At 29.7% G+C, this 66,459-nt stretch overlaps 5 protein-coding genes, 1 non-coding gene and 1 pseudogene across 6 annotated transcripts; all 7 read left to right on the top strand.

Moving 5' to 3' along the window:
* Positions 1 to 3,160: 3,160 nt before the first annotated feature.
* Positions 3,161 to 5,133, top strand: LOC127251149 (heavy metal-associated isoprenylated plant protein 3-like). Its single transcript, XM_051274749.1, has 5 exons — positions 3,161 to 3,360; positions 3,468 to 3,591; positions 3,982 to 4,220; positions 4,312 to 4,408; positions 4,496 to 5,133. Exons 1-5 carry the CDS (start codon positions 3,352 to 3,354, stop codon positions 4,924 to 4,926), a joined length of 900 nt encoding a protein of 299 aa, XP_051130706.1. The 5' UTR covers positions 3,161 to 3,351; the 3' UTR covers positions 4,927 to 5,133.
* A 5,744-nt stretch (positions 5,134 to 10,877) lies between these two features.
* Positions 10,878 to 12,501, top strand: LOC127251110 (UDP-glycosyltransferase 86A1-like). The gene has a single exon (XM_051274694.1). The coding sequence runs from the start codon at positions 10,920 to 10,922 to the stop codon at positions 12,369 to 12,371; it is 1,452 nt and encodes a 483-aa protein (XP_051130651.1). The 5' UTR covers positions 10,878 to 10,919; the 3' UTR covers positions 12,372 to 12,501.
* A 14,922-nt stretch (positions 12,502 to 27,423) lies between these two features.
* Positions 27,424 to 29,884, top strand: LOC127250771 (UDP-glycosyltransferase 86A1-like). Its single transcript, XM_051274190.1, has 2 exons — positions 27,424 to 28,100; positions 28,819 to 29,884. The coding sequence occupies exons 1-2, from the start codon at positions 27,551 to 27,553 to the stop codon at positions 29,739 to 29,741; spliced, it is 1,473 nt and encodes a 490-aa protein (XP_051130147.1). The 5' UTR covers positions 27,424 to 27,550; the 3' UTR covers positions 29,742 to 29,884.
* A 922-nt stretch (positions 29,885 to 30,806) lies between these two features.
* LOC127251168 (U4 spliceosomal RNA) lies at positions 30,807 to 30,958 on the top strand. The gene has a single exon (XR_007838842.1). It is a non-coding gene; the product is annotated as a U4 spliceosomal RNA (small nuclear RNA).
* A 975-nt stretch (positions 30,959 to 31,933) lies between these two features.
* On the top strand, positions 31,934 to 33,940 carry LOC127250807 (UDP-glycosyltransferase 86A1-like). Its single transcript, XM_051274232.1, has 2 exons — positions 31,934 to 32,505; positions 32,898 to 33,940. The coding sequence occupies exons 1-2, from the start codon at positions 31,962 to 31,964 to the stop codon at positions 33,809 to 33,811; spliced, it is 1,458 nt and encodes a 485-aa protein (XP_051130189.1). The 5' UTR covers positions 31,934 to 31,961; the 3' UTR covers positions 33,812 to 33,940.
* A 344-nt stretch (positions 33,941 to 34,284) lies between these two features.
* On the top strand, positions 34,285 to 36,144 carry LOC127251146 (UDP-glycosyltransferase 86A1-like; annotated as a pseudogene).
* Positions 36,145 to 55,758: 19,614 nt separating this feature from the next.
* Positions 55,759 to 64,510, top strand: LOC127250829 (putative ripening-related protein 1). Its single transcript, XM_051274255.1, has 2 exons — positions 55,759 to 56,321; positions 63,946 to 64,510. Exons 1-2 carry the CDS (start codon positions 55,759 to 55,761, stop codon positions 64,433 to 64,435), a joined length of 1,053 nt encoding a protein of 350 aa, XP_051130212.1. The 3' UTR covers positions 64,436 to 64,510.
* The last annotated feature ends 1,949 nt before the right edge of the window (positions 64,511 to 66,459 follow it).

Raw genomic sequence — 66,459 nt, 5'->3', positions numbered from 1 at the left:
AAGTACGCTAAATATAAAGTTTTTAAATTTCACAATAAAATTTGAACCTTTTGAAAATATATAATCTCTCCGTTCACTTAAGAAATATATTATCACTTAAGAAATATATATTTACTTTTAGCGTAAAGTTTAAAAAATAATATTCCATTTGTCCCAAACATCGTCTAATATTTCCTTTTTAATATGTCTCAAACACCTTGCAATATTTCTAAATTATAAAATAATTAATTATACTTAATTTATATTCATACACTTTATCCCATCGTATTGTCCTAATAAAACAAATAAAATATATATTTCTCTCTTCATCACATGGCCTAATTACTCAATTATCCTACTTAATACTTCTCACCTAAAATCTCGTGCCGAACTTAAATGTAGCACCTTGTTTGGGACGGAGGGAATAATATTTTATTTATAGTGGGTAGTTAATAATAGTATCTTTGTTTTTTTTTTATAAAAGTAATTATGTGATGTAAAGTAAGGGTATTTGTGGAAAAAAATATTAGGGTATTTAATGAAATAATTATTTGTATTTGGACGTCCTAAAATAGAAATATGTATACTTTCTAGATGGACCAGAGGAGTATTAAATAAATATAGCTATAATTTTTGGAAAAAACATTTTATGTAGTATTATAAAGTAAAAAAATATACTGTGACTTAAGATTTATATTTAGATGTATGTTTTTAAGTGCACTTAAGGGTGTGTTTGTTTGGGGGCTTTGAATTTTAAATTGAGATTTGAATAGTAAAAATTTTGAATTTGAATAGTTGTATGATATGATATAAATAGGCGTTGATGTAAAATTGATTTTTAGTATAATATAAAAAATAAAAAATAAATGTTTGATTTGATGTTTTTTGGGAAAAAAAATTGGATGAATAGTATAAATCCAATCCAATCCCCAAACAAACATACCCTAAAAGTATTATTCCATTCGTTTTATGTATTTTGTGTAGATTATTTTAAATATGAGAATTTAGGTAAATATAATTAGTAAAAAATTAAAAATATATAATTAAAAATAATTATTGTATAATAAAAATAATTATAAATTAAGATTAATATAGTTAAATAATTTAAGTAAAATTAAATTTTTTTTTATAAATTATAGAATTTAAAATGTGATTAAAGTGTATAATTATATTTTCAAATGAGAAAATGACAACTTATTTGAGACGAACGAAAATGAAACAAAATTGATATTTTATATGGGACGAAAAGAATATTAAATAATCAATAAAAACACCCAAAAAATATTTATAATTATAATACTTGAGAATTTTGTACTTTACTAATTAACAAAAATACTCCTAGGGTGTGTTTGTTAGGAAGATTTGTTCAAATTTTTACTATTCTTTAAAAAAAAAAAAAAATTCCCTAAAAAATCAAATACAATACATATTTTTCATTTCTTATATTATACTAAAATTAATTTTACATTCAAAACATCACATCAACACATATTTATATCACATAATACAACTATTTCAATACAAATTTTTTAGGAAAAAAATTATTTTTTGTCTCAATATAATCAAAATTTATCAATTTTGGTCCAAATATAAAAATCTTATCAATTTTAGTCCCAATATAACCAAACTCATCATTTTTGTCCCAATATAACCAAAACTCATTATTTTTTGTCACAATATAAATTTTTTTATCAATTTTAGTTCAAATATAACCAAAACTCATCATTTTTTGTCCAAATATAATCAAACCTTATCTTTTTTTTGTCCCACCGTCAACAAACCGACGGAAAAATGTTGACGTCAAAAGAAATCAAACATTATATTTATATTTTAAGAAATTTCACAATTTTGAAAGTCCACGTCAGCATTTTTTTTCGATTTGTTGACGGTGGAACCAAAAAGAATAATGTTTGATTATATTGAGACAAAAAATGATGAGTTTTGATTATTTTTTAGACTAAAATTGATAAAAAAAAATTATATTGGAACAAAATATGATAGTTTTGGTTATATTGGAACAAAAAATGATGAGTTTGGTTATATTATGACCAAAATTTATAAGATTTTTATATTGAAACCAAAATTGATAAATTTTCATTATATTTGAACCGAAAATAATTTTTTCTAATTTTTTATTATTTAAATTTCAATTCAAAATCTAAACCCCGAAGAAACACACCTATAAGTTCTTTTCCTTCTTCTTCTTCTTTTTTTTTTTTTTTTTTTTTTTTTTTTTTTTTTTTTACTATTTATTTAAGAGATTTCTAACAAAAATATTACTCTCTCCGACATGTCATGTGGTGTTCGGTCAATTTGAGTTTGGCACGAAAAATAAATATTTTATTTAAAAAATAATTGAAATATTTTTAAAATTTTAATTAATAATTAAAAAAATAAAAATAAAAAATAATAAAATTAATTATATTTGTTATAAATAAGTATTGAAAAAATATATTAATTTATTTTTTAAAATACAATAGTTATATTTATCTTTTGCGTCATTCTATTTAATATTAAAAATATCTAAAGACATTAATATAAATACTTTTTTTTTTAATTTATACGACGTTTTGATATAATAATTAATATTTAAATATTAATACGCAAAAATTAAATAGAGACAAAGGTAGTAATAAAATAAATTTAACAGACAATTAAAAAAAATATTCCCTCCGTCACATAAGAAGGATATCATTTTTCATTTTTGTCTGCCCAAAACAAGGATATTATTTTCTTATTTACTAATTAATACTCTTACAACTTCTAATATATTACACAAATGTTATTACTTTTATATCATATAATCTAATAAAAATATTTTTATCTTTTTACTATAAACCAATATAATACTACTAATATTAAAAAATCTCCCTCTAAAAAATAAATATTACTCTTCTTTCGGAGGAAGATAGTATAATTTTTATATAAAATATCAAATTAAAATATTATTTAAATAAAAAGTTAACTCTCGTCACAAATAAAGAGATAAATTGTTAGAGCCCTAAATTTGGTACTTAATAATTATTTGGAAATTGGTAATAGCAGTAGTTTTCTACGCGCCTTCTCAACATTAAAAAAATTATTAAAAAATAAATAAAACGTGGAAGGGTAAAATAGTAATTTTATAGAGTCAAGGGTAGTGGGTGAGTCGGTATAAGGCAGCGGACATGACAAAGCCCCACCCAAAACATGCACATGTTTATCTCGCTTCTTCCTCGAAAGCTCGCTGCATTCTCTCTCTGACTCTCTCTCTCTATATATATACACACGCTCCACCGACGACGGTTACCGCAATTCTTCGCCTGTGTTGTATTCGAAAGTTTCTGTATATTCCAAATTTCTGGTGCTTCTCGGGAGGTGAAGATTCGTCGGATGGGTCAGGTAATCGATCGCTTCGAACTTGTACATGTTGTTATCCGAAGTGCCATTGATTTGTTTGAATATATAATGTTTTGCTCACCATTTTATGGTCGCTGATTGCGTTTCAGAAAGTTGAAGCGGAGAAGAAGGCTGCGGATGGCGGAGAGTCGAAAACCAACGTCGTTTTGAAGCTGGACTTGCATTGCGAAGGATGTGCGAAGAAAGTTCGACGAGCCGTTGGCCAATTCGAAGGTACTGGAGTTTTTCAATTTTGATTTTGAATGTGGTGTGTGTGCTTTGATGGTGGTTAGGACTTAGGTAGGCAACACGCAGATGGTGTTTGGTTATCCACCATTTCCAAATTCCAATCGCAATCCTGTTTGTATGAATTTAGGGATAAATGCTTCTACACAATTAATCGCTTGTGAAATTTTTGTTGTCGAAGATTTCCAATGGTGTTCTTCACTCAGTTGCTAACTTACCATCTAATTAGGAATAAAAGTTTCTGCTCAATCGCTACAATCGCCTGTGAAATTTTGTTGTTGAAGTTTCCCAATGGTGTTCTTCAGTTTAGTTGCTAATTGGAATTCCCCAATTCGAAACCCTAATTTTCTGTGTTTCTTTGACCTCATCTCTGCGAAGGTGTCGAGAAAGTGAAAGCCGATTCTGATAGCAACAAATTGACCGTGATCGGCGACGTGGACCCCACGTGGCTCCGGGAGAAAGTCGAGCAAAAGACCAAGAAGAAAGTGGACCTCGTTTCCCCTACCCCAAAGAACTCCGGCGCCGGCGCCAAGAAGCCGGAAGAGAAATCAGACAAGAAGAGCAGCAACCAAGCAAAGAACAAATCCGACGATCACGACAAGAAACAACCGAAAGAGGTACAAATTAACAACAATCAATCACACAATTCACGATAATATATATGAAATTGAATTAAAATCAAATCTGTGTTGTTCATCTTTTTTACAGCCTGCGAAGATCATCAGTACAGCCGTGATGAAGATCAAACTGCACTGCGACGGATGCGCGGACAAAATAAAGCGAGTCATAACCAAGAACATCGATGGTAAGCCTTTTCCGCCATTAATCACCCTCAAATTCCATTAATCGAATTTCTTCCTCACCAAAACAAACCATTTTTTTTACCGCACAGGAATAACCTCTGTCACAACAGATTTGCAGAAGGATTTGGTTACAGTGACAGGGACGATGAATGTGAAGAACCTCACTTCATATCTCCAAGAAAAGCTCAAAAGAACTGTAGACACTCTTCCTCCCCCATCCACCGCCCCCGTTAAAAAGGGCGGCGGCGGCGGCGGAGAGGAGGTGGCGAAAGTGGAAAAAGTCAGTAAAATGGAGTACCATAGCCTCAATCCAGAGACTCATTATGCAGAGGTTCCTCAAATGTACGGCAGTCAATACTATGGCGGCGTGCAGGCTTACCATCATCCTAATTACGTTAACCATGGTTACGGAAACCATAATTATGGGTACGAATACAGGCCGGGACCGCCGCCGCCGTACATGAACATAAATGATCAGATGTTCAGCGACGAGAATCCTAATGGGTGCTCTGTGATGTGACTGCAAATGCAACTAAGGTATTAATTCATTTTTAGTATGTTCAAATTTCAAGTGTATATATATATATATATTTAGATATATTAGTATTCAGATCAGGTTAGGGGGTGAGTGATTTCTTGTTACTTGTTACCTTTTTGAGTGCACATTTATGTCTTAATTGTTTGATTAATTAATGTAGGCAGTGGTTGTTTGACTTTGACTATTTAATATTATTGTGGCCTTGGTCCAAGTCAAAGTAATGGAGTGTACGTTACACATTACATTTGAAAAGATAATGGAGGAGGAATGTTAGTTGCAATTCCCAAGTAGGAGGAGAAAAAGGACGACTGAGAAATTAGTCAAAGATGTTCAACAATTTGGTCAGAATTAAATTAAACGAGAAGCAGCAGCAGCAACTAATTTTGTTCAAACCCAATTGAAAATTGACTGATTCTCGAGTGTGAGTACGTAAATATTTAAATAATAGTCAATGGAATTTTAATTTAAAAAATCATACCTAGTGAAGTTGAATTCGTTTCTAATCTCCAAAGTACATTATTTAGTTATTTATTTACATATATATTTACAAAAATACAGATTACTATGCCCAATCCGCACATATTCATAAAAAAATAATATAAATGGTTGAAAATCGAGAGCGCCAATCGAATAAGAGATCTAACTTCTCCGAGTTAATTGTACAGCGGAGTTATAAAACATATTGACGTAAATACAGCTAACACTACGTGATTGTTATGCAGTTAAAACAACAGTGTATGTTTGTACACAAATCAATTACTGAATGACTGCAAATAATAATAATAAAAAAAACAACAATATCGGTATTCAAAATGCCTATGGATTCCAATAAAAGAATCTTAATTAAACTAAACTCTTGGTTTACATTATACAACACATCAAACACAACTATCAAACCTATCATCTATCCAAGTTTCGTATCGTTTTACAAACACAAATGGATTGATAGTTACAATTCGATAACTTCTGCAAACCAGCCGTTAAGCTAAGAGTAAAGTGACATACTAGTTGGTTATCTCCTTAGGTTTTGACTCCATAGTTGGATAATCGGCTATTAATCGGTGGAATTTAATGTTAAAAAATTAAATTTGAAATTTACGCAACCGATTAATCGGTGAGTTAAAATGTGACGTCCAGTGAACCAAATTAATTGGATTAATTTGAATAAAATATATAAATATCATTTATTTATTGAATATGAGACTTAGGTTAATATTTGAGTTATTTTGTCTGTCTCGAGACAAACAAAATTGTGCAGTCCTAAGTTAAACTCGGTATATGGTCTAAATCGTAGTATTATCTTGATAAAATATTATCCATTGCATGGGTTTATTATAACGTTACAAACGAAAAATTTGAAATTAGAATAACTTACGATCGTTTCAAACGGAATGTTTAAAATTAGTATAAATTTCATCGGTAATTAATGTCGTAATTGTGATCGTAATTGATCCCTGCCATTTTGGCAGAGTGGAGACGCCTATACAAAGGGTCTCCCCCTTCATTCAAAAACATCAGCTCTTCTAACTTTTCGGCAATCTCTCAATATCAATTCCTCCCTCGTTTTGTTCGTTGGAGCTCCGGCGATCCAATGTGCCACTTTTATCGGAGACGAAAATCATTATAGCTTTGAGTTAGAACGCTGGCCATCGCAGGCACTATTGGAGCGTATCTAATTTTTGAAAAGAGGATTCATCCTCGACACAGTTTCACAGCACATTTATTTTTCACAATACCCATTTAACTAACTTCCATGAAATCATTCTCTTCGTCGACTTCAAAGCAATTAATGCATTTTTCAACACTCTATAAGAAAGAGAAAACATTTAAGAAAGCGTTGTGTGTCTCTACGTATTCAAACACTCACAGATACGCAAAATATACAATTAGCACACACAAGACAAAGTTGACTATGTATAAAGTTTTGTGTACTGTGTACGAGATCATAAATGCCATGCATGATGAAAGGAACATTTCATTGACTTATCATGCATGTCCATTTTATCGGGGCATATATATATATATATTTCTTATTCCAACGTGTATGAAACACATTTCAATATAACCAAATTAAGTACCTGATCAACCTTCTGTCTGTGTTTTTTGACATGGTGTCGACCAATAATTACAATAACACATCTGCAGACTTGCTTATATGCCAAAAATAGATGCAAAAAGGAATTTTAAATTTTGCATATTTCATATATCATACTTAACATATATTAATAGAATATAGTATAAATTATAGACAAAATTGTCCATATCTTCATTGTAGTTGCAAACTCAGCGTAAATTCTTAATTTATTTTAAAAATTGCATTGAGTCCCTTTATACTTTAAGAAACATCACATGGAACTTCTTTGTGGTTTCGAAATTCAATGTAAATCTCCACTTTACTTAAAAAAAAATTGCATGACGCTCTTTTATACTTTAAAAAATATTGCATGAAACCCCACGTCATGCAAAAAATATGGATAGAAAATCATCTCATCACACAACGGAAGTTTCATAGAGGTGGATTTCAGACAATTTTTTTGAAAGTATAAGGGAGTGTCATGTAACTTTTATAGTATAAGAAGATTTTATAAGAATCATTGTTCAATTATTTTAAGAAAAGTGCTTGAATAAGAAGGCATAGATGACACATCAACGTTACCTAAGTAATAAAGTTGTGTTATTTTATAGATTTTATCATAGATTTTTATTATTCAAATTTGTTTTTTTTTCAAAAATATCACATCAAACAATTAATTTTTTTAATATTATATTATAAATTTATTTTACATTCAAAACATCACATTAAACAGTTAATTTTCTTTTTTAATATTATACTACAAATTTATTTTACATTCAAAATATCACACCAAACAACCATTCAAAATTCAAATGAAAAAAACTGAAATCCACGGATCGAACACAACCTAATTAGAGACTTTTTCTCACTTAGACCATTCACATGCTCTAAGCATAAAATAATAATAATAACAATTAATTATTATGGGAAATTAAGATCTGCAAATTCTGATAATGTATATTAGTAGTTGGTGTTAAATTCATGGGAAACTCAACCAAAAAAACACTTCTCTTTTGTTTGTTTTTTTTTTTTTTTTTAAAAAAATTGAAGTTTCCATTTTAGTATAAATAATATACTCCCGGGCTGAGTCTCATTTATTATTTACTAATATAAATAATATATTTTGCTCATTATTTATAATGAGTTTTTAGCTTATTGAACAACTTTTAGCTGTTTGATTAGTCAAAAAATTAATTTAGGTATTTGGTAAATTAGTTTTTTGAAAGAGTTTTTTGGACTTAAAAAACTAATTTCTGAAAAGCTCATCTACCCAACATCTTTTTTATTTTAATTTTGATTATTCCTTATTTACCTTTAAAATATTACTATTATTAATTATTACATATAAATTATTTTATTTGTAAAATATATAAAATTTTAAAACTAAATCAAATTAAAAAAAAAGGTTATTAATTTATTTATATATTAAAACAATAATTAACATAATAAAATCATATATACGAAAGATTTATTATTTTACATTTTACATAATTTCAATAAAATGTTATTATTTTTTAGTAAAAATAATTTTCTCAAATCTAAATAATAAAAATAAAAATAAATATTTTATAATATTTTTATAATTTTCAATAATACAAAAATTCTCATAAATTTCAAACCAAAATGAATAAAATTAAATATTTTAAAAAATAACATATTAATGTTCTTAATAGTTATGTATAAACAACTAATGTCAAACAATTGTTTTACCAAACACTTTAATACAAACTACTAATTGAATCAGCTAGTCAAATCAGCTAATTAAATCAGCTAACAACTAATTGAATCAACTAACACCTAAAAGCTATGCTAATTTCCAAATACACCCTTTATAAATTGATAAAATATACTCTTTCTATCTAAGTGGGAAGTATACACTTGTTTTTTTTTTTTTTTAATAAATTAAAGAATAATATTCCTCTCCTCTCAAAAGAAAGATGTCATTTTCTATTTCTGTCGATTTTAAAACAAATGTGTTGTTACTTAATTTATTAATTATATTATCTACCTAACATAATAAATACAATTATAATTTATAATATATTGCACAAATATCATTATTTTTATACAAACTGATAAAGATATTTATTTATTACATACCAATATAATATTAATTTTAAAAGATTTGCTTCCAAAAAACAAACAATACTCTTCTTCCAAGACTAGGGGAATAGTATTTAGGGACAGTGAAAATATTTAATATAATTTTGATATTTTTGCATTTGGACAAAAAAATAAAAATGAACACTCCATTTTTTGTAAAAAAAAAATATTTTGAAGTTACGTATAATTATTTTACTATAATTGAAAAAATATATTTTTAATTTAGACTGACAAAAGTTATCAAATAGATGAATTAAATTGAAACAAAAAAAAAATTGTATCATATATATATATATTATATATTTTCTAATATTAATATTCTCTCCCTCTCATATATAATATTATATTTTTTATTTTTATTTGTCTCACATAACATTATGTCATGATATATTTTTGAAAATTATTACACAATTTAATTATATTTTAGATTTTATAATCTATAATATTTTTTTTTATAATTTTAATTAGACCAATTAATCAATTTAATTTTAAATTAAATTATTTGTATTATATTATAACTAATTTTAGTAATTTATTTTTAATTATATTTATTAATTCTTGTGTTTACATAGTATAGTGATTTTAAATTGAGATGGGAAAGTATATGGAGCCATATTCATCTAACATTGAAAAGAAGCATACCCTATTGTAATAAAAACAAAAGTGCCAAACTTACCTCTTCGGGTGTGCTTTGTTTGCCGTTTGAATTTTTAATTTAAATTTGAATAATAAAAATTTTGAATCAAAATAGCGGTAACGTGATATAAATAGATATTGATATAATATTTTAAATATAAAATTATTTTTTAATAATTTTTTGGTGCTATGTAAAATATTTTCCTTTTCATTTTGATATTTCATATACTCCCTCGGTCATGCAAATGTGTGTTTATTTGACCGGACACGAATTTTAATAAAAGTGAGTAATAATTGTTATTTTTCTCTTTTATAGTAAAAAAAAGTACAAAAATGTAATAATTTTTTTACTTAAAAAAGAAACAAGAATATTTTTCAATGACAAACAAAAAAAAAAATGAACATAAAATTTGAATAACGTAGAGAGTATAAGTTACAATATATTTTTCTATTTTAGTCCGCATTATATAATTTATAATAAATTATTAAAAATGCATATGTAATTATTTTTATTAATATAATTTTTAATTATTTACTAAATATATTTATATAAATTTTCGTATTTATAATAATATAGCCACAAAAATTAGACCAATATAAATATAATACTCCTTCAATTCCAAAATAATAGGGACATTTGAAATTGATACGAAAATTAAAAAATAATAATATTATATTGATAGTTGGTGTAAAAATGTTTTTAAAAGACCAAAATATACTTTACGTAGTTATTATGAAAAAGTGAAGATAATTTTATAAAAAAGTCAGAAACTTAGTTACCAAATATAAAAATTAAACTAATGTTTTAGAACGTACAAAAATAGTAAAATAAGTTTACTGTTTTAGGACGAAGAAAGTATAAAAAATAAATATTTGTTTAATTATTTTTGAGAATTTTTTTCATTTTTCATATTTATTTATTAAATAAATAATTATCACCTCGTCCGATCTAAGAATTTTATTTATTTTTTATATTATTATATTTAATATTAAAAATATTTTTATATTTATATAATTTTTTAAAAAATTATTATTGTAATAGTATTATAAGACGTTTTGTTTTGTTTTTGTTTTTGTTTTTTTTTTTTTTTTACAACCTTCGTCTATATAATTGATGTTTCGTTAGGAACAATAAAAGACGAGCTTGAGCTATCAGGCATTAATGGCGGACAGCGCCGCCGTACAATTACAGCAGCCACATGCCATCATGATCTCTCTCCATCTCCAGGGCCACATCAACCCCTTCATCCACCTAGCCCTATCCCTAGCCTCCAGGGGCTTCACCGTCACCTTCGCCCACCTCCACTTCGTCCACCGCCAAATCTCCGCCGCCGGCGCCGGAGACCCCTTCGCCGGCGCCCGTGCCGCAGGCTTCGACATCCGATACACCACTCTCTCCGACGGCCTCCCCATCGACTTCGACCGGGAAGCCCACCACGACCAATTCCTCCACTCCTTTAGACACAGACTTCCCGACATAGTTGCAGAGTTCGTCGGAGAAATTATTCAGGCCAATCCATCCTCGCCGGAGTTCTTCCTCGTCGCCGATACTTTCTCCATTTGGGCCGCGGAAGTCGCCGGAAAGTTAGGGTTAGTCAACGTCTCGTTCTGGACCGAACCGGCCGTCGTTTTCTCTCTCTACTACCACCTTGACCTTCTCCGCCGGAACGGCGACGTTCCCGTCGCCGGCCGGTGGAAGAACGTCGACTACTTGCCGGGAATCCCTTCGATCAATACTAAAGATTTTGTGTCGTACCTTCACGATTCTGAGCTCGGGCCGATTCATCATCTCCTTTTCGATTCGTTTCAGGCCGTCAGATCCGCCGATTTCGTTCTCTGCAACACGCCGGCGGAGCTCGAACCGGCGGCGATTTCTGGTTTGAATGAAACGGTGCCGTTTTACGCAATCGGACCGATGGTGAGGGAATCGGAGAGTTGCGAAATTGCCCGGAGTTTTCTGCCGGAATCGGACTGTACGGAGTGGCTGAATTCGCAGCCCGCCGGCGGCGTACTTTACGTGTCGTTCGGAAGCTTTGTGAAGATTGATAGGGAGGTGATCGGCGCCGTAGCCGGCGGGCTTTTGAGGAGTGGGGTTAGGTTTTTGTGGGTGCTCCGGCCGGGGATGGTGGATTCCGGCGACGGCGACGGCGGGGGGAGTGGTTTGCCGGAGGGATTTGAGATTAGGGTTAGGGGAAAGGGGAAAGTGGTGACGTGGTGCAATCAGAATCAGGTTTTGGGGAATCCGGCGACGGGAGGGTTTTTAACGCACTGTGGATGGAATTCAATTCTGGAGAGCATCTGGCATGGAGTTCCGATGATCTGTTTTCCGGTTTTTACCGATCAGATTACGAACAGGAAGCTGGTGGTGGAGGATTGGAAGGTTGGGGTGAATCTGAGCGGCGTTAATGGCGGAAGTTTGAAGGAGGAGGAGGTTGCAGAGAAGATTGGGGGTTTGATGGAGGGGGAGATGAGGAAGGGGTTGAAGGAGGAGGTTGAGAAGGTGGGGAAGGTTCTGCAGGCGGCGGCGGCGGAGAATGGATCGGCGGCCGGGAATTTTGATCGGTTTGCGGCGGAGCTGTCGGAGCAGTTGCAGAGACGCCGGAGACGACGATGACGTGGAGGACCGGTGGTTTCGAAGTAGACCCGGTCCGACCGGTTGAATCTATCTATTTGAATGGAGGCCAAAAATAACAATAATGTGTTCTTTTAGGACTTTGAATTATTCGAGCTTCAAATTTAAATCATCTATTTTTAAATTTAAAATAAAATTCTTATTTTAATAAATAATCATATTATTTTAAATTATTTATTTATTATTATTATACAATGCTGTCTTCTAAATTAAGACACTCTTAAAGGCATTTTTTTATTTATATTTTTACGAAAAATTAATATAATATTAATATTTATTAAAATTTTATATTTAATACAAATCAACTTATTTTTTGAGGCTAATATAATATATGCTTTATTCTTTCCGTGAAATTAGTCTTTTTTTTTTTTTTTTTTTTATCGTCCCGCAAAATTAGTCATATTTTTTAATATAGTAATAATTAGTAAATACTAAGTACAATTACAAATTTAATTATATTTTATTCAATTATTAATACTCTTAATTTTTATTGTTTATTTTATTGTAAATTTAAAAGTAGAGCTTGAATTTTGAATAATAAAAATTAATAAATATTCAATATAATATAATAAGTGTTTATGTGATGTTTAAAATTTTTAATTACTTTTTAATATAATATAAAATATATTTGATTTGATATTTTACGATTGAAAATTAGTTAATAATGAGATTTAATTTAGAATTTGATTTTTATATTTCATTAAAAAAATTCATTTATCACTATTATTAAGAGAAAAATATCAATTTGCTCAAATAATGCAGGTATCGTATGAAAAAAATACCAAAGTGTCAAAATTATTGTATATCATAAATTTTTATATGGTATGATATCGTACCAAACATTTTCAGTACGACAATTGCATATACTTTTAGCATTGTTGGTATAATATATACAGAAAATATCAATACAGTTTGATATTTTAGTATTTGATATATCAGTCTATATCAACAATTTAGTATATTGATACTAAAATAATTAATTTTCCAAATATATTCTTAAAATTTTAAATTTATTTTTAATTTTTATATTTCGGTGTAAAATATTATATTATGATACCATACATGTAATTCGATTAGAAATGACTCGATACTGTATTAAGATAATACTGAACTATATTGTATACCACACCGAATTTTTTGGTATATTAACAAAAAAATATCGATACCATAAAAAAAAAGTTCGGTATACTAAAATTTGACATTTTCGGTATTTTTTTTTTGTACAATATGTGTTATTTTTGTAATTCAATATTATTTCATCTATAAATTCGGTATATCAAATTATTGGTACAATATCTCATTACGATAAAATAACATACTAAAAATTTTGGTACGATATATAAAATATGTGTTATAAATTTTGGTATGTAATATGGAACTATCCCTATCAACAATCAAATTCGAAAAAATTTGATGTTTTGTTTATATTAAAAATTGTAGTATTACTAATAACATTTTTGTAGTTAAATTATTACATTTATTTATTTTTTATCTAATTGCACAATTTACAATCAATATAATAATATTTTTTTAAAGTAAAATAATTTCAATAAATAAAATATTAAATTTAAGTAAAATAAAATAAAATAAAAAATATTTCAACTTTTATTTTAATATTTCATCAAATAAAAATAGTTAAAATAACATTTTATTACACATATTATATTATCTAATCACACTAATTAACTATATAAACTAAATTTTCTTTTAAACTCCGCAAAAAAAAAAAAAAAAAAAAAAAAAACGCGACTAATTTCGCTGGAGGAGGAAGTATTTCTCTATGAAATAATATACTCACTTTGCTCATAAATGTAAATATGTTATGATATTATTTTATTATTTGAATTATATTATTGATATTTTTAAAATAAAAATTAATGTATATAATGAAAGAAATTTAACATGTATATTTAAATTCTAATAAAAGATATATAGTATGAATAAAATTGTCTCCTGTCGCCTAAGCGAATTTTACTTTTCTAAGGAATTTTTTCAACTTCATCGAAATTAATTTGAGAAGCTATGCAGTGGCTTTATCTTCATTTCAAAAAGATCTCTTTTTTTTATTTTTTTTATTTTTTTTTTATATAACCGAAATTGACCGATAACTCTTCTCCGGCCACCTTTATTTTCCGACGACGAAAAACTCTCATCCAGTGGATTCCGGTGATAGAAACTCTTGGCAAGAAAAGATTGGAGAAGGCAAAAACAGTTTCAAATAAGAAAAATTGGAGAATAGATCGAAGATAGTAAAATTTGGATTAAAGAAAAAAAAAAAAACTACGGACAAGGCTGTTAGCTAACTTACAAATAAACATCTGATTGTCCGGTAGTAATACTAGGTATCATTCGAAAATCTGATCGAATCTGGCACATAAAAATTGTGATTGAGCTTTCAAAAATAGGCCCAATTTTTTTTTTTTTTTTTTTGTCGGACTGTGACTAGCCCGGCACGCCAATAAACCGAGCTGTGCCCCGGCCTTAAAAATTAATATTTAATATATTTATATAGTAATATTAACTGATGAAATAGTAACCAAAATTTACATATAATTCAATGGTAAAATTTTTAAATTGTTTATAATTGGTTGTGAATTCAATTTCTACTTAAATCATTTAAATAAATTTTTTATTAAATTAATTTTAAATTAAAAAAATAGAAAAATAATTCAAATAAAAAAATAAATAAAACGGGTTAGCTCAATTTCAAATTTGGTCGTGCTTGGGCCTACCTATTTAGGCCAAGCTCGAAATCGGACCGTGTCTGTAAGCCCACTTCAGAATCAGGTCGGGCCAATTCGGCACAAAAAAAACGATCCCAACTCGAATTGCCACCTCCTTAAGTAAAACGCAACTTCCAATCACAACTTGTTGGATTAAAAATCCTAATGTGGGTAAAATGTAACTATTTGGGTTATCAGTCAGATTAAACTTATATTAAGTGATCTATAAATTTATTGGGCTTAAATGTGTTTAGTAAGTGCATACCTTAAATGTACATAAACCCGGTAACTTATTAATTGTGTGATGAGGCCAATTAATAATAAGGGATGTAAATAGGGCTGTAATCCTAGGTCTAGACGCAACATCCATTACTTTTCATATCTCATCGTGAGAGTAACGGCAGAAAACCTAGCGGTTTTCTCAAGAGGGGTTGCGCCATAGGTTTGAAGAACACAAAACCCATATCTGATTCCGACAACGCACATGGAATAAGGTTAGATCTAATTTACTTTATTTTTTATCTCAATTATTTTAACGCGATAGATCCTAGGTTTAGAGTTAAATTCCTGATAAGTTCAAACACAACTTTAACTCACTGTTAGCTAACTTACATTTAACTAACTAATTATTTTTCCAACTCTTTTCTCACTTATTTATTTCGATTTCTAGTTTCAATTGTTTGTTGAAGAATCACTATCCAAAAAATTGATTAAACATTCAAAACTCACAAACATATCAAAGCACCTTAAGGAAGATAAAGAAATAAATAAATAGATAAACAACAAAAAAACAAATAAAATCACGATCGAAGAACCATAAAAAGTTGAACAACATAATGAATGAATTCTTCTTTAGGTTTAGAGTTTAACTCCTTGTATATGAGCAACGTAGCCCTAGAAAAGGTTGTTCTAATCCGATCGCCTTTGAACAATATCCAAATAAATGAGAACCACAACCTTAAACGCTTGATCGAAACTTAAGTTTGGCAAACACACCAACTTACCTATTAAAAACTCACCAACTCTCGAAATCACAAAGGATGGGGGCACGATCAAATAATTGCCAAAGAAACACGGCAAAAAACGCTAACAAAAATATGACCAACGATCTCTTACCTAAATAAATTGAACTTTTGATTTATTCACAAGATAATAGGAAAAATCACAATAAGTGATCTGCAACCAACCCCTACTTGCAAAATGGTTTCTTCGTCTATAAAACAAGTTTCTTAAATAATATATAATATATAATGTTTCTTTATTTGATAATACTTATTTCTCTATATTCTTCATCTATATATAAATACATATATTATACATATTTATATATCATATGTACATATATAATATATATCATTTTATGTGAGGAACAAAGAGGAACGGGGCTGAGAATCCCGTACTTAGAAAAATCTAATTATCCTACGCACGAAAAAAAAAAAATTGTAAAAAAAGAAGCACACATCACATATATGTATGACAAGTGTAATAGTAACACTACAGAGGACTTCATGGTACAAATAGAGGGTGTCCTTTTATTTTTTATTCTTGTTAATTAAAGTAGGGGTGTCAATTCGTATTTTTGGGTCGTGTTCGTGTAGGGTTGAGCTATGAGGACAATAAAAAAACTGTCAACTCGAACCTGAAATTTGACTTGAAACCCTAGATCCGAACACGACATGAATTCTTTCAGGTTGGGTTCAAGTTAACCTGAATTAGTTTCAGGTCACCCGAAACCCGAACAAACCCGATATAAACCCGACACGAAACAGACCCGAAAATTTAAAAAAAATTAAATTGACCTAAAAAATATCATTTTTATTTTAATTTTTATAAAATAAAAATTTCAGGTCAACCCGAAACACGAAATCCAAAACCTAACCCGATTTTGATATTTCAGGTTATCAGGTCAACCCGAAACACAATCCGAACACGACAAGAATTTTTTTCGTTTCAGGTTCGGATCGACTTGATTTTTTTCAAACCCGAAATACCCAAATCCGAACCTGAAAAATTTCAGGTCGAACTAGTTCGGTTTTTCGAAGTGAGTTTCCTTTTTACACCCCTAAATTAAAGTTTCAAAAAATAAACACCCAATGATCTATATTTAGAGCATATGCAATGGACATATACAAAATAACTTATTTCTTCTCTCACAACTTCTTCTCCCCTTCGCCTGCACCAGCCATAATCAGGCTTCTCATTTTTTTGACCTCTCAAAGCATACCATTGTAGCATTTTTTATTTTTTTATTTTTTTCTAAAGCTTGAATTTATGAATAAAAGCTCGGAGAGAAATGCCATTGTACATGCTCTAGAGGCAAAGAAAGTCGAGGCATTGGGGAGAAAAGCTTGATGTAGTGGAGGCACTTTCCAAATCAAATTTTTTCTATGTATTTGTGTTTTATAGAAAAATATTTTTATATTAAAAATGTTAAATTGCATAAAACTCATATATGTTTTATGAAATTGTACGAAATCTCTCATACTTTTAAAATTATGCCAAATTTCTTTGTGATTTTATAAACTCTGCGTCTAATTCCCTTGGTCCTCTTTATTTAATGTTATTTGATCTGCACGCGCCTAAAATATGAATAAGTTTCAGAATTTTCATTTTTTGAACCCTTGAAATTACAAATATAGTCATTATTCTTATTATTTAACTTTAAGAAACAATAAATATACTAAAAAATAGTTATTTTTATATGATTTTAAAAGAGTTTTTTTGTTTTGTTTTGTTTTGTTTTGTTTTGCTTTTTTTATTTACTGTTATTTAAGGTTAAATATAAGATAAATGAAAATATTTATAATTTTAGGAGTTTAGAAGTGACTATTTTGGAATTCATTCGCAATTTGAGCGCGTGTAAATAAAAAACTGATGAATAAAGATGGCTGAGGGGGTTTGACGTAGAGTTTATGAAACCACGATGGAGTTTGACCCAATTTTAAAAATATGAGAAATTTTAAGCAATTTTATAAAACCACAGGTGGATTTGTACAATTAAATCTATTAAAAAATAATAATTTAAAATCTCATTTGTATTGTAAGCTATTGTATATATATTTATTGATTCAAACTGGAGTCAAAATAACTGACTTGGACACATAATCAAACAATTATTTATTATTTATTTATTTTAACATGTAGCCTTTGTGCTTTCTCCAATTGAGGAATCAATAGCACAAAGATTAAAGAGGTATATCACATCACGTCACTTGTCACTTCACCTGACTTTTCTGTCGGACTTAGTTTGTAGGTTATTAAATTTGACAAAAGGTTTACCTAGTGCGCACTTTCGGGTAGCGGCTGCGAATTCCAACGTTATATAAAAAAAAGAAAAAAAAAAGAAGAGAGAGGTATATGACATATAAAGTGAATCCAAATTATATTTTATTATTCCAATATGTTTTTACCCCAAAAAATATCACATCAAACATCTATTTTTTATTTATTATATTAGATTAAAATTAAATTTTACATTCAAAACATTAATGCATATTTATATCATATCAAACAACTATTTCAATTTAAAATTTTACTATTCAAAATCAAAATTCAAAACTCAAATCTAAACAAGTTGGGTCGATTTGGACAATGGACTAAGCTAAGTCTTTTTGGACCAGTATCAATTAATATATTTGGTAACATGTATGACATATGATTTATTGCTTCAATAAGGATATTAAGTGGGTCAATTCAACATATATATTTATATAAATTAAACAATATACTTCATTCGTCTCATATCTAGATATTCATTTGTTTTTGCACAAAGTTTTAGAAAAATTAATATTATATTGAGATAAAGTAGAAATAAAGGTAAAAAGACAAAATTAACCCTATTAGTATTGTATGATATAAATGTGATGACATTTGTGTAATATATTGTACAATAACAAAGCTAAAAAATATTTTGACGGTAACCGTATTTTTAATATATATAATAAATTTAAAACTATAAAAAATTACAAAACACTAATATTTCAATTTGTTTTCCTTAATTTTTTTAGATGTATTTAAACTAAACATTTGAGATATTTAAACTATTAATTTTTTTGGATATTATAAATAATATTTTTACTAAATTCATATGGAGGACTCATTACTTTTAAAATTTAAAAATTTTACAATACTGCATAATAAAAATAGACAAACTTACTATTTCATTACACTTCGCTTATGCTCTACACGTTACATTGCCATTTTTATTGATAATTATATATACTTTGGAGTAATATTGGTAACCGGATCCCTTTATCATTTAGTTCTATAACTATAGTGTGTCAGCAAACTAGTTTTATACATAAATTTTTTTTCACATTTTTAGTTCTTCGGCGCCGGAAATGTCTGCTTGGCACCCGTGTAGCTCGCTGGAGGACACGCGTCCGGTAGGTCAGCAACAGCTGGCGGACATGTGAGGTGTCCGTCAAATGTCGCTAACCTGGCGGACATGTGTTCTCTGACGAGCCACATAGGTCACGTAGGCATCTCCGGTGCCGGAAGATTAAAATTACGAAAAATTTTCACTTACAAAACTAATTTGTGACTGACTCTAATTACAAAATTAAAATGATAAAAAGAGCTGTTACGAGACAAAAAAATTAATTTAACCATATACTTTATTTGATTATATTCGCATATGCTCTAAATATACGTGCTTTCATTTGCATTAATATATTCAAAGTTATTTTTTAAATTCTACTTACTGTTAGTAGGTTAATCAACAATTTAAAATTACAACACGGAAATGCCCGCAATACAAACTCTACCCTTTTTTTTTTTTGATACTATATATATATATATATATAAATATATTCCATATCAAATCTTTTGTTATTATGTTAATTTGAAAAAAAATAAAAAATTCTTTAGATATTTTTTTTCTCTCTATTATTTTTTTTTTGGACAACGTGAGAACCCGCAGTCGCTACCCGAAAGTGCGCACTGGGTAAAGCTCCGGTCGAACCTAATACCCTTTAAATCAGGTCCGACGGGAAAGACACACTAGGCGAACCCATATATGGCATGTAACAATAAGTGAATTAATCAATATTTGCTAGCAATATATGAAATATAATCTAAAAGTTATTACAAGGTAAATGACATTATATAAATACAACATATCAACCGATAGTAACAATGTTAGGGTTTTTGTTTCTAATTCGACCCAACCCAAGATCCAACCAACTCGACCCGACCCGACCCAATTCACATTATATGGATCCAAATCAATCACACCTTTTTCAAATCCCCTTCTTCGGGTTCTGTTTTGTTCTATCTGACTTAATCCTTTTTTTTCGTAATAAAGTCAGGGTGTTGCGTTGTTCCTCGGTTCCAATTGATTATGGCTAATTCTTAATCAGGTAAGTTTTTTTTTTCCTGATTTGGGGGGTTTCATTGGTTAACTTTTTCGGCTATAAATATGTGAGTTGGTTGGTTGGTTTTGGAGGCAGAAGGAAGTGGGAGAGAACCGAGAGGGAGATTAATAGCTTGGTGTCGATATTTTGTGTTCTTCCTTACTTTGTGATTGTTGGAGTTTCGTGATAGTTAGAAATCGTATGCTTTAAATGTTCATATTATATGCGATATTTGATTGATTTTGATTAAGATCTACCTAATTTAGATGCGTATTGTTTATTTGTCATGTGCAGAGGACAAATATCAAATTTGGCGTAGTTGGCAGAAAAAGTAAATAAAACTCAGATTTACACTACCTAGTTAGTCATGACCATGACTAACTACATCCTATTGACATGAAAATTTAATCAAAGGCCCAAAACCCAGCTACAAAATAATTAGGGTAAAAATTAAATAAAAAGAGGTGGAGTCACACAGAAACAAGGAGAGAACGGCCAGAAGCAGCAAATCAACAGAGAAGATTTTCCCTCCCACTATGACTTTTATCTTTCTCTTTTGTTCTTTGCTATTTGATTATGGAGTAGATATTTTTTTGGTTTGGAGGATGATAATGTTTTGGTTCTTGTGTTTTGGAGATTCTTGATTTTCTTTATAAAAGTTTTTTTTATTATCAGTATTTGTTTAATCCTGAAAATAATGATTGTGATTGTTAGATTGATTGGATATTTTGATACCGATATTTAAATTAGTCTGATAATCTAAAGTCAATTCAGGTAGGATATCCATAATTATATTTGCACTTAAATAGGTGACAACCAGGTTGAATAGTTCATTCCCGGGGGTTAGACAATCAAATATAATTGCTCCTCTTAGGTAGTAATTGTTTTAAATTGAGTTTTTCTAGATTAGAATGCGATTAGGCAATATTTCTTATGGACGCACCTAGGTTTATTTGTTTAATTAGGGATAATTAACGGCCGTACCTTAATTATCCACGCTGTAAGAAAATATTGATTGTCAGAGTTTGTTGATAACTGATAACAAGAGAACTTAAGAGAACCAAAAGACTCAATTTTATTGATAACCAAGGAAAAACTACTCTTCCCGACCAAGCCGAAGCGTGAAATTGAAGGAAATCAGAATCCTAATAATGTCTCAAAATAATACTTAAATACTTGGGCAAAACTACTATGGGCCTAGGCCCAACCAACCTGACAATTTATTCAAAATAATCAAATAAGAAAATAAAGAACTGAGGTACTTAATAATAAACTTAGGCTTCAGGTCATTGCCACAATTAGCCCAAAACGCACTTGCTCTTTCTTCCCTTGTCATGAATCAACTTTTGGCTGCGCCCACCCGCATATCAACTGCATCTCCCTTAAAAACTGTCTTGTACTCAAGGCAGGAGGTTGGGAATGGAGCACAGAACTGTTCCTCGTCAATCCAAGTCGCATCGTTTGGATGAAGACCGCGCCATTGAATCAAGACTTGAGGAATCATACTTGGGGCACAATTGATCGGTTGTCTGTCTAGAACAACTTCAGGATCATAAACAAGCAGCTGCTTGACCTCTAGGTTGTCGGGTAAATGAGGCTTGACTAGGTGATTGCCCAACACTCGACGAAGTTGAGATACATGAAACACAAGATGGATACGGCTAGTAGTTGGCAAATCCAACTTATATGCGACCTTTCCCACGCGGCGAAGGATGCAGAATGGTCCATAAAATTTGGGCATAAGCTTGTGATGGGCGCCCTGACGCAAGCTGCCTTGGCAATAGGGTCTGACCTTGAAGAATACCAAGTCACCAACCTAGAAGGTGAGCTTACGGCGATGGGGTTGGCTGCCCGCACCATGCGACGTTGAGCACGCTCCAAGTGGTGTTTTAACTGTCGCAGAACTGCCTTGCGGCCGCAACGTAACTCTGAAGCTGCAGCAACTCGGCATTCCTCTGGCAAGAAACTATGCAGTGTGGGTGGCGGTCGGCTGTAGACGATCAAGAAGGGAGTAGTGGCAGCGGAAGTGTAGAAGGAGGTGTTGTACCATAACTCAGCCCATGAAAGGCATGTTGCCAATTTTCGGGGTTGTTCCGAGCAAAAAACAACGAAGGTATGTCTCTAGTGTGCGGTTCAAGACTTCAATTTGGCCGTCAGTTTCCGGGTGGTACGCCGAGCTGCGCAAGGTCACCGGCTGCCCCACCAAATAGTACTGCATCTCCAAGGCTTCCCAATCCATCTGAATTTTTCCTAATGTCCTTAGCCATGCGACACCCAATATTATATCCACCCCATCAAGAGGAAATACGTGACAGTCTGCCTGCACTTTTACTCCATTGATCTGTATACTCAATTTCGAGCAGACTCCCGTACTTGCCACCTTGCAACCATCGCCTAATACCACGTTGAATTCCTGTGTGGCGTATACGTTCAATTTTGCATGTAGAACCAATTTTTGGGAAATAAAATTATGGCTTGCACCGCTATCGATTTGTACTGTTACCCTAAATCCAAAAAGACTATCACGGAGACGCATGGTTCGGGGTCCTGAAAGTCCAGCCAAGGCGTATAAAAGAAGAGCCCCATGCATTGTTTCCTCCTCGGGCGGTTGGTCACTTTCCAAGGTAAGTCCTGCATCCTCAGTAAATTCTTCATCTCTCATCTCCCTTAACTCCGCAACCCAGTTGCCTAAATCATCATTCACCACAACATTAAGATATTTACTTTCGCATTTATGGAGTGGACTATAGGGTTGTTTGCACTTGTAACAAAGCCGCTTCTTTTGACACTCGCAATACTCGTTTCGACTTAATTTTTTTGTGCTTCCCTTTGAAGAAGGGGTTGAAGTGACTGATCGTTGCCTCCCACAATATTGTTGTTAGTTGAATGGTGGTTCTCTACCCCTCCAACTGTGTTTGAGGAGATAATGCTTTCAGCTCGCTCAACCAGGTTATTTCACAGTGTCGAAGAGGTTTTTCGCAAGTAAAATTCTTCCGTAGATCCATTTTTCAACTCTCATTCAATGCTTCTGCTTACGCGGATTGCAGATTCGAGATCCGGAGGCTCTACCACCCTTAACTTATTTATGATAATTTGTTTCAAGCCCCCTAAATAATACCCTAAGGCCTGCGCTTCTGTCAATGGTTAAGCCTGAGTAGCAAGTTGAGTGAATAAATTGACATATTCATCAACAGAACTTGTTTGCCTTAACGTTACCATCCTCTCATACGGATACCCCATGAATTGATCGTCAAACCTAATAACCAATGCCTGTGAGAATTCGATCAATGAGGCAGAAGCATGCTTCATCATATGCCAACGGGACCAATGGAGCGCCGCATCTTCCATCGCCACTCGCGCAAGACTCACCTTAATCTCCTCAGGGACTCCGTGTAATATGAAGTGTTGTTCGGCCCTAGCAACCCATCCCAAGGGATCGTGGCCATCAAAGTTGCGCATCCTAAAGCTTAAAATCAGTTGTCGGAGTAGTCCACGTTCCTCCAATATCCTTAAACAGACATGCTGCCCCGCTGATGCCGGCAGCCCTCGTCGACGAATCCGCTGCCTCACCTCCTCCCGCCATAGTTCCTTGCGCCGCCGAGCCCCTAATAGGTGTGGTGGGCGGTCCATGCGGGAACAACCCAAGAATTGTATCCCGCATGGCTGTTGAAAGTTCTGTTTTCAGAGTATCCATTTGTCGATCCACCTTCGATTCGAGGCGCGACAATCCTTCTTGTTGTGCTTCCATGCCTGTTCGAAGTTCCTCTAGGGCTTCCTCCAAAGCTTCAATGCATTGTGTATTTGTTAGCGTCACCTCATCCGCTAAGATCAAGCAGGTCGGACCAATTTGATAACACGAGAACTTAAGAGAACCAAAAGACTAAACTTTATTGATAACCAAGGAAGAACTACTCATCCCGACCAAGCCGAAGCCGTGAAATTGAAGGAAATCAGAATCCTAATAATGTCTCAAAATAATAGTTAAATACTAGAGCAAAACTACTATGGGCCTAGGCCCAACCAACCTAACAATTTATTCAAAATAATCAAATAAGAAAATAAAGAATTGAGGTACTTAATAATAAACTTAGGCTTCACACCATTGCCACAATTAGCCCAAAGCGCACTTGCTCTTTCTTCCCTTGTCAGGAATCAACTTTTGGCTGTGCCCACCGCATATCAATAACTATAACCAATTTATTGATACTTTAATAAGAACTAACTTTATTGAATAAATGATAAAACACAAGTGCCATAACTGCATCATCCCTTGAATCAGACATCCCCTTAATAACTAGTTTTCCGTTAATTAAATTGCTTTGTTATTTTATCTTCATTAGATAATAAAAGAAAATTCCCCCCAATTATTTACTGCATTAGAACACGAAAAAGTGAATCACACGATCCCTATGGAGACGATCCCTTCCCATGTATTACATTAAATTGTGATAATGAAATAGGTAAAATATTTGATTGACCGCGCGACCGGTCATTTTTCCGGAGCTCCTCACTCTTTGTCTTTGTGCGTTTCTCTGTTCCTTGTGGAATGACAGGCTCTTTGGTGTCGAAACCTTCAATTGCTTCCCTTTGTAGTGTTGCCTCGTTGGAAGACTTGAAGTTGACGCGGAGTGAGCTGTGATATGAGCACTACAAAAAAATATCAATTTTGTAACAAAATTTTTTCGTTGTTAAATCCACTTTTTCCGTTACTAATGATATTAGAGACGGAATTAGAGATGGAATTATGTTAGCTACGTGAACTTTAGGAACGGAATTCCGTTACAAATATACTATTTTTTTGTAGTGGAGCCGCCAGATATTGTGTTATATTATAACACTGCTTTCTTTTATTTTCTTTTTGTTATTATTCTGATTTATTGAACTAACTTATTAATATTCTTAGTGAGTATTATTTGATTGCAGGAAGTCTAGTCATCAATGTTAGGGAAACAATTTCATAACAAACAACAATTAATATATTATAATTAAACACAACACATAAGATGTATAAAAATAGGTAATATGCAAAATACAAATTGATCGCACATTGCAACAATCAAGACAAGACAATACATGATGTATTCATTTAAAACATGTGCTGACAACTTGCAATTATTATACTGCTAGTACAATGCTGATTAATTTATATCAACATGATAAACAAATCGTAGAGGCAATCCTTATGATTCGACCGGATCATGTCATACATTTAAACAATATTTATTATAAATATTGTTGTGAGATATTAGAGTTAATGATCGAATAACAAATAGAAAACATAAAAAAGACATAGATTTACATGGTTTACTAAAAAACGAGTTGACTATCTCCACATACAAAAATTGAGAACATATTTTATTGTAGGATTTGAGCCACTTGGCCGCATGGCCTGGCTATATGGCATGGCCGTATGACAGCATGTTAGAATGAGAATACATGCCTATTTATAACATAAGTCTATGCCAATAATATCTAAATTATATATTTAAATCTAGGATATAATCTAATATCCAAATCATATCTCTAAATTATAATATTTAATATTTAAATCATATCCCTAAATTATCAACAGGTATTTTAGCATATTTATAATATAATATAAATTATGTTATAATACAATATATGTTGCATTATGTAAAAATTAATGTTATTTACTTTTATGACATATGCTTATTTGATTGGATTATCATGGGATCTACGTCCAAATCATAGATATTATTACATTTGTATTACATAATACTAATAAAAGTATTTATTTTTCTATTAATTTGTATTTACGCATGAAAATAATATGATTATTTAAAGTTCAACATATAAAAAGTAAATGAATACTTAATTATGGGACATAAGTTTTGTATTAAAAATTGTAATAAAAATATTTTCGGTTTATATTTGAATTTTTAGAAACTAATTTAAATATTATTATATAATATTTTATAAGATAAAAATAATATATTAAATTTAAAAATCATATATAAAATGTGTTTTTTTGCAAAAAAATATATATTTTTTCAAAAAAATTAATATATTACATATATTTATTAATTTTATATTAAAAAATATAGAAAATATATTTTTTAAACTATTTCATAAAGCAATACACTTATACAAATTACTACATAATAAATAATTGAAATCGAGTGACAAAAAAAAAAAAAAAAACAAAAGTTCCAAATTTATTAGGACGGCAAAGTTTTATAAAAATCTTCACCGACAGTGATGTGTGGCACAAAAATAACATAACATAACTTTCACAAATATTTTTATTATGTCCAAAATTAATCCCCAATCACATAAATTACTACTCTGCCTTATCTCCATTTCGTGGATATAAACAAAGGTTGCCGCCCCAACAATTCTACTTCTTTTAAGAATTTTTGATATTTTTGTTATTTGATTTTATATATAGAGTAATTGTACGAAAAATAATATATTTGTAATTTAAATAAAAATTAATATTATTTTGTTATTAGTGTATAATTATTATTTTTAAATAAAAATATTTATTTAAAGTAAAACAAATGAAAAATAGTAAAATAATACTTTGATATGGAAGAAATATTTCTTTTAATATTTTATAGATAAATTGATGACATGGTTATAAACTTATAATAATATATAAAATGTAAGACATTTCTTTTAAAAAAAAAAAAAAATCGGTGAAAAATACAAGTGTGTTCTTTCGGGAAAATTTTCAATATTTTTCTTACTAACCAATTTTTCTTTAAAAAAATATTAAATCAAATATTATATTTTATAGTATTAAAAATTATTCAAAATATTATATCAATACATATTTATATTATTATTGTAATTTAAATTTATTTTTATTCAAATCTCAACTCAAAATTCAAATTTATCTAAGAAACACACCTACTAAAAAACTAAATTAATTGATTTCAGACGAAAATGACAGAATAGATAAATTGATTATAAATTGAGAAAGCCTTTTGAATCCTCGATTCTTCCAAACACTCTTTCTAAATCTTTGGTAGCCTTCAAACTCTCGACATCAATTTACAACGGGCAAAGCCATTCTCTCGACATATCCATAGTTCGACGAAGCTAAGGTAAGGTTGCATCAATGAAGGCACACGCCCTTATGATCTCACTCCCTTACCAAGGACACATAAATCCTTTCCTACAGTTAGCCCTCAACTTAGCCTCCAATGGCTTCTCCATCACTTTCGTACACACCCACCACGCCCACCATTCGATCTCGAAATCCCGCCGCGCCGACCGACGGCGCAATCGCGATCGCGAAGACGACAATGTCTTTGCCGCGTCGCGTGGCGCCGGTTTGGACATAAATTACGCCACCATTTACGATGGCTTCCCGTTGGAATACGATCGAAATTCAAACATGCTTGAGTTTTGGGAGCACTTGCTTTACAAGTTCCCGGAGCATGTTGATGAATTTGTCGGAAAATGGATTTCCGAGTTGTCGTCGTCGTCGGAAAATGATGTGTCGCCGATCCCATTCTTGATCGCCGATACCTTCGCGACGTGGCCACGGTTGATCGCGAAGAAGTACAATCTCGTTAACGTCTCGTTTTGGACACAACCGGCTCTCGTGTTTGCGCTTAGTTATCATATCGATTTCTTTACTCGGAATGGACACTCCGCTCGATCCGGTATATATATATATATATATACATAGATGTTTTCGATCTTAATTTTCCTAATCAGTAAGCCTCAATAGCTAGAGCTGACAATGAATCGATTCGTATCGGATTGAATACTTTAAACGAGTTAAATAACTCAACTCTAACCCGATCCGTTTATTATTGTGTCAAGTTCGTGTTGACTCGTATACATAATTAAGTCGAAATCCTTAATTTAAATTCAATTATTTTTTGTCATGTTGTTATGGTATGTTAGTATTTGTTGATTTAATTGTAATATGTACACTGAATTAGGTTGAATTATTTAAAATTAAACTTATTTTAAAGGAATATGTAAGCTAATTATTATATTATAATAACTTTACATATTATAATAAATATATTAATTCAACCATAATCCGATTCATTTATTATCATATCGGGTTCGTGTTAATTCGTATACATAATCTGGTTAAAATCCTTGACCCAAACTCAATTATTTCGTGTCGGGTTCGTATCAGATTGTCTTGTCGTGTCAATTTTTTCTGGCTCTAGCAATAGCCCACTAGCTCACTAAACTGCGCTAGGCAAATTCTATGTAATAGATTCAATCCATGAGGCGTCGGCAGATTGAACTCATAATTTTGAGGTCACAAGTTACCTTACCATACCAACTCGGCCATTTCTTACATCAATAGGTTATTTCTACATACGTATATGCTAACTTGTTCGTTTCGTTGTGGAATAGGGGATCGGGATGCCGTAATAGACTACATTCCCGGAGTCGAGCCGATGAGCGCGAAGGACTTGATGCCGCATCTACAAGAACCCGACGAGTCGCACATCGTTCACAAGATCATCGCCATGGCAATAGACGAGGTGAAAAAAGCCGACTTCGTCCTACACAACACGGTGCAAGAACTCGAAGAGCACGCCTTGTCCGTCTTCGGAAAATTAATGCCGACGTACGCGATAGGGCCGACCAATTTTTTCTCGATGAACAATGCTTTCTCCAATGATCTTTTGTCCGAAACCGACTGCACTGAATGGCTAAACTCGAAGCCACCCGGGTCGGTCCTCTACGTCTCGTTCGGAAGTCTCGTCACGATCGGTAAAGAAGTCGTTCGAGAAACGGCGGAAGGCATTCGACTTAGCCGGGTGAGCTTCCTTTGGGCTATTAGGCCCGGCGCCACCGACGACGGCGAGACGAATGCGCTACCGGCGGGTTTTCAGGACGGCGTAAAAGATCGAGGATTGATCGTGCCGTGGTGCGATCAGAGCGCTGTGCTGTCGCATCCGGCGGTCGGCGCCTTCGTGACGCACTGTGGATGGAATTCAATTTTGGAGAGCATGTGGCACGGCGTGCCGATGATATGTTATCCTGTGCTTTATGATCAGCCAACGAATCGGAAGTTAGTGGTCGACGATTGGAAAGTCGGGATTAATCTCGCCGCCGGCGCCGGCGCCGCCGTCGTCGACGGCGAGGATGTGGCGGAGAAGATCAAGAGTGTGATGTGTGGAGAAGCATCGCATGAATTGAGAAATAATACTTTGAAATTCAAGAAGATTGTTCGAAATGCATTGGCTGAGGATGGATCATCGAAGAGGAATTTCGACAGATTTGTTAAGGATTTGAATGAAAAATTAATGAAAAGTAAAAAAATTGCATAAAATTGTAGGGGATGCTCTCCTAGAATAAAATTGTTTACTATTGAACTTTCTTTGTAATAATAAATATATATTTATATATATATATATTCGGTTCGATTATTGTTCGAACGTATTAAATGCCAGTGTTCTGCTCATTTTTTCTGAAAATACAAAGTAAATTTTTCGAAAGCATCAATTTTTAGTGTAAATAGCACTGTGTTTTTCAATAAAAATTATATGTTATTTGTTTATTTCTTAAATTAGCGCTCCAGAGAAGTACGGATGATGCTTTATAAGAATATGTACAGCGCTCTATAAAAGTGCTTTATACAGTGTGTGTGTATATATATATTGTGCTCTTATATAAATATATTTGGTGCTATTTGAACTTTGAATTGGTGCTATAAAAATAACCAAACGGTGCCGTCTGCAAATTTGAACAATGCTATATAAAATAATTAGCACCACGTTGATTTTTCTATATCAGTACTGTAACAAAGGTTATATGTATTTTATTCAACATATACCCTCACTCATAGTCAAATTCGAATTATAGTTTCCAAATGAGAATATTTCGTCATTTGATCTATAAAAACTTGCTAACAAAAATGATTTAAGTTTTCGATTTTGATTTTCATTATTTATATATATAAAAAACTTATAAAAAATACTATCAAATTAAATACTTAATTTTTATTTTTTATATTGTACTAATAATTATTAATTTTACGATCAAGATATTATTCTCTCTGTCCCATTTATATAGGCCTATTTATTGTAGATACAAAAATTTAGATAAAGTATAGTTAGTAAGTAATTAATAACAATATTATTAAAAATAATTATTATATAGTAAAAATAATTATAAATTAAGATTAAAATAATTAAAATAATCTAATTAAGATTTAAAAATAAAAAATATAATTAAAATATATAATTATATTTAAAAAAATGACAATAATATGAGACAAACAGAAATAAAAAATATGAAAAAATTATATGGGACAGAACGCGTATATTACTATGTATATTAGGCCACATCAAACTATTATTTTAATTTAAAACTCAACATTTTGACTCCTAAACATCTTTGCGCTTGGGGCAATGACGCAGTAGTGAGGTTCTAACCGAGGCGTCGTCTATTGCTGGTTGAAAACTATTTCCAAACCCCCTCCTCGGCCCGGGCCTGACTCGGGCCGTCGAGAATTTCTGGAAGGGCTCCCTGAAAGGGAAAAGCCATATAAAAAAAAAAAAAAAAAAAAAAACCTACAATCAAACATATTATTTTTATTTTTTTGAATTTTGTAGATATTAGTTTTTGCTGTAATTTACTTGAAATATTAATTGAATATCATATTTTGTATATTGGTTTGGAATTTTGAAGTATTAAAAAGTTTTGAAAATAGCAAAATAATAAATATTTGATATATATATATATAATGTTTGTAATGAATTGTGTCAAATTTTACGAAAATGAGAAGTGAATTTCACTTAAAAATTTTTAAGAAAATAGGTAAAGATATATTTAAAAAAAAAAAATTTGATTTTCTAATAGCTAACCAAACACACCCTTACTTAAAAGCAGCCACCAATACTTATATATATATATATATATATATAGATATAGTTGATGATGACTAGATCGAATTGCAAAGTAAATCACGTCTCAGAATTGTAAATAGCTTTTGTTAGGTTCATAAAATCCAAATATAAAATTTATTTTAATTACTGATTTTATATTTTTTAAAAAAATATATAACATTAAATAATTATTTTTTATACTCCATCTTTCTGATTTTAAAAGATTCCATTTATTTTTGAGTTATTATACTTGATATTAAAAATATCTTTATATTTATATAATTTATTACGCAAATGTTATTGTAATAGTATTATAAGAAACTTGTAAAAGTATTTTATTTTATTTTTATTATATTTTTATATAATAATTAATATTAAAATATTAATACGCAAGTAAATCAAACTTTTAGAACCGGAGATGTAGTATTATACTAAAAATTAAATTTTACATGTAAAACATCACATCAATATTTACTTATATCATATCAAACAATTATTCAAATTCAAATTTATACTATTAAAAAAAAAAAAAAATTTAAACCCAAAAACAAAAACAAACACACCCTACACTACACGTTAAATACACTACACCAAGACCTTGTGAAACACAACTATATATTCTTATCCTTAACTTCGTCGAATGATTGTTCGGAGAAAACAATGGAGAATAATAACAAAGTTGCAATAACCCCTAATGTCCTAATGATTGCAATTCCCTACCAAGGCCATCTAAACCCTTTTCTTCATTTAGCAATCAAGTTGGCTTCAAAAGGCTTTGCCATACATTTTGTGCACACTCTCCATGCTCACCATGTCATCAAAAGCTCTTCCGAAAATCGATTCGACGGCGATGACGTCTTTTCCGGGGCACGCGAGTCGGGCCTCGACATACGCTATTCCACGATTTCCGATGGCTTCCCCATCGAATATGATAGATCGGAGGATGTCGTGAGCTATTGGGATCATATGTTGAAAGTGTTTCCTTCTCTTGTCGACGAGTTTGTCGCTAATTTGATCAACACCGTCCCGCCGTCGCCGTGGATTATTGTGGCCGATACTATCTCGTCGTGGCAAGGATTGATCGCCGAGAAGTATAACATGGTGAATGTATCCTTTTGGACCGAGCCGGCCGTCGTGTTTGCCCTCGATTATTACGTGGATCTTCTTACAAAGAACGGACATTTCCCGTCCTCATCCTCGTCGGGTATGTGAGACATATATTATATTGGAAATATGAAATTGAATTTCTCTATTTGATTCCTAACTAATATTTCATCAAAGTAAAATTAGTATTTTAAAATTTCTTCGGGTAAAATTAAAATTTTATAAGATTAGTAATGTAATTTTTGGATTAATATAAAATCATTGTAACAAATAGATACGATCATGATCATCAATGACAATTGTATAAATAGAGAATAAAAATAGTGAGTAAACATTTAAAATATTATATATTGTATGAAGCTGTGTTATATGTTGTTTTGTATTATATTAACATATAATATATGTTGTATGCCCTTATATGATGCGTTGTCAGTCCCTATAATCTTCTTTTCAATGCTTGTTCGTGAAATGATTTATTATCGGGCATGGTAGGAGATCGGGATTGCGTGATCGACTACATCCCCGGAGTCGCGCCGATACACAAAAAGGACTTAATGTCTAATCTTCAAGAATCCGATTCGACATCGATTCTTAACAAGATTTTGCTCAAGACATTCGAGGAAGTTAAAAAAGCCGACATTGTCCTACACAACACGGTCGAAGAACTCGAGTCGTATACACTATCAACCTTGAACGAACTATGGCCGACATACGCCATAGGCCCGATAAACTTCTCGCCGGAGACCACCAAACTCGACATTTCCAAGAGCCTACTTCCCGAAACTGATTGCACCGAATGGTTGAACTCGAAACCCCCCGGATCAGTTCTATACGTCTCGTTCGGAAGCCTCGTTCAGATCGAACAAAAAGTTATTCAAGAAGTGGCTCGCGGGCTTCGGGCGAGCAAGTTAAACTTCCTTTGGGCACTAAGGCGCGACATTTTCGAACATGAGATTAATGTTTTTCCTGCCGGATTCGAGGATGATGTAAAGGATCGAGGATTGATCATCACGTGGTGCGATCAAATCGCCGTGATGTCCAATCCGGCGGTCGGGGGATTTTTGACGCATTGTGGATGGAACTCTATATTGGAAAGCATGTGGTTTGGGGTACCTATGATATGTTATCCGGTCCTTTACGATCAACCGACTAATCGGAAGCTAGTGGTGGATGATTGGAAGATCGGGATCGACCTTTGCCAGGACAAGGCAAAGGTCGAGGGGGAAGAAGTGGCGTGGAAGATCAAAACATTGATGAATAGTGAAACCTCGGACGGTGTAAGAAATGAGATGAAGAAGCTCACAAGTGTAATTAGGAGTGCTTGGGGTGCTGATGGATCTTCCACGACGAATTTCAACCGGTTTCTAGATGATTTGAATGATAAAATACAACAAAAATATAGCTAATTATTTTTTTAAAGTAAAAAATCATCGGTAAAATTATGTGTTTTTGCAATCTTGACAATGTTGGAATTTGAAATTTGAAGGTCTGTATAAATATAATATTTTGAAGAGTTGATAATTTAAATAACTTTGTAATAATGTGTTTGAAATTTAGATTGAATTTAGAGATTTAGATTTTTTATCTAAATAATTAAAATTAATAATGAAATAATACCCACATAATTTATAAATAAATAAGTAACTATATGGGGTGATTAGAGTAGACTAAATCAATGGAATACTTCATTTCATTTGGATTTTAAATTTAAATCAAATTTCAAGTAAATTAGATTAATTTTTAAAATATCTCAATCTACATCATAAATTTATTTTTAATCAAATATTCATATATTATATCATATTGGGAAAAAAAAAAAAAATCCAACCACAATCTGATTCCAAACCAAACATAATTGACATCCAACCACCTTAATTATAACTAAGTGATCATTTCTGGGCCGTCACTCCAGACTGTTTCTCTCTCCACGACGAAACTTATCTTTTCCCATCAGTTTCCTCCCGACAATCCGAAACTATGGAGGAAGAATACGAGGTTGCACTGAAACCACAGGCTGTGATGATAGCCTTCCCATACCAAGGCCACATAAACCCCTTCGTCCATCTTGCAATCAAGCTTGCCTCCAATGGCTTCTCCATAACCTTCGTCCACACTCAATACATCCACCACTTGATCTCCGAATCCCGGCAAGAACTCGACGACGTCTTCTCCGATGTCCGAGCTTCCGGTCTCGACATTCGCTATGCCACCATTTCCGACGGCTTTCCTCTCGACTACGATCGAAAGGCCAACTTCCCTGAATTCGCACGGTCTCTTTTCGAGGATTTTCCTTCTCGTGTCGATGAATTTGTCGGGAATATGTTCGAGGAACGGCGCGATCCGTCCACCGTACGAGTTATGGTTGCGGATACCATCACGGCGTGGCCTCGATTTATCGCCGAGAAATATGACATGGTGAATGTATCGTTTTGGACCGAACCGGCTCTCGTCTTAGCCCTTAATTGCTCCATGGATCTCCTCGCTGGAAATGGCCACTTCCCCCCATCGGGTATTGTATCGATATTTTTAATTGTTTAAATGTTTGAAAAAACTTTTAAGTGAAAATAGATAACAAGTTACGTTCTTTTGATTTGAATATGAAAATACAGTTCAGATTGAATAGTAAAAATATTGAAATACTATTATCTCTCGCATCCCTGCGAGGTGATAGTAGAGAGCATTTGATCGATTACATCCCTGGAGTCGATCCTATAAAAACAAAGGACTTGATAAGCTATCTTCTAGAAGCTCCGACAACATTTGGACAAAAGATGCTCCTCAAAATCTTCGAGGATGTTAAGAAAGCCGACTTCGTCTTACACAACACGGTGCAAGAACTCGAGCCACGTACATTGTCAGCTCTAAGCGAACGAAATCCAACTTACGCCGTAGGGCCAATCGGTTCTTCGACCAAAATAAATGTCTTGACGAGTCTCTTTTCCGAAATAGACTGCGCCGTATGGCTTAATTAAAAGACTCCAGGCTCCGTTTTGTACATCTCATTCGGAAGCTTCGCCGGGATTGCGGGGCAAGTAATCAAAGAGGTGGCTAAAGGGCTGGATCTGAGCATGGTACATTTCATTTGGGTCATTTGAGAAGGGCTTGTCGCCGGCGAGGTGAAATTTTTTCCGATTGGGTTCGAGGAAAAGGTTAAAGAAAGAGGTTTGATCGTGCCGTGGTGCAGTCAAACCGCGGTGTTGTCACACCCGGCGGTCGGAGGATTTCTGACACACTGTGGATGGAACTCGATACTGGAGAGCATTTGGGCTGGAGTTCCCATGCTTTGTTACCCGGTGACCTATGACCAACCGACTAATCGGAAGTTGGTGGTGGATGATTGGAAGGTCGGGATTAACTTGTGCGATGATGATGTGGCGCCGTTGGATGCGAGACATGTGGCATCGAAGATCAAGATTCTGATGAATAGGGAAAGAAGCGTTGGCGGCCTGAGACACACAATGGAGAGGCTCAGTGACACGGTGCGCCGTGCATTGGATGAGGATGGATCTTCGACGAAGAATTTCGACCGGTTTTTGAAGGATTTTAAGTATAAAGTTAAGCGTCATCGATCTAAAAATAAATTTTGATGAGCTAATAATAGTATCTTTGTAAACTACTCCCTCCATCCCACATTATTCGTTCATATTTTCTATTTTCGTCCGTCACACATAATTTATCCTTTCCTTTTTCGGAAAATTAATTATACATTTTAATCATATTTTAAAATTTAAAATTTAAATTTTTTTAAATCTTAATTAAACTATTTTATTATATTAATCTTAATCTATAATTATTTTTACTAAATAATAATTATTTTTACTAATACATTTTTTAATTACTTACTAATTATACTTTACCTAAATTCGCGTGTATACAGTAATACACCCATATTATATGGGACGGAGGGAGTATTGTATCAACTTCAAGATTTACCTAATGTGGACTCGAAAACAGTGGCTATGAATTTTTATATTGTAGAAAATATATAATAATAATAATAATGTAAAAGTAGAAATATATATAATTTAAATTTCAAATAAAAATTAAATATTAGTCATTCTATATAATTTTTTAATAAAAATATATTATTGTTTTTATACAAAAACATCACATTAAAATATTATTTCAGTAAAAACTCATATCAAATATTTTATTTTAAATAAATTTTAAATCACAATTTACAATGATAGGATTATGTGTTGCAATTAATATATGTAAAAATATACTTAAATATTATGGATGTGTTTGGTTTAATTTTTCAATTTAAATTATCATCTTTTAGTCAGTCCGTTTTTATAAAGAAAAATATATTATTTTTTATATTACTATATTTTTTGATAATATAAAAAAATAGATTAAACTCAATATACCAAATAAATACACCATAATATTTATATGAAATTTGGTATATTTTTACAAAGAAAATTATAAAAGAAATTTTAAAAATAATAAATATAAATAGAGCCCCTATATGTTTACTTCATATAATTTTATTCAATCTTAATTTCATTACTTTCTTTCCAAATGATTACATTCAATCACTAATGAAAATCTCTAGCATTATATATGATGCTTTGTGAAGGAGAATAATTTAATTTGACTAAAACATGTGTAGAAAAATAATTATTAAGAATTTTTGAAACTTAAAGTAAAATAAATAAATAAATCCATGGGTATGTTTAGTTTGTGTTTGAAATATAAATCAACAATATTCAATTCATATATTTTCTAATAAAATATATTATTTTATTTCTCAAAATATTAAATCAAAATATTATTTGTTTAAAATAAAAAAATCCCATGTATTTATTTATTACATAAAACTACATTGTGTTAGCATGAATTTTATATAGATTACACTTTCCATCTATAAATAACAATTGCAATGAACCATATGCCAATTACAGAGATCATCTATTTTTAATTAATGTTATTGAAGTGATTTAATTGATGGATCTATTTTTTAAAAATAAAAATAAAATATACTAAATAAATAAACTTAAATTCCTCTTCTTTTTTTTTATTCTTTTCTTTTTCTTTAGTAGCTTAGCTGCCGTAACAAGTGGCGGAACCAGCCTTGAATTTAGGGATTCGGGAGCAAATTAACATAATTATATTATTAAAAAATGTATATATAATTTTTACATTAAAAAATTAAATAAAAATTACATACGTCTTTTATTGAATTAGGCTTTTCATGGAATTCTATATATATCTATGAGATCGAGAATAAAATTTGTTTATTAACTTTAAATTGAGTATCCGTTTCAGTCACTTTCTTGCTAGAAAGCAACAAGGCAATGGGATAGTCGAGCTCATGTCTTCTTCGTGAAAAACTTATCTTCCTCTAACGACGAGGTCACAATGGTGAGAATGGTCGATGGAGAGAAATGAATGATCATAGTTCTAATTACTAACAACAATATGGTTTGTTCACTTTACAATTTTTTCTATTACATTTCTCATTGTATTGTATCAAAAGAAAGTTGTAATCGATTTAAAAAATAATACTCCCTCCGTCCGTCTTTAAGGGTCACATTTATATTTTGCGTCATATTAAAAATATCCTTATATTTGTATAATATTTTTTTTTGTACAAATGTTACTCTACTAGCATTATAAGGCACTAATTGAAGTATTTTTGTAATTTTTTCTTAATCTATACTATATTGTGATATAATAATTAATATTCAAATATCAACACGTAAAAAATAAATGAGACTCTTAGAGTCGGACAGAAATAATATTATATTGATGAGTATGCTTGTGAAAATGAAAATTTTAGAATACACTTTAAACCCTAAACCCTAAACGGTCATCCTCGCCCTGTCAGTCGTCGTTTCCGGCTAACACTTTTGAGGCTTCCAGACTTTGTGCCCACGGTATACTTAGGGCTAGAATCTATTTTCCCGCCATCTCGTCATTGCCGGAATCCACCTCATCCTAGACATCGTTGCCGGCCAGTTTTCGTCCAAATCCAGGTATACTATCATGGTTTTTATTTTTTATTTTTTATTTATTTTTTATTTTTATTTTAATACAACCCGCTTAGAATATCTTCGTGTAGGTTTGGGCATTGCAAATTTCGATTTAGCATTGTTAATTTGGGCAATTTTTAATTTTGGTAACCTTTTGTTGATTTAGGATTTAGATTTTTCGATTTATTTTTTATTTTTTAATTTGGGGGTTTTTAATTTCAATTTGCTGTTTTGATCACAATCTGATAGTTTTTAAAATAGATCAAATACTAAAGAGATTTCTTGGTGTGGATTGTTTAGTAATTGAAGAAACATACTACCTTCATCTCAATTTTTACCATTTTCATTTATTCTACCAAAAAAAATATTCATTTTCTATTATAATAAAAATAATTCATATATACTTATCAAAATAACTCTTATTTTTTACAAAATAATTATTTTATTTTGTATTTACAAGGACAAAAATATCAATATCATCTTATACATTTCACTTATTAATAAAATATTATTATTTTTAATCTATTATATATAAAAAAAAAAACAAAAAGATATTTTAAATCTGAACTGAAGGAGTGAATTATACATAAAATTACATGGGAGAGGTTGTGCAAAAAATTTTACGGTTTGACGAAACTCTGTCATAATTTTGTAAAAAGACTTATTGCGATTTCAGCCACTAAATTTTTCACCAAATATACAATCACAATACCAAGGCTAAAATTAGAAAATCCCTCAAATCAACAAGATAAAATCTAAAAACTTAAATCCTAAAGTTAGCTGAAAATGAAATTTTTTTAAAATTAACAAAAATAAATTGAAAATTTTAGTCTCGAAACCTACACGAAGGATATCATATTCATCGTTTAATTTCATACAAAAATTAAATTCAACAATTATTTCACTTTAAAATTACAAATACAAAAAGAGAACACACCCCTAATTAGTAACTACTTGAGGTAATAATTCTAATAGTCGCAAATTAAACGTTAATCATGCATAATTAAACTACACATCACACACACACATATATATATATATATATTAATAATTTATTGATTATAATACAATCGTTCAAAATAAACGCACTCTTAGTATATATTAGAACGGAATATGCAGTCCCAAATATTAATAAATCGAAAGAAATTAATATATACATCGATCGTTACGTATTGTTGTGTCTGTGCCAGCAAAGCAACATCGCAATGCAACGCTGCAATATGTAGAATTTGGCCTTCTTCTGATTCCGACTCCGACTCGGACTCCGACTTTGATTTCGATTTCGATTTCGATTCCGATTCCGATTCCGATTGATGCATTTGGAATTAGATTTCTCCCCAGATGAGCTATCCTCTCTCATTATAAAACCATACACCAAACTATTTCTGCAACTATGAATTCGGAGAAAGAAAACTATGGAATATATATATATATATATACATACAGATATTGGATATTTGTTGTTTGTCTAAAGATTCTTTGGTAATTATTAATCCCTCCGTCCCAGATACCGTGTAGACACTGTAGATACTGTATTCTAGGAGGGGTGTAATTAGTAGATAATTAAGAATGTATTAGTGAAAATAATTATTTTATAATATAAATAATTATAAATTAAGATTAAGATAACTAATTAGTTTAATCAAAATTAAAATAAAATAAAATGAGATTAAAGTGTGTAATCATTTTCCAAAAAAGAAAAGTGACACGGTATGTGGGACGGACAGAAACGGCAACATGAACATGGTATCTGAGACGGAGGGAGTAATACTCTATGCCCAATTGTTTGTGTTTGTTGGGTTTGATTTGCATTTTTTTGGAACTAAAGTAAGATATTATGAAAAATTTATCAAAGAGTTAATAATAATAATAATAATAATAATAATAATAATAATAATAAAAGTACTAATTTAGTTATTAATTGTGAGTGAATAAAATTGATTACGTATAAATTTAGTAAAATAATACTCCATCCCTCCCAAAATTATAATTTGAGTTGTGTTTGACACGAAATTTAAGAAATATTGATATTATATTAATAGAGGATAAAAAGTACGGGTAAAAGACTTTTTTACATTTGTGAGTGTATTAGTGTAAAAAATAGTGGCAATTGTGTAATAAGAATGAAAAAATATGATTAGTTTTATAGTAATATGCTTATTTATAAAAATAAGACTATTGTTTTGAGACGGACAAAAATAGTAAACAAAACTATTGTATTAAGACGGAATGAGTATAATATAAATATAATTATCCCTTGGAATTAATTGGAAATCAATTTATATATTTTTTTAGCTATTAGGGCCACATAGATATTTAAAAATCTTTATATTATTCATATATTTATTACTCTCTTGGTCTCGAATATAATATTATGATTATTATAGATACAAGAATTTAGAAAATTTATAATTAATAAATAATTTAAAATTTATTAGTAAAATTAATTATAATATAATATAAATTATTATAAATTAATATAAAAATAATTAATTAATTTAATTTAAAAAAATTAAAAATATTATAAATTACAGTAAATTTAAAATGAGATTATGTATATATAGTGTGTTCTATTTGTGAAAAAACAATACACATATTTTTTTAAAAAAAACTTAATATATTAAATATATTCATTATTTTTATATTACCTATACGATATATTTCTTCAAATAATTTTACAAAAGAAGCACATATTACCTATACGATATATTTCTTCAAATAATTTTACAAAAAAAAGCACATTAGTAATCATTAATAAAATGACATAAAATGTAAAATGGACAAAAATAAAAAATATAATATTATATTTAAGACAAGAAAAGATAGAATAAAAACCATGGTAAAATCTAACTATATTATAAAATATTCATAGATTTGAAATTATACTAAAATTTAATTTTTTTCTCTAAAAATATCAAATTAAACACATATTTTTAATTATTACACTAAATTTAATTTTACATTCAAAGCATCACATGAGTAATATTTATATCGTATCAAACAACTATTTCAATTCAAAATTTTACTATTCAAAATCAAAACTCAAAACTAAAAAAAGTATTATTTTTACTATTTTTGTCTGTCTGATTTCAAAGTATTATTTTTCTATTTTTTTTTTAAAAGAGTAAGCATACACTAATACCAAAATATTCTTAACTTTTATGTAAATTACAAATATATCATTAAATACAATTACTTTATACAAAAATTTAAAGAACAAAAATGTCAAAATTTTTTACGTTGTTCCACTAACCAATAAAATAATATTATTTCTTAATCTACTGCAAAACAATGTTATCATTTCCTAATTTATTAATTGTGCTATCCATTTAATATAATAAATACTCTTCCAACTTATACTATATTGCACAAATATCATTACTTTTATATTACACAATACTAATAGAGATTTTTTTGTCTTTTTCACTACAAACTAATATAGAACTCTCCGTTCGTTAACAATATATCTATTTTTCCATTTTCGTCCGTCCCATAACAAAGTATTCATTTCTTTTTTTTTTTTAATAACTGTACTATCTACCTCACATTACAAATACCCTTTCCATTTACAATATATTACACAAATGTCATTACTTTTATATTATACAATACTAATAAGAACAATTTAGTTTTTTTACTTTTATTTCTACTATATTTTAATATAATACTAATATTTCTAAAACTCCGTGTAAAAAATAAATTGATATATAAATATGGGATGAATGAAATACTAATAGTAAAAAAATTTGTGTAAAAAATAAACAGTAATTTTTCTGTGAGACGGAGAGAATATCAATATTTTAAAATATTACCAATTATACGAGTGTCAGTGCCAGCTACGTAGCTGCCATGAAAGACAAATGTTTTGGCCATGTGAGTTGAATGTTGACCGTTGACTCAAATTATTGTTACTCCGTTCCAGATACCATGTCCATGTTGCCATTTCTGTTCGTCCCACATACCATGTCACTTTTATTTTTTGGAAAATAATTATACACTTTAATTTCATTTTAAATTTTAAATTTTATTTTATTTTTAATTTTAATTAAACTAATTAGTTATCTTCATTGTAATTTATAATTATTTATATTATAAAATAATTATTTTCACTAATACATTTTTAATTATTTACTAATTATACTCTTCCTAAAATACCGTATTTACAGTGTAACAGACACGATATCTGGATGGAGGAGTATTATTATTATTATTATTATTATTATTAATTTATTATTGTTTCAATAGTATCCGTGTGTTTAATTCATTTTCAGTGCTTTTATTGGTCATTGTGGTCCACGCACTGTACGGACGACGAGTAGACATCGTGTTAACGATAACGATAACGCGCGTGTGCTTTTTCAGCACATGATTGTTTCTGTGATAATATTTCATTTATATAATTTCTTTTTAATTTTTATTTTCAATATAATTTATTTTATTTTTGAAATATAATTATATATATATATATTAATTATATTTTTAAATTTTATATTTTTTTCATCCGTCTCAAATTATCATTTTTTATATCATTGTATTTAAAATTAAAAATATTTTTATATTTGTATAAATTTTTATGCAAATATTATTCTATTAGTATTATAAGACACTAATTGAAGTATTTTTGCAATTTTTTCTTAATTTATATCATGTTTTTATATAATAGTTAATATTCAAATTTCAATACGCAAAAAGTAAATGTGACCCTGGAGCCGGACGGATGTAGTATTTTATAATTTTTGAATCTTAATTAAACTATTTAGTTACCTAAATTTTAATTTTAATCTATAATTATTTTTACTAAATACTACTTCATTCGTCCCACATAATTTATCATTTTTCCTTTTGGAAATTTTATTATACAATTTAATCACATTTAAAATTTAAAATTTAAAATTTTTTTATTTTAATTAAACTATTTAGTCATCTTAATTTTAATCTTAATTTATAATTATTTTTATTAAATTATAATTATTTTCACTAATACACTTCTTATTTACTTACTAATTACACAATAACTAAAATTTAGTGCCTAAATTAAATGAGACAGTTTAGCTGGGACAGAGAGAGAGCATTATTTTTACTAATACACTTCTTAATTATTTACTAATTATATTTACCTAAATTTCTGTATTTCCAGTAATAAGCCCACAAAATATACAGGAATGGAGTAATAAAATTCATAATTTATAGGCCCAAAATTAGACCTTTCATCTCACTTATTTGTCAAATTTTTCTATTTTCGTGTGTCCCACATAATTTGTCTTTTTTTTTTAAAAAAAAAATATAATTATATATTTTAATCGCATTTTAAATTTTATAATTTATAATTTTTTAAATTAAAGTATTAAATTATCTTAATATTAATTATAATTATTTTTATTAAATCATAATTATTTTCACTAATGCATATTTTAATTATTTACTAATTACACAATATCTAAAATTTTGTATCTAAGCTGAATAAGACAATTTAGTTAAGACGGAAGGAGTATTATTATTATTCTTTTTTAATTTGCGTTATGGGCAAATCCTTGAGAAAATCTGGAGACTTCAAGGTTTAAAGTAATAACTTTACGATCACGAGTCCATCTCTACACTATCAGGTCATCTCTTATAATTTTTTTATATATATAATATGGGAACCTGTAGCCGCTATCCTTCATGTGCGCTCTGGGTAAACCTCCGATCGAACTTAATAGCCTGCAAACTAGATCTGACAAGACAAGTTACACTAGCTGAACCATGTGTAATAAAAAAAAATCAAGAGCAAGTCAGCTAACTATGTTGTTTTTGCATGAATATAGGATCTCAGTGATCTTTTGTTTGTTTGTTTTTTTTTTTTTATATAGGTTGTGTTTAGTTAGAATCACATCAAATGTTATTTAAATAAGAAATTCAAATTTAAATCAAATTTAGATCGATTTTGATTTATGTTAACTTTGACGTGAATTAGTTGTTGAGTATAATTAAAATTTTATAAGCTTTTTTTTTTTTTTTTTTTTTTTTAAGATTATGTGAGAATATATAGTAAAAAACTGAATAATAAAATAAGAAAGAACAATTCTGGGTGTTTTATATATATATATATATATATATATATAGTAATTTGGATTTAATGTTATTTAAGAAAAAAAATTATATTTTATAAATAATTGCAATTATTGAATAGTAAAAACTGAAATCAAGTCATATAAGAACATAGTCAAATATGTTTGGTTAGTGATTTTATAAAAAATTTAGGATCATGGATTATATGGAGCATGTGCTCCGATGTCTATAAAATATATTTAGATAATTATACTCCCTCCGTCCGTTTACAATGGTTACATTTACTTTTGGCGTGGTGTTTAAGAAATAATAATATTTTAATTATAGTGAGTAGTTAAAAATAGTGTAATGACATTTTTGTCCTTACTTTTTGTGTAAAAGTAATGATGTGATGTAAATAAGGGTATTTGTAAAAAAATATAGGGTATTTAATGAAATATAAACTTTATAATTGGACGTCCCAAAGTTGAAATATGTAAACTTTGTAAGCGGACGAATGGAGTATTATTTAATGAAGTAAATCAAAATACTCCCCCCGTCCCGCAAGAAGGTTGTCATTTGGGTTATATGTCATTGTACTTAACATTAAAAAATATCTTTATATTTGAATAATTTATTCGAAAAATATTATTGTATTTGTATTATAAGAAGCTAATAAACTTATTTTTGCTTTCTTTTCTTGATTTTTACGGCGTATTGATATAATAATTAATATTCAAAGATCAACATGTAAAAAGATCGTGGCAACCTTCTTGCGGGACGGAGGAAGTATTAATTTTATAGGCATTCTTACTGGAAAAAAAAAAAAATGTGACTAAAAGAACAAATATAACTTCATTTTGTGCATATTTTGAATACTACATTTGTCCAATCTTTATGGTCTTAAAAGATTTTCTTGTAGTAAATTAAAAATAATACTACATTCGTTCTAGTCAAAATGATCTCTTTAGTTAGAGACATGGTATTTTAGGTAGTGTAGATTATTAAATAATTAACAATAAGTTATGATATTATTTTATTATTGTTAGCATTATATCTCAATAAAATATATACATATGAATAGAATTTCGTAGAAAATAAAATTTTATATAATACAAATAAATAAAATTTATTTATTTATATATAATTAATTTAAAACTAATTTTATAAAAAATAACTAGTTTTAAATATAAATAAAAATATTTGTTTATGGATGAGAGATAAAAATAATGGACTTTTGAGTGAGTCTTACGTGAGATTAAAATTTTAATTAAATTAATTTATATTTGTTAAATATAATTAAGATAAATAAATTTAATAAAAATAAAAATAAATCATCTGTTATGAAATATAAAAAATAAAAATGAATAATCTTTTATGACAGAAAGAGTATTATATTAATGAATATATACAATAAAAAATATAATATTCTTAAATTTAATGGGGTTAAAATTAATATTTAAATTGATATTTATATAAATAAAAATAAAAATAAAAGGATTATTAAATAAAAATTATATAAACTATAAAAGAAAATAAAATATTTAGGTGAAGAACTTGGGTGTGTTTGTTTGGAAGTTTGGATTTTGAATTTATATAATTACATAATGTGATATAAATAAATGTTGATACAATATTTTAAATAAAAATTATTTTTTTATATAATATTAAAATAAAATATATTTTCTCAATCTCAATTTAAAGTATATTTTTTACTATTTTTGTTCCTCCCACTTTGAATATCACTTTCATATATTTTAGAAAAATAATTATACATTAATATCAAAATATTCTTAACGTTATTTAACTATAAATATATCATTACACATATAATTAGTTTATACTTAAAGTTAAAAATAAAAAATATATAAGATTCTTACATATTTTCATTAATTAATAAAATAATACTCACTCCGTCCTAATACAATAGTTTTATTAACCATTTTTTATATTCCCAAAATAATAGTCTTATTTTCATAAATAACTATATCACCAAAAAAACTACCCCTACTTTTTCACTTTTATTATACAATTGTCACTACTTTTACACTTATACACTCACAAGGGCAAAAAATTCTTTTATCTATATTTTTTACCAACTACCAATATAATATAATTATTCCTTAAATCTCTTATCCAACCCTATTAAAACTATATTTATAGGACGGATGAAGTATTATTTTTTAATTTAATACAAAACTTGAAAAAAAATCCATTTGATTTGAAAAAAGAATAGTAAAAAGTATGTAGAAGTCCTTCGAAAAACACACTAATAAAAATAAAAATTGACACATGACAATAATTTTAGGATGTGTCCGTTTGGGGATTAGATTTTAAATACATTATTCATCTTTTTTTTTTCTCAAAAAATCAAATCAAATACCTATTTTTTTATTTTTTATATTATACTAAAAATCAATTTTATATTCAAAACATCGTATCAATACCTATTTATATCACATCATACAACTATTCAAATTCAAAATTTTTACTATTCAAATTCCAACTCAAAATCCAAAACTCTCAAACATACACACCTTTTGAAGGAAATGGAATCTTGTAAAAGTACTCCCTCCGTCCCAGATACTATGTCCACGTTGCCGTTTCTATCCGTCCCACATACCATGTCACTTTCCGTTTTTGAAAAATAATTACACACTTTAATCTCATTTCAAACTTTTAAATTTTATTTTTTTTTAATTTTAATTAAACTAATTAGTTATTTTAATCTTAATTTATAATTATTTATATTATAAAATAATTATTTTCACTAATACATTTTTAATTATTTATTAAATACATCATTTCTAAAATACCGTGTCTATAATACAGGAGTAACGAACAGAGGAGTTATTGATACTACAGCGTACAGTGCAATCGTGCAGACAACTCTGAGTAAGTAATAATAATAATAATATTGATAGTCCTGTCATCATATTTTTGGTGATTTTTATGTTGTCAGTGTTTCATCTCATCAGATATTAACTACATTTGTCATTTAATTTGTGAATTCTTTTTATTTTCATATATTTCATATAATTAACTTTTTTGTAAAAAGAATATATAATTATATATTTTAATTATATTTTAAATTTTAAAATTTTTAAAATTTATTATTTTAATTAAATTATTTAATCATCTTAATTACTTACTAATTATACAATACCTAAAACTTCGTATCTAACGTAAAGTGAACAATTTAAATAAGACGAATGGAGTAATACTCCCTCCATCTCCGTTCAATAAAACTTTTTAATTAGTAAATGATATTTAAGAAAATAATATTGAATTATTTAATAATAATGAGTTATAATATAATTTTATTACTCCTTCCGTTCCACGTATCATGTTCATATTGCCGTTTCTGTCCGTCCCACATTCCATATTACTTTCTTTTTTTAAAAAAATGATTACACACTTTAATCTCATTTTAAACTTTTTAATTTATTTTTTTATTTTAATTAAACTAATTAGTTATCTTAATATTAATTTATAATTATTTATATTATATGATAATTATTTTCACTAATATATTTTTAATTATCTACTAATTACATCCCTCCTAAAATACCGTGTCTACAGTGTAGCAGACACGGTATATGGGAAGGAGGGAGTATTTTTTATATAATTAATAATATTTGTAATTTTAAAATAAATTTAATATACTATATAATTAAAAAAAGTTAGAATATATATTTAAATATTTATTTTTTTAGGAGATAAATAAATTAAAGAGGTTTTGAATGAGTCCTCTGTAAGGTCTAATGTTATGTGTTACGTAGTTAATTTATATTTGTTAAAGTATATTTTGATTTAATAAATTTTATCTAAAATAAAAAATATCAATTGCTATGGAATAAAAAAATATCAATTAAGATGAGACAAAACGAGTACATTTTTCATCAAATATATTTTTCTCAATTGTTATGTGTTGATTTAGTATCTTTAATGTAAGAGTGAAATTTTATACAATATAATAAATAAAGAATTTATATTTGATTTGATATTTTTTTAAGAAAAAATTATTGAAACACTAAAAAAACTATGGAAAAAAAAGTCATAACTTTTAAATTTTGAAAATTTCTTAAGTTAGTACAAAATTATAAAATTTTAATATTTTATACTCTCTTGGATTCAAGTCTATAGTATTCCTTTGAGTTTTGTTGTAGATAAAAAAAATAATAATAATAATATTTTATTAGTTAATTGAACTGAAAGATGGATTTCATATTTTGTCATTTGTATTTTATATATAAATAAATTGTACATGTATTGATTATATTTGTAATTTTTGTCGATTTAAGAGTATTTTAGTATTAATAAATGATTATTTTTACTATAATATGAAATTGATAATTTTGAATGAGACAAACGACAATGAGAAAAATGATATTTTGTCTTCAGACAAAGTTAATACTTCATTCGTCCGGTTTTGAGGGTTTCATTTACCTTTTACGTCATTGTATTTAACATTAAAAATATCCTTATATTTGTATAATTTTTTGCACAAATGTCATTATAATATTATTATAATACACTAATAGAAGTATTTTTGTTATTTTATCTTCATTTGTATTATGTTTTTATATAATAATTAATATTCAAATATTAACACGCAAAAAGTAAATAAGACCTTTAGAGCCGGACGGAGATATTATAATTTAGTCCCTTCATCAGTTGTATTGTGTCTATGTTGCTATTTATGTACTTTTTCATATCTCATTTCACTTTTTTTTTTAAAAAAAAAATTATATACTTTAATTATACTTTAATTAAATAATTTAATTATTTTAATTTTAATTTATAATTATTTTGATTGTATTATAACTATATATATATATTTATTTATTTTCATGTCTACCGTAGTAATCAAAATCCTATATTCAGAACAAAAGGATCAAATAGTTACGGTATTACATATTAGTTATTTGAATTTGAATTTATAATTATTTCTATTGTAACTACAATTATTTTTACTAATATATTTTTAATTATTTATTAATTGTATTTATTCTTATGTCTACATTAATGATCAGAACCCCATATTCGAACTAGAAGGGTCAAATAGAGTTATACATGACACAATATTTTTAATATATAGAGTATATATATACATATTTTTTTTCGTCCATTTTTAAAGGTCACATTACTTAACATTAAAAATATATTTATATTTGTATAATTTCTTTTACAAATGTTCTTCTAGTAATATTATAAACAGTAATGAAAATATTTATGCAATTTTTTTTTAATTTGTACTATATTTTGATATAATAATTAATATTCAAGATGATAGCATAAACAAGTAATTGGAACGATGTTGGTACGAATTTCACTCGGTCCTAGGGTGACGACTTTGTTGGGCGTTGGGCACGTAGGGTGGCAAGAACATCTCAGGGCGGCCCAGACGCTTCCAGGCAGCGTGTGCCCAATGCTCGGCCGCTGGACGTCCTTTGGCCGACAGTTACCTAGACTGGACGGCCACCGTCTACCACTGCTCCGCCAATGTGGCCACCGTCTACCACCGTCTCCGACTGCTCCGTCGATCAATACATAAAACGTAAATGAGAATTATAGAATCGGACAGCGTTACTTTTCAAAAATATCTATTGAAAGACAGTCAGAGCTATGTGTGGGACAGTGAGACTGAATTGCCGACACCCGAATGAATCTTCATCAAATGTAAGTGACCGTGCACGTGACTAGTGCTGTACATATAAAGCACGGAAATTTAAGGCTGCATTTGTCTAGGAATATTTTTTTTTTTAATAGTTAATTCAATTAGTTGTTATTCATTAGCAGATTTAATTAACTGATTTGATTATACTAAAATATTTGATAAAATAATTTTTAAATTAATTTTTTATATGTAAATGACAATTAAAATATATTATGGAGTATTATATTTTAAAATATTTAGTTGCGTTCCTTCTATGTAATTTTTTTTTTTTAAAAAAATTATTATAGTATTAGTTATTCAAAATTATAAAATTTTACTATAATACATCCATTTGGCTTTAAGGGTCTTGTTTACTTTTTGCGTGTTGATCTTTGAAAATTAATTATTATATCGAAACGTAATACAAATTAAATACAAATTTAGAAAAAAATGCAAAAATACTTTCATTGGTGTCTTATAATACTAATAGAATGACATTTGTACAAAAAATTATACAAATATAAGAATATTTTTAATGCTAAATTGAATAACGTAAAAGGTAAATGTGACTTTTAAAGACGGATAAAAAGAATATTTCTTTTGTTTTTTTTAAAAATATTTAAAAAAATTAATATATTTTTATTAAAAACTATTAATATAAAAATTGTTATAACAACTTGGAACACTACTTCGTAAGAACATATGCAATGGACCGTATAAAATAAAGCATCATAAAATGGCATGCAGCTTGCGTGTCCAAACAAATATTTTAAATAGAAGCTTTTAATTGTATGTATCGCATAATAATAAAATTAGTCTTGTCTCAAATATTCTTGTTCCGTTGTTTGTTTTTGCCGTTCGTGGTCGCCAATTGCTGCCGGAGATGAAGGCCGGAGCGGCCGCTGACTCACCGGAGAAGACGACCGACGTGCCTGCAGCTATTCCGGTGTAGATGGACGTAGCCCGAGCAGCCGCTAGTTCACCGGAGATAGGCCGTTTTTGGGTTTTGATGAGCATGAGCAAAAATAAAAAAATGGGCCCTTATTTTATTAATTTATATATAAATAATAAGAAAATAATTATTTTTAAATATTTTTTAGGCTTGTTTGCTTCCATTACAAATAAAATATACTTTCTCTCTGACGCTTTAACAATCTATCTATTTTTTTATTTTGATCCATCTCATAACAAAATATCAATTTTCTTTTAGGTAAATTTTTTTTTGTCCCGTAACTAGACCCCCTTATCATTTTAGTCCCATAAGTGGAGCATGTCACAAACTAGTCCCATAAGTAGAAATTTTTCGTTGTTTTAGTCCTCCGGCGCCGGAGACGCCCGCGTGGCTCGCCGGAGGTGACGTGTCTGTCAGGTGTCCCGCCAGGTCAGCGACACTTGGCGGACACGTGGATTTATTACAAATACCCTTCCAATTTACAATATATTACACAAATGTCATTACTTTTATATAAGACAATACTAAATGGGTTAATTTAGTCTTTTTACCATTATTTATACTTTATCTCAATCTAATACTAGTATATCTAAAACTCCGTACAAAAAATAAATGGATATATAGATATGAGACAAAGGGAATAATATTTTTTAATAAAATATTATGCTCATTCTGTCCCCATTTAAAGTATAATTTTTACCATTTTCGTACGTCTAATTTCAAAGTATCAATTTTCTATTTTAAGATAAAGTAATTATACATTAATATCAAAAGTTTTTTTACCTTTTACTTAAATTACAAACATATTGTTACACATACAATGACTTTATATATAAAATTAAAAGACAAAAATATCAAAAATTCATGCACATTTCCCCTGACTAATAAAATATTACTCATTCAGTCCAAACTCAAAGTATCATTTTTATCATTTCTGTTCGTCCCACTCAAATGTATTCATTTCTTATTTTAGTAAAAGTAATTATACACTAATACAATTACACATATTTCTTTCTAAAACATACTTACACATACAATTTCTTTACCACAAAAATGTCAAAATCTCTTACACACTTATAAAATACTATTATTTTTTAATCTACTATAAAATCCCAAAGGGCTCTTTTGAAATGACACGAAATGAGTATTATATCTTAATCTATTATAAAACTCCAAAAAATCCATTTGATTTGTAGGCGGAGAAAGTACCAAAATATATTTAAGGAAATTTCAAATTTAAAATAAATATTTTAATATTATATACTTATATATTTATAACATTTATTTTATATATATTATTATTTTACGAAAGGGCCCAAAATATTTGGGCCGTAGGCGTGGCCCAGGTGGCCATGCTCAAGCCGGCACTGCCCGGAGAAGATGACCGACGTGCCCGCAGTTGTTTAATAATACTATATAAATAATATTTATTATATAATATTATATTATATTTTTAAAATATTAATTTATATAAAATATAATAATATTATATAATTTTTATATATGAAATATTAAAATTATTCGAATTTATAAAATTAGCTATATTTAAAAATTTGAATGATTGAAATAAATTTGAATTAATATATTGCTGGGATAATTTTTAGTTTCCAATAGTTTTATTAAAGAACTAATTGAAAATAGATTGAATATAAAAATTTTAAATGTTAAAATTGGATATATAAAAAAATTGATTGAAAACTATACATGTGAGGTTTAATTTTTTGAAATAAATTTGAATTTCTATTTGTAAATAAATTTAAAATTATAATTAATTAAAATATAATTTATTTATTATTTTTATAGAGGTAATGAATTGTATTTCCTAACAGAGGTAATACACCTTGTTATAATAAAGTTTGACAACGTAATGAGAAAGATAATAGAAAATTTAATTGTAACAGATACTTTAATACGTTGCTTACATGTCTATTAAGAAATTATAAAATTTGGTGTTTTCATCGAAGCTGGGAAGTAGTTCGCTATTATCCCATGAATTTGGATTAAAACAATATGGGTGTGTTTGTTTGTGAGTTTTAAGTTTTGGATTTGGATTTTTGAATAGTTATTTGATGTGATATAAATAGAAGTTGATGTGATGTTTTGAATGTAAAATAAATTTGTAGTATAATATACTCCCTTCGTGTCCACGTTGCCGTTTCTGTCCGTCCCACGTACTATGTCACTTTCTTTATTTGGAAAATGATTAGACACTTTAATCTCATTTTAAATTTTTTAATTTTATTTTTTTAATTTTAATTAAACTAATTAGTTATCTTAATCTTAATTTATAATTATTTATATTATAGGATAATTATTTTCACTAATACATTCTTAATTATCTAGTAATTACATCCATCCTAAAATACCGTGTCTACAGTGTAGTACACTGTAGACACGGTATCTTGGACGAAAGGAGTAAAAAAGAAAAAATAATTACTTGATGTGATATTTTTTAAAGAAAAAAAAGAATTTAAATAGTAAAAACTTATAATAAAATTCACAAAATAACATAACATATGTGATTATATTGTTCCCTAAACCACCCATTTTATGCCTTATACATATTATTATTATTTTATATTCAAATACTTTCGATATAAATCAAATTACAAATATAAAAAATATATCAAATATATAATATTTTGTGAAAATAAAATAAAATTTCTTTATATTACAAAACTTTCAAATTCCAAAAATATTGACAATAAAAAATACTAAAATTTTCTTAATAAAAATGAGAGAAATTTTGAATGCTTTGCAAGAAAAATGAAATTTCTTTCAAAACATTAGCTAGGAATGTTATTTTTTCAAGGTAAACTGTCTTTTTAGTCCCGTAACTGAAACCTTATCATTTTAGTCCCATAAGTGGAGTCTGTCGCAAACTAGTCCCATAAGTGAAAATTTTTCGCTATTTTAGTTCTCCGGCGTCGGAGACGCCCGCATGGCTCGCCGGAGGTGACGTGTCCGCCAGGTGTCTCGCCAGGTCAGCGACACCTGGCTGACACGTGTATTTTTATTTTTTATTTTTTAAAAATTTTTCAATTTTTTTTTAATAGGATCAAATAAAAAAAATAAAAAAATGCAAATAAAATTAAAAATAAATTAAAAATAAGTTTTAAAAAATGAAAAAAAAATAAAAAAATCCACGTGTCCGCCAGATGTCGCTAACCTGGCGGACACGTCACCTCCGGCGAGCTACGCGGGCGTCTTCGGCATCGGAGGACTAAAACAACAAAAAGTTTTCACTTATGGGACTAGTTTGCGACAGACTCCACTTACGGAACTAAAATGATAAAAAGATCCAGTTACGAAACTAAAAAAACAGTTTACCCTTTTTTTCAAACATCAGCAAAACATTGCTCTACGAATTTTATAGCACATGGAATTCGTGACACTCTACGAATATGATGTTGCCATTCATCGACTTTTTATTATTTTTGAAAATATTAATAGATAAAAATATATGATAAAAAATTATATATATGCATTCTAAAAATGTATATCTATATAATTTTAATGAATTCTACTATATTCCTAATAATACATAACAAAATTAGCTACATTAAAATTGTTCAAGTGGCTATACGCGAACGAGTACTAATATATATATATATATATACTGGGTCTATTCGTTTAACAATTTTTTTTACGATGATTTTTTTAAAATATGTTATTTTATCTTATAAAATATTATATTAAAAAAAATTGCAAATATATATTTAATTAAACACACTAATATTTATCTACAAATTTTAATTTCATTGAAACCATTAATTACTACCTCCGTCCCACATAACGTGTTTGCTACACTGTATACACGGTATTTTAAAAAGGTGTAATTAGTAGATAATTAAAAATGTATTAGTGAAAATAATTATTTTATAAATATAAATAATTATTAATTAAAATTAAGATAACTAATTAGTTTAATCAAATTTTAAAAAAATAAAATTAAAAAGTTTAAAATGAGATTAAAGTGTATAATTATTTTCCAAAAAATGAAAATGACATGGTACGTGGAACGGACATAAACGGCAATGTGGACATGGTATGTGGAACGGAGAGAGTATTATTTATTTATTACTTATCTTGTAAAATATGTTTTTTCTTAAAAATATATATATATATATATATATATTCATCATGTTTTTCTACATCATATTTTTCAATTTTACTTTACCATTTTCTATCATTTAGAGTCCATATTTTACAAATATATATAACTAAATACTATTTAGATTCAAAATTCAGAATAATTTTGTTTAAAATTCAAACCCAAAGGCACAGCTCTATTTACATAATTAATTAAATACTTCTTATATACTAATCAACGATTTCTTTCTTTTTTTCTTTTTTTCTTGTCCCACCTTCTCAAGAAAAACAAAACTATAGCAACAATGCTCCAACCACCAATGTGACAATTTATTATATATATATATATATATATATATTTAATTAAAATAAAAATAAAATATATCTTTAAAAAAATGAAAAAATATATAATAATAATAATAATAATAATAATAATAATAATGAAAGAACAAACAACACATATACTGCACTATGGCACCTAATCTGGATTGACTTGAAAACTACTATTACATTATCCAAATTGGTTTGAGCACTTTATTGGATCTTTACACTACAAAACCCTATATATACATGAAACTCTATGTCAACATTTCGTACCAATTTGAGAAGAAAAAATATATATATATATATCAAAATTATATTATCATGGACAACATTGCTAAAGCATCTCTTCTCCTTATCCTCATCTTCGCCGCCGCCGTCGCCGCGGCGGCGCCGGCGGTGGCGAGGCTTCAAACGTGCAAGCCGAGCGGGAAAATAAAGGGCAAGACGCCGCCTCCGGGGCAATGCAACACAGAAAACGACTCGGATTGTTGTAAGGACGGGAAGCTCTACATGACGTACAAGTGCTCGCCTCCGGTGTCCGGAAGCACCGGCGCGGTTCTTACGCTAAATAGTTTCGAGAAGAACGGGGACGGCGGGGCGCCCTCGGAATGCGACAATAAGTACCACTCGGACAACACTCCGGTGGTGGCGCTGTCGACCGGATGGTACAGTGGGGGGCGGCGGTGCCACAATAATATAACTATAAGTGGTAATGGGCGGAGCGTGGCAGCCATGGTGGTGGACGAGTGCGACTCCACGATGGGGTGCGACGACGATCACGACTATCAGCCTCCGTGTCCTAACAACATTGTCGATGCGTCCAAGGCCGTGTGGAAAGCTTTAGGGGTTCCGGAGAGCGACTGGGGGCAGATGGACATCACTTGGTCCGAATGAAGCTTAGTCTTCGATCATTTTACTAATTATTTTCGATTATTTTACAATTTTTTTTCTTTGATTTTGTGTCGTAAATATGTTTGGGTGGTCGATGTTGTGAATGTTTATGTATCGGTGCTCGGCTTGCTATGGATATTGACTATGATTGTGTACTGAAATTGTTGTCTCTTCCAAATTCTCTGTCTTTCTCTTCCTACTTCTTCATTACTCATTAACTTCCTCCAATCCCCAACTAACTTTAGATAAGGTTTTTACGTTCTCTTTCACTCCTCCATAATCTCACTTGAACACGTCAACCCATCTTGGACGCTGCCGGTTGGAGGGACTTCTTTGTGGTCGGATGGGTTGATCCTCCAGGTTGGCTGCCATTCTTCATCGAGCTTGAAAATTAGAGAATAATAATTACAAATATAAAAAATATATATTAATATGCCTACTATTTTGTAGATTATTATTATTATTTTTTTTTTTTTTTTTTTTTTTTTAATAACACTTTCAAATTCCGAAAATATTGACAATAAAAAGTACTCCCTCCTTTCCAGATAGTATGTCCACGTTACTGTTTCTGTCTGTCTCACGTACCATGTCACTTTGGAAAATGATTACACACTTTAATCTTATTTTAAATTTTAAATTTTTTTTTTTTAATTTTAATTAAACTAATTAGTTATCTTAATCTTAATTTATAATTATTTATATTATAGGATAATTATTTTCACTAATATATTTTTAATTATCTACTAATTACACCCCTCTTAAAATACGGAGGAAGTACTACATTTTCTTAATAAAAAAGAAAAAAAAATTTGAATTGATTAATTGCACAGCTTTTCAAAATAACTAATATAAAAAATATATAAAAATATAATTATATATTATAAAATATAGTACTCCTTCCGTCCAAAAGAGTTGTCTTGTTTTTCCATTTTTGTCTGTCCCAAAACAATTGTCCTGTTTTCTTATTTAGTAACCGTGGTCCTCACTTTATAACAAAATTATTTATACTTTTCCAAACTACCCATAATTATTACTCTAACTTACTTTTTAAAATCCTTCAAAAAGTATGGACATTTTAGTCTTTTATATTCTATTTTATACCTGTTGAACATATTTTTCAACAAAAATAAAGTAAAATTCAAAGATATAGAAAATATCCTTAAACTTGATTAATTAGTGCCTGAGATTAGGAATCTCTAAACACTGTATGCTACAGAAAATAAACTGGAAAATAAAAGACTGAAATTTAAAGTGGTGATCCCCAAATCTGACTTTGCTTTGTTGAAGTTGATTGAAGATGCCTTGCCAAATGATGATCCAAATCCTTAAATATTCTTTGAAGAAAACGTTCAGAACCGTCGTCTGGTCAGTTACCATAACCGTTGTTAACCGCCCCAAAAGTTCTCTTCTATTGACACGTGTGTCAACCGTTCTACTACGTCCGACCTTCAAAAAACCGTTCGTCAGTTGCAACTTCCTCTAACCGCCCCAGAACTGCTCTCTCACCCGACCTGCACATGCTACTTCACTTGGTCCGAACTTCGTATCACGTCCTGACCTCAATGCCCGACCTGCTTCTTCGCCCGACATCATTTGGGCCGACCTCCGCATCAGCCGCCCTCCGTCTTTGACCGACTTTAATTGGTCCGACCATGGACCAACCAAATGTGGTCCCGACCACGGACCAACCGACCGGCTCTATTTGCCTTATCTCTTTAGAAGGACAGACTGTCCTCTGGACAGACCTCCGCATCTGTCCGTACCTCTTCCTTGCCCGACCTTTCTCTTGACAAACCTTCGCGTCTGTCCGACTTCGTCTTTCACCCGATCTACGGTTTACCCGACTTGGGTACACCTTTTTTCAGACTCCGCCCGACCTTTCTTCCTTCCCGATCCTTGCATCTGTCCGATTGCACCCTACTTCTGGGTCATTTAACTTATATCCAGACCCGTCCAGAATCCCACTGCCATTATTTATTATTATTATTTTTTGTGCTTAACAATACCAACTTTCAATTAAATACTATTATTCTTTAATTCCCGTGTTAACTTCCAATAAGTCACTTTTTCTGCGACGGAGGGAGTATTACTTTTACTTTATTCAAAATTATTACTCTAATCAAAACATCACACATCTACAGCAGCAGCTTACGCGGGGCTTCTTCCCCATTCTTTATTTCTTTTGTTCTCTCATTCTCTTCTTTCCTTTTCTTCTTCACGACTTCACTTACCTCGTGTTGTTGTGTTGTTTCTCTGCCCTAGTGACTACTTAGGGTGTGTTTGTTTGGGGGATTGGATTAGATTTCCACTATTCATCCCATTTTTTTCCCGTAAAAAATATCAATTCAAACGCCTATTTTTCATTTTTATATTATACTAAAAATCAATTTTACATTCAAAATATCACATCAACACCTATTTATATCACATCATACAACTATTCAAATTTAAAATTTTTATTATTCAAATTCCAACTCAAAATCCAAACCCCCAAACAAATGCACCCTTAGTGTCCTCGATCAGGTTAATATTTTTTCTTAATTTTTTTTTTAAAAAAGAGAAAGTGCCGATTAAAAAAAAAAACGTATTCCAACAAGTTATTGACGATTCTAATAAAAAATGATCCATTTTTCGATCTTTCTCTTCCCCACGGCTAGTTTATTTTAATTTTTTCTCGTGTGGATTTTAAAGAGACAGTGATAAAATTGATGATAAAAAGATTATTCTTTTTGCATTTTGTCCTTCAGTGACTAGCATCATCGATGATTTGATCTTGAAATTTAAACTCTTCGTAAGGTAATTTATGCATTCCAATTAAATCACTGTGTTAATTATTTTACATTGCCACATTATACATTCATAAGTAGAAAGAATGCAACTAGAATGTAGTATAAGGCATTTGATTATGTGATGTCTTCAATGTGTAACTACTTTTATGCATAGTAAAATATGGAGGAACTGTTGGTGTAAGCTCCTTTCACTCATACAAACAACCAGTTATTCTAATGATACACACATATAAGAAAAAAATATCTACTCAAAAAATACATTAAAAGACTTGGAAGATGAATTGTCCTTTTTAATTGTTGGAACATATAGTGACCCTTGAAGATGTGGTCGAAGAAATTGTTGGTAAATATTTTGGGTGCAAACCCAAGTCTCACATTGGAAGTTGTGAAGAAAATTACACACCTTATCTGTCCCGAGTGAACTCCACTAGTACGAGGCATTTTGAAAAATATCCAAAAACAAATCCGTACGGGCTCAGCCCAAAGCGAACAATATCATAATAGTATTGAGTTGGACCAGTCCCAACAGTGGTATCAGAGACCGGTTAGATGGTGAAGTGGACTGGGTGGCATTAGACATTGGTTGTGGTGGTGGGCTCGCCCTCGTGACCTGCGGATGAGCCTTGTGTCGAAAGTCTCATGGCGATGTAAGTCTCACATTGGAAGTTGTGAAGAAAATTACACACCTTATAAGTCCCAAGTGAACTCCACTAGTATGAGGCATTTTGGAGAATATCCAAAAATAAATCCGTGCAGGCTCAGCCTAAAGCGGACAATATCATACTAGTGTTGACTTGGCCCAGTCCCAACAAAAGGTATGTGTTGTTTCGTAAGTTTGATTTCACTTAGACTTTTTAAGGTTACTTGGAGGGGCTTTTATGTTTCGGTACTTGTTTAAATAGCCGGTTATTGGTGCGTATAACTTAGCTGTTGTTGATTGAACTTAAATTGTTATAGAACTATAAAAAAGACAAATGTTATGTTTCTATGTTTTGTGATTATCCAAACATTCATGCAAGTCAAACTAGACAAACTATGTGTGGCATGTGAACTGAAGCGTCGAAAGTTTGAATCCATGACCTCACAATTACAAATCCAATCCCGACACAACCAGATAACCTCACCTTATTGTCCAATGTAAGTACTGCTTAGTTTGTAACAGTTTTTGAATGCTTTGCAAGAAAAAATGAAATTTCTTTCAGAACTTTAGCAAGAAATGGTATTTTTTCAAAACATCAGCAGCATTGCTTTAAGAAGATTCCACACCGACATAAAATATGCAATATTATGTTGTTGGGCGAAAACATTGCTCTAAATGAATTTTATAAGACATGGAACTCTTCGCACTCTATGATTATGAAGTTGCCATTCATCCACTTTCCAGTATTTTTGAAAATATTGATAGATAAAAATGTTTGGTAGCAAATTATATATATACATTCTTAATAAAAATATTCATATAATTTTAATGAATTATGTAATGTCTCGATTTCGGAGTGTATAAAATAATATTATTATAGTAAATAAATATTTTTATAATATTTAGGATCAAGAAATTTATATTTATGAATAAATTTTATTTCTACTTTATATGTTAATTATGATTGAAAAGATCGTTAAACATATAATATCGATGAAGATAAATATAAAATATAATATAATAAATATATAATAATAATATTAAATGTTATGATTTGAAGATAATGTTTATAATAATAATAATAACAACGTTAATAATAATAATATAATTATATATATAAATCAAACAAACCTTAGAAAGAAAAAAAAAAAAAAAAAGGAAATTAGCTGTTCGATTTTAGTATTGTATTCTTTACTAAATGTAGAGTTTAATTATGAATTTTAATATAAATTTACATATTGGAATATTCAAAATTTTATAATTGGCTATTTGGCTATTTAATCGATAAATTTCTCTAGCTAATAGTCTATTCGTAGTCCTAACGTTATATTTTGAGAATTTCATATCGATCCGAGCCGAATTGAAAATGGTAGTTTATTGTACCCGCCTGTTTATTCATATTTTTAAGTATTTTTTTATTTAATAATCGGGTAATATAAATATTATGAGGCATAAGAGTTTTATAGCTAGAATATCGTATTTTACTAAATATAAAAATTTAAAGCCCATGGAGCAAATTATAAAAATCAGTTTTTTGAATAAGCAGGTAGCTCCTATGAATAAACATATAGCTCATCTGATTTGAGTTAATAATAGTGCATATATACGTTGGAGGAGATTTGAGTGAAATTGCTAAAGTCAGAGAGTGTGTACGCAGTAGAGAATTAAATCTAATTTTAAGAAATTAGGTATGCATGTTACATGTGATTCTGATTAATATGCTAATGTGATATTATAAGAATCATTTTGTCATGCATGTATATATCTGTATATATGTGGGCATATGCATGTGTGAAATTTCGCATTTTATGATATTTTTTATATACGTATTTGATCGCGTTGATGAATTTATGAAAATAAGGATAGGTGAGTTGTCTCACAAGCCCTTTTCGATAAATTCACTTATTTGACATGATGCACACATATTGCGCGGTTTATCGGTTATGTTTTATGAATCTATCGTTTAGTCGCCATGTGCGGTAGTGCTAGGCGAGGGCATCATCTGGGGTTAGGATATTCGACCACGATGTACCGTAACACTTAGGCGATAGTGGACGATAGTAGTCGGACAGTTGGGTGACTTAGTCGTACGGTCATTCAGGGATTATACCCATTGTAGTTGAGACGTATTTAGTCTAATCATTCGTGTTAAGTGTTGTTCCACTCATTGGACTGATCACCGGTGAGGTCTATCGGTAGTTTAGGATCGTATGCCAAACTCCAGACGTGATCCCGTTAGGGCGCGCGATGAAGAGTAGAGTTTCCGGGTTTTCCTTGGGTGATTCCAGGTTGCACAGATTCTACTATGTTACACAGGATAGGGCTAGTCAGTGGGGGTCCTATCTTCGCTATCACAGACTATGGGGCGTCTTGTAGTTAATGGCGACAACGTTCGGCTATCCATATATTGATTGTGGGAGTCGTATGGTGGGTATATGGAAGTGACTGGATGACCGTTATATTATTATGGGTTTATCAGGTCCTTCCTTGAGTCGAATATTTTTTGGCTATTTATTGATGATGGTCTAGTGAACCTGTTATTATGGGGTCGAGATTATTCCGGTTGTTCACTTCGACGGATGTATATATATGTGCATGTGCATTGTTGTCGAGTTTGATATTTGTTGCATCATTTCACTATTAGCATGACATGACATGTATTTTATGATTGACGGAGCTAGACTTTATTTTAAAATGTATGATATGACATATTTCACGTTAGTTATTAAAATGGATTTAATTCTAAACTGCTTCTAAGAAAAATATTTAGTTCAGGTATGTTTGGCACCTCCGGGACAGGGACATCTCGAGATATAGAAAGATGGCCTGATTGAGTGAACTTACATCCATTGTATTAGATGTAAATTTTTAACCGGAAAAACTTCTTGTGTAGGAGTATGTTTTGTACATATTCATAAATCAAATTTTGTTATATATAATGCACTTTTATGGTTAATTTTAGCCTTAATATTGTATTATGAGACCCCGATGTAAGAGGTAACGACCTCCTGATGCAGTGTGGCGGTAGCTTTTCAGTCCAAGCCAATGGAGGTGTTACACATTATACTATATTTTATATAATGCATATCAAAATTCTTATATTAGAAATTGCTCAAACGAGGCTACCGCGAACGAGCACCAGTATATATATATATATATATATATATATTGGGTCTATTCATTTAAGAATTATTTTTACTATGATTTTTTAAGAATATATTATTTTATTTTATAAAAGTTTATATTAAATACAAAATTAAAAATATATATTAAATTAAATGCACTAATATTTATCTACAAATTTCAACTTCATTGAAACTATTAATTGTTATTTATTATCTATCTTGTAACATGAACTTCTTTTCAAAAAAAAAAGTATTCATCATGTATTTCTACGTTATAATTTTCAGTTTTAAAACTTAGACTCCATATTTTACAGAAAAAAAAAAAAATAATAATAATTAAATATTATTTAAATTCAAAATTCAGAATAACTTTTTTTTTTTTAATTCAAACCCAAAGGCACTGCTCTATAATTAAACACTTCTTAGATACTAATCAACGATTTTGTTTCATTTTATTTATGCATTTATTTACTTTGTCTCACAAGTCACAAACCCAATTTTTACCATTAAAAAAAAAAAAAAATCCTAAATTCTAAATTCTAAATTCTAAAACTTAGAGAACTTATAAACAAAGCTTTTGTTTGGAATTAGGCAGGCATGGCACGTTGCAGTTCACATTCTCAAGAAAACAAAACTATAGCAACAACGCTCCAACCACCAATGTGACAATTTATGATATATATATATATATATAATTAAATATCTTTAAAAAAATGAAAAACATATATATATATATATAAATTAATCATAATAATAATAAAATTCGAAGCACGTAGCAGCATAGTTTGAAAGAACAAACAACACTTTGGAACCCTAATTTGGATTGACTTGAAAACTATTACTCCTTTTACATTATCCAAATGAGTTTGAGCACTTTATTGGATATTTACACTATAAAACTCTATATAAACATGAAATCCTATGCTAACATTTTATACCAATTTGAGAAGAAAAAATATATATACATACATATATATTAAAATTATATTATCATGGACAACATTGCTAAAGCATCTCTTCTCCTTATCCTCATCATCGCCGCCGGGGCGCCGGCGGAGGCGAGGCTTCAAACGTGCAAGCCGAGCGGGAAAATAAAGGGCAAGACGCCGCCTCCGGGGCAATGCAACACAGAAAACGACTCGGATTGTTGTAAGGACGGGAAGCTCTACACGACGTACAAGTGCTCGCCTCCGGTGTCCGGAAGCACCGGCGCGGTTCTTACGCTAAATAGTTTCGAGAAGAACGGGGACGGCGGGGCGCCCTCGGAATGCGACAATAAGTACCACTCCGACAACACTCCGGTGGTGGCGCTGTCGACCGGATGGTACAGCGGGGGGCGGCGGTGCCACAATAATATAACTATAAGTGGTAATGGGCGGAGCGTGGCGGCCATGGTGGTGGACGAGTGCGACTCCACGATGGGGTGCGACGACGATCACGACTATCAGCCGCCGTGTCCTAACAACATCGTCGATGCGTCCAAGGCCGTGTGGAAAGCTTTAGGGGTTCCGGAGAGCGACTGGGGGCAGATGGACATCACTTGGTCCGAATGAAGCTTAGTCTTCGATCATTTTACTAATTTTTTTTTTTATTGTGTCGTAAATATGTTTGGGTGATCGATGCTGTGAATGTTTATGTATCGGTGCTCGACTTGCTCCGGAAATTGACGATGATTATGTACTGAAACTGTTGTCTCTTCTGAATTCTCTGTCTTTCTCTTTGACGACTATGTCGTTCTAGTGTATTTATGTTTGTTTTTCTTTTTTGTTTGTCTACGTACTTTTTATTTATAATAAATAATTTTTATATAATTTTTACAAAAAATACTACAACTACTTACTCGTTCAATTATTTAAAATTTTTTCATTTCATTAACTCAATCATATTCTTTTTAAATAAAATACTTATATTTTATATTATAATTAACTAATATAATTACTTTTATATTAAAATATTATGATCTTTAAATGTTTGTATCCGAATATAATGGCATAACAAGTCCATAGAGAGTTTTATTAAAATACTTTTTTTTAATTTCCGTGTCCTTTTTTTATTGTTTAAATCTCAATTATTATTCTAATTTTTTTTAAAGTGAAATTACTAGTAAATATCTTATGATATGATAAATAATTATATTTATATACATTTAAAATTTTCTATTTATTTTTTTATTTTGTATAATTATGTTTGATACCTATAATATATAAATTATTATATTCAAAATAATATTTATATTAAATATATCTTATTGAAAAATAATTTTTACAAAAATATTCAAAATATATTTTAAATTTATTTTAAATTAAATACATATTACACTATAAATCAATTTACAATCAAACAAACTTATAAATACTACTTTCAACTTACAATTAAACAACCCTTAACTTTTAGGTCCTAAACTATTTTTTTGAATAATTAAGTTCTCAAATTTTATACTTTTTTTTGTTTCATAATTAAATATTCATTTATTTTTTGACGTAGTTTTATAAATATTAGTATTATATTATGATGTAGTAGCAATAAAATAGAAATGACTAAAATAACTTTATTAGTATGTATGATATAAAGGTAATGATATTTGTATAATATATTGTAAATAGTAAGGGTATTTGTAATGTTAGGTAGACAGTAAATACAGTTACTTAAAAAAAATAGATATTTTGTTACATGACAGACTAAAATAAAAAAAAATAGATAGTTTATTACGGGGAGGGAATATTAACTTTGAGCTGATTAAGGGGTGTACCGTACCACCTGCCTATGCGTTTGGAAATAATATTACAATTGCTTTTTAAGAAAAAAGTAATAATAAAATGGTGTATTCGTTTGAAATATAGTTTATTATTATTTGGATTCTTTTGTTCAATAATAGTTTATATACGATATTTTATAAAAAATAATAATAATAATATTATTTATACTAAAAAAACCTAAAACAAAATTTTAAAGGAATAAAAATATTGAACAATATATTGTATTTTTTATGTCCCCCAAATTTACTCTTATTTTCTTTTTTATTATGTCCATTAAATTTTATACCAATTACTACTTTTATAATATTATCTCTCATCATTTCGACTTCAACCATTCAGTGCAATCCGTTTCGGGAAGTAGGCTTTTGGAAATGTCGAGTTTGGTGGTCTCAGAGGAGAAGTTGATCGGGCCTATGGCGTATGTGGGGCATAGTTCGTCCAAGGTTGATTGTGTATACGACTCGAGTTCTTCGACCGTGTTGTGTAGGACAATGTCGGCCTTCTTAGCTTCCTCGAATGTCTTAAGCAAATTAAATCTTGTTAAGAATCGATGTCGAATTGAATTCTTGAAGATTGGACATTAAGTCCTTTTTGTGTATCGGCGCAACCCCGGGGATGTAGTCGATCACGCAATCCCGATCTCCTACCACGCCCGATAACAAATTATTTCTTGAACAAACATTCAAAAGAAGATTATTGGGACCGACAACGCATGATATAAAGACAGACAATGTACATTATATGTTAATACAATACAAAACAATATATAACATAGCCTCATACAACATATATTATAATTTATTTCAGCACAATAAATACAA

This window comes from Andrographis paniculata, unplaced genomic scaffold (assembly GCF_009805555.1).
Source record: "Andrographis paniculata isolate CXL003 unplaced genomic scaffold, ASM980555v1 Contig38END, whole genome shotgun sequence".
In the NCBI taxonomy this organism is placed as follows: Eukaryota; Viridiplantae; Streptophyta; class Magnoliopsida; order Lamiales; family Acanthaceae; genus Andrographis; species Andrographis paniculata.
This window is presented reverse-complemented; position numbering and strand designations above follow the sequence as displayed.

Bases quoted from the DNA above. Each gene is read 5' to 3' on its own strand.
- LOC127250829 (XM_051274255.1), top strand. From the start codon at position 55,759: ATGGACAACATTGCTAAAGCATCTCTTCTCCTTATCCTCATCTTCGCC. The intron at 56,322-63,945 runs GTCCGAATGAAG...GGCGGAGGCGAG, and splicing joins GGGCAGATGGACATCACTTG to GCTTCAAACGTGCAAGCCGA.
- LOC127250771 (XM_051274190.1), top strand. From the start codon at position 27,551: ATGAAGGCACACGCCCTTATGATCTCACTCCCTTACCAAGGACACATA. The intron at 28,101-28,818 runs GTATATATATAT...GTTGTGGAATAG, and splicing joins TGGACACTCCGCTCGATCCG to GGGATCGGGATGCCGTAATA.
- LOC127250807 (XM_051274232.1), top strand. From the start codon at position 31,962: ATGGAGAATAATAACAAAGTTGCAATAACCCCTAATGTCCTAATGATT. The intron at 32,506-32,897 runs GTATGTGAGACA...CGGGCATGGTAG, and splicing joins CCCGTCCTCATCCTCGTCGG to GAGATCGGGATTGCGTGATC.
- LOC127251149 (XM_051274749.1), top strand. The intron at 4,221-4,311 runs GTACAAATTAAC...TCTTTTTTACAG, and splicing joins ACAAGAAACAACCGAAAGAG to CCTGCGAAGATCATCAGTAC. The intron at 4,409-4,495 runs GTAAGCCTTTTC...TTTACCGCACAG, and splicing joins CATAACCAAGAACATCGATG to GAATAACCTCTGTCACAACA.
- LOC127251110 (XM_051274694.1), top strand. From the start codon at position 10,920: ATGGCGGACAGCGCCGCCGTACAATTACAGCAGCCACATGCCATCATG.